The sequence below is a fragment of the Sciurus vulgaris genome (genome assembly GCF_902686455.1).
Source record: "Sciurus vulgaris genome assembly, chromosome: 6".
NCBI classification, from domain to species: Eukaryota; Metazoa; Chordata; class Mammalia; order Rodentia; family Sciuridae; genus Sciurus; species Sciurus vulgaris.
In genome coordinates this window covers 63,478,804-63,550,892 of record NC_136466.1, presented here as the reverse complement: position 1 = coordinate 63,550,892, position 72,089 = coordinate 63,478,804, and the positions used below count along the sequence as shown (strand labels likewise).

At 36.1% G+C, this 72,089-nt stretch overlaps 1 protein-coding gene across 7 annotated transcripts; it reads left to right on the top strand.

Annotated features, from left to right (window-relative positions):
• The first annotated feature begins 21,921 nt into the window (after positions 1–21,921).
• FBXO38 (F-box protein 38) lies at positions 21,922–71,374 on the top strand. Of its 7 annotated transcripts, none has more exons than XM_079145528.1 (22): positions 21,922–22,025; positions 30,315–30,505; positions 34,417–34,550; positions 37,456–37,619; positions 37,857–38,022; positions 40,766–40,903; positions 42,123–42,260; positions 44,153–44,246; positions 45,118–45,248; positions 48,714–48,884; positions 50,640–50,782; positions 51,662–51,875; positions 54,380–54,499; positions 56,131–56,253; positions 57,943–58,677; positions 63,386–63,486; positions 63,715–63,817; positions 66,767–66,933; positions 68,101–68,246; positions 68,878–68,981; positions 69,313–69,426; positions 70,491–71,374. In XM_079145528.1, exons 2-22 carry the CDS (start codon positions 30,378–30,380, stop codon positions 70,667–70,669), a joined length of 3,513 nt encoding a protein of 1,170 aa, XP_079001654.1. In that variant the 5' UTR covers positions 21,922–22,025; positions 30,315–30,377; the 3' UTR covers positions 70,670–71,374. The 7 variants fall into 7 exon arrangements, with proteins under 7 accessions (XP_079001654.1, XP_079001655.1, XP_079001652.1 ...); XM_079145529.1 differs by having other exon boundaries at positions 56,074–56,253; positions 57,943–58,452; XM_079145526.1 differs by having other exon boundaries at positions 56,074–56,253.
• Positions 71,375–72,089: the final 715 nt, after the last annotated feature.

The following is a 72,089-nucleotide window of genomic DNA, read 5'->3' as shown; positions in this document are numbered from 1 at the left end:
GCTTGGGCGTGGCAGGAAATTGAATAATCAAGATGGAATCTCTTCCATCCAAGTACTAACCAGGCCCGACCCTGCTTAGATGCCCTTCAATTGATGAATGGATAAAGAAACTGTGATTATATATATATATATATATATATATATATACATATATATATGTATATATATACACACACACACACACACAGTGGAATATTACTCAGCTATAAAGAATAATAAAATTATGGCATTTGCAGGCAAATGGATGAAATTGGAGAATATCATGTTAAGTGAGATAAGCCAATCTCAAAAATCCAAAAGAGGAATGATCTCACTGATAAGCAGATGATGACATGTAATGGGGGGTGGGGGGGGCAAGAATGGAGGAAGGAGGGACTCTATAGAGGGAAAAGAGAGGTGGGAGGGGTGGGGAAGGAAAAAAATAATGGAATGAATCAAACATCATTACTGTATGTAAATGTATGAATATGCAAATGGTATTCTGTTACTCCATGTACAAACAGAAACAGCATGTATCCCATTTGTTTACAATAAAAAAAAAAAAAAAAGATGGAATCTCTCCTTTGAATGTTATGCAAGTACAGGGGCCTGGTTCACAATACTGGGTAGAATTTTAAGTCAGCTTTTCTGTCACTGTGACCAAAATACCCTATTTAGAACAACTTAGAGGAGGAAAAGTTTATCTGGGACTCATGGTTTCAGAGGTCTTAGTCCAAAGATGACCGACTCCATTGTTCAGGTCCCAATATGAGGCAGCACACCATGGGGAGAGGGCCAGTGGTGAAAAGCTGCTCACCCTGTGACAGGGTCATGAAGCAGAGAAAGAGAGAAAGGGGCTGCATAAAGAACAGCCCTTCCAGGACACACCCCCAGTGACCTACCTCCTACAATCATGTCCCACCTGCCTACAGTTACCACCAAGTCAGTTCATTCAGACTAGGATGGACTGATCAGGTTATAGCTATCATAACCTAATTGCTTTGCTTCTGAATATTCCTGAATTAACAGGAGTTTCGGGGGGATACCTCAGAACTAAACCATTACAGTAAACTTACTTGCTTCCAGTCACTGCCTTTGATCACCTTAGCACTATGAGAATGGCACTTTCTTCTGGTTTGTTAGTCCTAGCCTTTGCATTTATCTACAATGTAGACCCCTGCCTTCCACCACTGTCCTTACTAGGCAAGTGCAGCCCTTGATTGCACAAAGGATTCTGAGATATTCTCACAACACAGATGGCTAAGCATACTGTTCAGAAGTAAGTCATTTTGAAAATGCATTTGTATAGAATTTGCATAGAATCACAGGATCTCAGGGCTTGAAACAAGTTCTTCTCCTTTTACTTTCCATTCATCAAGAAACCTTGCTCCATTTCTCAAAGAGGTTAGAATCAACTTTTGCTTCTGTCTCTGTAGCCCTAGAGATGACCTCAAACCTCCAAAATGCAGCCTGTTTTTATCAATGAACATCTTGAGTACCCAAATTTTTAAGTGAATGAATTATTTGTTCACTTAATCTTTTAACAACTATGATGCACAGTATGCCAGGCACTGGGTTGAAAACCCAAGATGCAATGATAGTCCTCATCCTCAGTGAATTCTTTATGTTGAGCCAAAATGCTAAATAATGTCAAGGTTAAGTTGGCAAGAAGTTCTGGAGCAAAATTTCCTATGTTTGAATTCAGCTGATACTACTTATTATCTCTGTGGCATTGAGAGAATTTTCTAACAGTTTTTACTTCCGTTTTCTCATCTCTGGAATGGAGATACCAATAATACTTACCAGCTGCTATGAAAAAGAATGTAAATGTAAATGTTAGTTATTACTTTTCTATCCTCTCTCTGGAGCTAGTTATAAGGTTCTTATTCTACCTGAAAACTCTGAGGAATTCAAGTACACTCATGTCTTCCCAAACCTTTAACATAGTAAATGATCCCATTTCTTTTACCCATTTATAAGACTTAGTATCCTGATTTTCCACCATCTTTGTGTCCCTGCAGAGTTCCATTATGAGTGTGGCTCCAGAACTTAACACATTACCCCAAATATTGTCTGAATGGAGGGTGTTTTCCTCAATGGTCTGGACATTATACCTTAAAATCTGAGAGAACTTATACATTCTTCCAGGAAAACTGTTTATTTCACAGGTGGTAAACGAAAGCCCTGAAATGGGGCAGGACTTAGTTATCCTATTAAGCATTAGTAGACACAGAATGAGAACTTAAACCTCTTAACTCACTTTTCTTTAACCCATGGCTTTATGGCTTTATGGAAATAGTTGTCTGTTTTAAGATAGTTTGTTTCTATTATTCTGAGCCTAAAAGTCCCTGGGAAATCTGAGAACAGACCTTATTCTTTTAAAGACTTATTTCCTTAAGGGACTGGTTTTCTCGGGTTTTTTTGTTGTTGTTTTTTTTTTTTTTTTGATAACAATATGAAAAGAGCCTTACTGCATCTGGGAATCACACAAGCTTCAGTATAAAGTCACCGATTTTATATGATCTCCAGGCCCCTGTTTGTTATGCAAGCTAGGAATTATAACAGAAATGGCACATAATTGTCTTGAGTTTCCATGGTTACTTCCAGTTATTTCTTTAATGCTTTATGTTAAATATGAGACATGAAGTGATATACCTATGGAGTTAGGAATGAGTATGGTGATAAGAGATGAAGACATGACTCTACCAAGACATCAACAGCCTTTATAGAATAAGGGAGGAAAGGATCCAGAAATATAGTCCTGAGAAAATTAGAAAATTGTGGGTTCCCTACTCTATCATTTCTCTATCCTGGATGTACTAAATCAGAATCTTAATGTTGAAGAAAGAAGGGATAGAAAATAAACTTGGAGATTTAAAAATATGTGCCCTAAATTAATCATTCTACATCAATCTTTTTTACATTTGTTTCCTCTTGCTAATTAAAAAGCAGGATGTACTTCTATGGAACAGAGTGATAATAATAATAAAAAACATTACATTGTGCTATCATACCATGGTTCTACAGCCTGTTGAGAATGAAGTATTTTCTCCTGCAAGTCTTCTTGGCCTTGAATGGTTTGGTGACTTTGCTTTTGGTGTCACATGTCAATAGATCATTTGTAAAGTGACTTCATAATGAGGTCTGAGGCTCTCATAATGGGGCCATAGCTCTTGGTTCATCAGAAGAACCTAGCCTTAAGAGCACTTGCTGGTAAACTCCTGACCAAAGGGAACTCAAGTAGATGAATTACATTGCTCCTTGTGGAAAAGATGAAAGTGTTCTTCCTGGCCATCTTGGCTACTAGCTACTTCTCATGTAAGGACTTGTCAGTTTTGGGGAAGGAATGAACAGTTGAATAATAATTGTTATTTAAGTGAAGGCATCTTTTAGACACTGAATTACTTCTCAGAGCTGAAGAACTCACTGTCTCAACTTGAGTGGACATCAAAGGTCAACACTCTTTTTTTATATTTTAAGAACTCTCCCATAGGCAATTTCAGATGAGATATTTTAAGAGATGACGTATGATGGTTGCCATCAATACCTAACAAATCATGTGGACTTCTGTGTTGATAATCAATTTTGACTCCCCTCCCTCTTCTTCCTAGTTCCTTCCCCCTAACTTGCACTGTGTGTGTTTGTGTATATTCACACAAATACATTCTATGCAAAGCCGTGTCAGTTTTGACATGGCTTACTACCAAAACACCACCAGATGTCATCAGATATCAGAGAAGGTTCAGCTCTTCCTAACTCACTCCAGCACAGTAACACCAAAATAGGAGCCCATGATGTCCAACTGAATCTGCCAACTGGATGGCACAGGTGAAGGGAGATGTGAGAAAAGGCTCTGCTGTAGTGACTGAAAGAAGTCAAAGATGTCAAGTAGAACATCAAATATGAAGGTGAAAGAAAGTACTAATAGCAGATGCTTACACAGAGGTTCCAGACAAAAGAAGAGGCTTCCCTATGCACAGGTAGAGTTTAGAGAAAGATATATTCAAGATAGGCAACAATCAGATACGAAAGCAGGCATCAAAGATTTCCATCAGCTGGTAGCCAAGAGGACTATGAAGAATGAGACCTTTCTCCAAAGTAGATACCTTCACAATGCTTGGGCAGCCCAGCAATGGATGGTACTGCTGACACCCAGAGGATGAAGTTTGAGTTAAGGCCCTCTTGCCTAAGGTCAGCATTAAACCTAGAAATAGGACAAGTCTTATCTTCCCAGATAGGGCATTAAGGATCCCAGGCATGAAGAGAGGAGGGCAACAATTTTGGGAATCAGACATGTCCAGGTTAACTTGTGTGAAAAAGACATTTATTTTTCTGTGGCTTTCATGTTTATTAATTTATATGAGATTACTTAATGGGCTAATAAGTTTTCACATTTCCACACGGCATTGTTTTATTTGATCCTTTTTTTTTTTTTTAATTTCAGATGTTTTTGGTGATGTGCCAAAGGTAAGTTTGCTGCTTTCTATGTAAGAATACTTTCCCAAGTCTTAGCCTTGTATAATTTCTGTTAGTTCAAACCATATTAAACCACATGAAACTACCAATATTTGATCATTTTCAATCTACATAGTGACAATTTCATATGGCTCAATCTAAATATCCCAAAATCAATCTTGAGTAGAACCGAGAGTCATCCCTGACTCTTCCTGCTCTCTCATACCTTTATATAACAGAGGCAATTAAAGATCCTATTGTTTCTTCTTTAATGTTTTTTTTTCCTCCCTCCAATTTAATTGCTTTTGCCCAAGTTCAAGTCTTCATTTCATGACCATATTGTTGTGATAGTCATTTAATGGTATCCTTGTTCTTAGTCTGATTCAGGGTTTGACCAACAAGGCCCACTTATTTTGAAAAATAGTGTTTTCTTGGAAGGCATACATGCTTCTTGTTCACATGTCTTCTATGGTGGCTTTCAGGCTACAACGACAAAGATGAACAGTTGCATCATAGGCCAAAGGGCCTAAAATCATGAAGTATTTATTACCTGGCTCTTAACTGAACATGTTTGCCAACCTCTGCTCTAATCTTGAGAATAAACTTTCTAAAATGTAAATCTGAACAAGACCTCTCCCTATTGAAAACATGGATTCCACTGCCCTGAAGGTAAACTTTTTGCAAGGTTTGCAATATCCTTCTTAAACAGCCTCTTCTTCCCTGTAAGAACTCCCCTCCTTCACCCTATATAGTTAATTTAAACTGTTTGGGGGTTCATGATTTTTGAGTGGTTTTGTGTATGCAATTCCTATAATTAAATACCTTTCTTCCTATGCTTGTATCGAATTCAAAAAATTACTTGCATGCTTTAAGAGCCTGAAAAAGTATCTTTTTTTTATTTTTATAAAACCCTCTCCCACCTACTATGTAGATTTAATTACTTAAAGAGGAGATAGGAGACATAAATGATCTTTTCCCAAAGAATGGTTTGAAAACCTTCTAATAGTATTAATGCTTATTTTACTTAATATGCCAAGAAATCTCTTTTATTTCAGTAATTACAATTTTTTTAATTTAATGTTCTAGAAAATAAAATTATGATATCAAATGTATTACTGATATTCATATTTAAGACATATCTAAAGTTGTTACTCAAGTTGATAAATATAAGTCGAATTGAAGAAAAATATTTTTAAAGAAAATGAGCATGTGAACTTAAAGGGAATCATAAACCAGGTGGCCAAAGTTGGTGGAAAAGTGCTGTAATGGGAACCATTGATGACTTACAAACAAGGAAACAGCCTGATACACTGTAGGTATGAATATACTGTGACCCAAACCACAGGAGTGGAGACTATGGCAAGGCACACCACATCTGCATGTTACCTAATGCCGATGAACTTTCCAAGTCTCCTCTAATCTGCAGACAAATTATCCTAATTTCCAATATCCTCTAAGACCTGCCTATTCCAATTCCGGTAGTATTGAGGACAGCAAAATAAAACAGGGAGTTAGTAGAAAAATTTTAATCTGGTAGTTCCTTCCCTTTTTATTCTAGAACCCAAATCCCAGAGGACAGAATAACCACCAGTGCAAAAGTGGAACCACAGTGTGTCCTGTTCCAGACACCATAGTTCCAGGGGGCTTTGTGGAACTAGAATGATGACCTGGACTATGTTGTGGTCCTCCACAGACCATGGTCACTGCCACTTATATTACTTCTAAGAGGCTGTAGACATGCAGTCCACAGCCAAAGTATCTGGGCCCCTCAGGCACCCTCCAAGATGGTAATCACAAAGGCACTGATTGCTAAATTTAAGATAACATAGTTTGGATGTTTAAGGTTGAAAAGAAGACAATCTATCATCATCTCCAGTGAGCACAAAATTAGACACCCAAGCACTTATATTAGAAGCTACTAAGAGATGCAGAATAGAGGATTTGACCTGTTAGTTTTGTTTTAGGTCATTGTGTGCAATTATTATCAAAAGAAGAGTGTACGGCGGGAACACGTATGCTCCATAAGAGCCAGCCCATTGTGCGCCTCTAATAATGTTACATATCCTAATTCCTGTGTGTTCTGCTTCGCCAACATGTAAGTGAAAACATGAAGCCAAAACCTTCTCTTGAGAAGTCTAATATGTTCTCTTGAGTCTAATTAGAAATCTAATTTGTTCTTTTGAGAGTCTAAGGTGTAGCTGACTATTAAGAGCTAACTGATATTTACTATTTTGGAAAATGTGTGTGAATTCTTTCAAGATGTGATTCGTTGAACTAACATTTATGATATTGGAGTTGCTGATCCACTGGCTGAGGGAGTGAGGATGACAGGATGTAAACAATTGGGACTCTGAGTTCCAACTGCAAATTCAGATCAGAAGCCTCCCTGATTTGAACACAAGTTTCCATATGTAATTGTGTGTCCAAAAAATAAAAATAAAAAAAGGTTCTGTTCCAAGAATGTGTGAAAACCGTAGCTCTAAGTATTACCTGTTCAAAACAAGTCTCACCATTCAAAGTCAAAAGACCTTCGTTTGAATCCTGCCCCTGTGGTTCAGTGATATTGTTAAGTCTCAAAACCCCTCCAAACACCAAGTTCTTATCTGCAAACCTGAGGTTATATTTCTGCTTGACTTGCTACATATGCTTCATCTACACTGACTCTTCTTTTTTGATATTTTTAAACATATGAAGCTCTTTTGTGCTCCAAAGGCTTTGGGCAAGCTGTCCTCTTCTACAGGATTGCCATTCCCGAGTTCCTCACAGGAACATCACTTAGATTTCTGCCTAATTTTATCTTTCTGCAGGATGTTTGACAAGATCACCCTATCTACAACCAGTTCACCTCCATGTTTTCCACATTAATTCTCTTTTCCTTCATTTATAATATTTATAATTCTCAAATATTTTAATTTTCTTTTTAATTCTGTCCTCCTACTCCATGTAAGCCCTGTGAAGTCAGAAGTTGGGTATCTGCTGTTTTTGTAGCACTTAACACTCTGTGTGTATCAAATAGGTCCCCAGTAAATGCTTGTTGAATAGATGAATAATCAGATGGTTCTCAGGAAGAATAAATATAAAATGGGCATTAAATGCCTTCGTAAACTTAAAGCCCCATTTATAGCTAGTTTAAAATTTTTTAATTGAATTTTTTAAATTTTTAAATAGTAAATATCAGTCAGCTGTTATTTTAGCTCAGTCTCTCTGAGCGGAAAGTGTGATTAAGAGTGAAGTTTCTAACACATAGGAGTGGATTAAAATCACAGTTCTTTTGTTTAAACTGTATGATTTAGGACCAATAGCTTTGCCTCAGCAATTACCTCAGAGGTCAGTCATGTGGATTGAAAAGATAATGCATAAAGCTCACCATGCTGCTGTTCACAAAGCCGACCCTTAGTAAATAATAGCTTGAATGATCTTGTATTGCTACCAGCTAGAGCATCAATCATCCCAACTTTCTTGGGACTGAGGATTTTCCTGGGATATAGGACACTGAGTACTAAAATAAGACAATCACAGGCAAAACAGAATGCTTGGTTACCCTGCTGTCAATGTGCCTTTATGTTGGCCCCCCCTCCAATGTCCTTCCATATTTACTGACTCTTTCACTCAGGCCAGATAGCATCTACCATAATGATCCTCAATCACTACAACAGTGTCTTCCAGATGGTCTCAAGACTTCTTCTCATGAGCCTCCAAGGTTATGGTCATGACTATTCCATGGCACACACAGGGATCCCTTGGGATGCAGAGAAATTATACAGATGATTGCTGCTCCTACTAAATTATAAGCTCTCCACTTTCATCCTTTCTTTAAATATACTGTCTACCCAGGATGGATTCTCTGGGAACTCAGGGCTTTAGGGAAATAAAAAACTCTCACTGTTAGGGTTTATCCTTAGGAGCTTAATTTTAAGAGCAGGGTCAATATAAATTCATTTTTTAAAAGTATATAACTCAGTAGTCTTTAATATATTCAGAATCATGCAACTGCTACTACTATTTAATTTCAGAATACTTTTCATCAAAAGGAAGCTGTACTCCCCTACTATTGGGTTTCAGCACCTATAAACCACTAGTGTACCTTCTGTCTCTACGGATTTTCCTATTTAGGACAATTTTTATAAATGGAATCACATAATATAAGGTCTTTTTTCTGACTTGTTTTGCTTAGGGTGAGATTCCAAGAATCATTTGTGTAGGAGACCACATCAGTTCTTGGTGATTTGTTATGGCTGAATAATATTTCATTTGTAGATAGAAACATTTTGTTTACTCCTTTATCTGTTAATGGACATTGAGTTGTTTCCACTTTTGGTAGTATGAATAACGTTGCTAAGACTTGCACAGATAAGGCTTTGTGTAGGCAAATGTTATCATTTATTTCTTGTTATAAACCTGAGGAGAATTGCTGGAACATACATGAAGTTCACATTTATCATTTTGAGGAACTGCCAAACTGTTTTCCAAAGTATCTGCAATGTTTTACAGTCCCATTAGCAGTATTTGAGGGTTCTAGTTTGGGGGGAGGGGTACTAGGGATTGAACTCAGGGGCACTTGATCACTGAGATACATTTCCAGCCCTGTTTTATATTCTATTTAGAGACAGGGTCTAACTGAGTTGCTTAGTGCCTCACTTTTGCTGAGGCTGGCTTCTAATTTGAGATCCTCCTGCCTCAGCCACCCCACCTGCTGGGATTACAGGCATATGTACTGTGCTCAGCAAGGGTTCCAATTGATCCACATTCTTACCAACACTTAGTAATATACATTTCTTAACGACAACCGTCCTATGTGTGTGAAGTGGTATATGGTTATGCTTTTTGTTTCCCTAGTGACTAATGATGTTCACTATTTTTCCATGGGTTTATTAGACATTTATTTATCTTTGGAGAAATGCTTATTTAAATTCTGGGCTCACCTTCTCATTAGATAACTTTTCTTTTTTACTGTTGAGTTGTAAGAGTTCTATAGTCAGGATATAAATTCTACAACAGAGTTGATTTTCAAGTATTTTTCACATTCTATTGCTTGTTTTTTCATTTTATACATTCTTTGAAGCATAGAAGTTTTTTTTGTTTTTGTTTAAGAAAGTGCAGTTTATATTGTTATGTGTGCTTTGGTGTCACTGCTTCATTCAAGGTTATAAAGATTTTCTCCTATGTTTTTATTCAAGAATTTACAGTTTAGCTCTTATGTTTAGATATTTGATCCATTTTGAGGAGTTTTTTTTGGGGGGGGCGCAGCTCTTTTTGTTGTTGTTGTCTTCTGTAGAGTAAGGGAAGGGAATCTAACTACATCACTTTGCTTGTAGATACCCAGTTATCCCAGAAACATACGCTGAAAAACACTATTCTTTTCCCCAATTATCTTAGCATCTTTGTTGAAAATCATTTGAGTATAAATATGAGGGTTGATTTATAAGCTTTCAATTCCATTAATCAATGTTTTTCTTTATGCCAACACCACACTGTCTTGAACACTCTAGCCTTTTACTGTTAAGTTTTGAAAGCGGAAAGTGTGGTTACTTCAATTTCACTCTGTTTGAAATTGTTTGACTATTCCATACGAGTAGAATAAACGGAAGTATAGTTTTCTCAAATAAAATCTTCTTTTGCCATGATGGTGCTTGCCATTTAGATACTCTCACCCATGATGCTCCTTGACTTTTAGTACTCTTATGCCCTACTGTCCATCTTCTTTTAATCTCAAGCCAGTTGAGAGATCCACTCGGCTTCTTAGTACCCACCATTTCAGAGAGTTCACACATAAGAATTACTTGACACTCCACATTGCAGACTTACCTCCTTTAATCTGCAGATGCTGTCTTCACAGATTATCAAACATTCCAAATGTGGATCCAGGTTACAGGCATGAGAAGACAAGGGGGCCAAGCATACTTTGCCACTCACTGTCCATTTGTCCCCCTCCATTTTTCAGGGCCTAGTTTAAGTTCTGCCTGACACCTTGTTCCTACATCTTACAGTGGTTAGAAGGTTGATCCACCAGAGCACACCAGAGATCTGTCTTTGTTTGGTTTAAAGACTCATATTTTTTTTAATCCATAGATGATTTTTATTTTTTGTGGCTCTGGGGATTGAACCCGAGGCCCTGTGCACAGTAGGAAAGCACTTTACCACTGACCTACATACTCAGACCCATATATGATTTTTTAAAAATTCCACTGGAGTTTACACGTCAAGTTCTCTAAAAACAACCATGACTAATGTGAAATTTAAAAAGGGAAGATGTCTTATGATGCTCATAGTATGATCAGGCTTTTTAAATACATTTATCACATACAAACAGAAATATAAAATATTAAAAGGACTATATGATTGGAAATCTTTTGAAAACATACAAATACATCTGATTTGAACTTAGTGTTTGTAATATACCCAGCACTTGGCTTGGTGCTATAAAGGAATTACTAATCTTATCAGTAGATATTGGTATTATCCCCTATTTGCAGATGAAGCTGAAGCTTAGGGAGATTTAGTGTCATAACCAAGATACTATGCTCATAAGGGGAGAAACCAAGAGACAAATCTAGGAATATGACTCCCAGAGTTCACAAGCATAGTTTCCCATTATTTTGTCTAGTGATTAGAATATATTTAGATAGAATTCTAGGATTTGTCAAAACCAATTGTTTGGTCTGGGGCTGCATAGCTCAGGGTAGAGTCCCTGTCTAGAATGTATGATGTCCTGGGTTTAATCCTTAATATGCCAAAAAAATATTTTCTTTTATTTATCCATTTTTCTTATGAGTGTTTAATAAATACCTAGTAACTTACTAAGTTACAGACACTGTGCTAAGTGTAGAGAAAGTAAAAGCAATTAAAAAGAGAACAAGATACTATTATTCTCAAACTATTACTTCAAATGATAGATAATTATATGCCCGCTAATTGTTAGAAAGAACTTTTCCAAACAGGACCCTGTGAAACCCATGCTGGTATTACCTGATAGTAAGGAAGAATTATTACATATAAAAAGAAAATACTCCAGGGCTGGGAATATAGCTCAGTTGGTAGAGTGCTTGCCTCGCAAGCACAAGGCCCTGAGTTCAAATCCCCAGCACTGCAAAAAAAAAAAAAAAAAAAAAAGAAAATACTCCAAAGTTACTTGTCTTGTCCAATGTCAAATCTGAAGTATTTGTAGAAAATGAACAATGTTATCATTTTCCAATAGTTCCTACATTAATATTGTTAATTTTTTTTTAAAAAGTACCACTTTTGATGAAATATGAAAGCAAAAGTCCACCGACTATAACTGTAGTATAAAATGCAGTAATTAGCTTGCTGTTGTTATTGTTTCTGCTGAAGAAGACAAACATTTTTCACTTACATTTTCCATACTCCTGTGTTTATCTTCTGCTTCATTATAGTATTTGTCCTAGTACTAAGTTATACTTTCTGTTTGAAACTCATAGAGCACTTTCATGATGAGTCTCAAAAGGGTCTCAGTAGATACTCCAAATTATGGTCATTTCAAGGACATGATAATTCTTATTCAAAGAAATGAAAAGATTTTGGGGGGATGCCTCAGTAAGCCATTACTTCTTCCCACCTTTTGAGATACCGGCTTACACATTTGCTAAATACTCTAATTATTTTCCATTATGTTACAAAGCAAAAAATTCTCCAGGGTGGAAGGGCATAGTGGGGTGAGAGGTGAATCTTTATAGTGAGGCACTATTTTTTAAGTCAAGGCCTCCTGTCCCTTGAAATCTCTATTATGATACAACTAGGCTAAGAAAAGGAAAGGTTATATTTCATAAGTGATCTCTAAATAATGTATATCAATTTCTCTTAGAGCGTTGAATCTCACCCTTACAATTCAATACAACGGAATATGCAGAAAGCCCCATCTGTCATGAATATGATGTGTGTTTTCTTCATTCATCATTGAGTGAAAGCATTTGTATTAAGCATCGTCTTTCCTTAATAAAGGAGAATTCATTATATTTATATTTTTAATCAATAAATTTTATCCTATGGAAAACTTCTCTTGGGCTTGAAATATATTTAATGAGATGAGTGAGAACTGTGTTTGATTCTAGGACTACAAAGTTAACTAGCAAGTCTCTAGTAGTGACTATCGAATAGGCCAATTGGGTAATTCAGTCATTTTTGCTGCAAATATTCTTCAAACTCTTATGAGATTCAGAGATTTGCTTGACTCATCTTGGTCTTATGTATTAATCAAAACAGGCTTATGCACTTGTGCAGTTTATAATCCAGTGAGGAAGCAAGAAAACAAATGATTATTAAACAGCATAATAAAATGTGAGAAAGAAAAGACAACACATTGCATCCAGGTGTTGACCTTGGCATTAGCACAGGTTGGCCTCCTACTTACCTCTGAGTCTTGATGATTTCACAGAACATTTACACACTGACTACAATGAATCATGATAAAGATACCATTGCACCATCATGTCTCAACAGAGGCAAAACACATGGCATTACCCATGCCACAAAATACCAAACTCCTCTTATCTGTACTAATAAGAATGACTGCTGCTTCTTCATCAATTACAACTTTAACCTTCAGCTAAGTCTCCTTCCTTCTAAATAAGGTTTTTAAAGATACCAAGTCACAGGATTACTCCCACTTGGTGGGAGTCTTCAGTGCAAAGCAACATTTCTCTTCTTTAAACCTTTCTCAGAACTACTGAACAATTTCAAATCCTACGTAAGTCCTTTCTGATACCCTCTTATTGACATGCCAAGTGGCTCCCCTGGGTGTGTACTCTCCCAAGTTGCAATGAATAATAAACTCAACTTGTTCAACTGTTGGTGTGTTCCTGGTGGTCTTGGATGAAGAACATGACAAATACAACACTTGAAAGTAGCCATGTACCTTCTTTGTTGTTGGGTCCTCTTTTTCCTCACTTCTGTCTCCAGGGGCTTCTCAAATATGAAAATACACTATCTTGGACTCTCAAATTCAGAGGTAGGGAATAGTATGTCAATTTACTATTCATTCATTGACTTAAATGGTACGTTGTTCCAAAATAATTTAAGGGACTAATGTTATTTAGTGGATTCAGAAGACAAATAGAAAGAAGCTCCCTGAGTGAGAACTGTATAAAAAGACAATAACCCGACCAAAGAAACACCTAATGACAATAGAGTCCTAAGGTAGGATGAGGAAACCCCAAGTGACACTGTTGTTCCCTCACAGCTGGAGTTCCCTCTTCTCCTTTCTTCACCAGAGGTGATGATTAATACCTGTTGTTAGGTCTCTCCTGGCTTCCCATCACTCTTTGCTAAGTACTCTCCATTCTCAATCCCTGTCCCTATTAATAAAAATTTCAGTCTGGTCTCAGAATCTAGAAAAAAAATCCTTATTTTATCCTTGGTCTTGAAGAATTTAAAACACTTGAATTAAATATTCAGGCAAATCCACATCAAGCCATTCTTGGTCCAACCTAATGATTTTTGAGTGAAATAATACTATCCTCATAAGGGGCATTTAAAGGAACTGGAAGACTTGATTTTTACTTACCACAATGTCTAGAGTGGTACTTTGAGCATTCAGTGGATTAAGGCCTTTCCATACACTGGACTGTCCTGCATAGTGAAGAACTGACCTGCCAAAATGCCAATAGTGGTCCTAAGAGAAAAAATTCACCCTCTCTGACAGGAGTCAGTTGTATGTATCTGCCTGTTTCTCCCCATGCCCAGAGGAGAGGACAGTAATCAAAAATAGTGTACTACATAGCTGACCTCAAAATCTTTCTCAACATAGAAATTCAGGTACACTTTGCCATTAAATCTGGCATGAGAGAGAAAATGTCTTTGTTCTTTCTGTCCTGGCTAAGACTAAGGAAGCTTGGGGATTCTTAAGATGAAATCTCTACCTCACACCTTGATACGATTCTCTTTCCTGTGCCTGTGGCCATACTTGGCCATTGGACTGCTCTCCTAATTCTAAGATAGGGCCTTTCTAGGATATGAGCTCTGGGAATGGGACCCTGAACATGCCAGCAGACCTGGTTACTGTTTTATGACTTGCTCAGACTGCAGTGAGTGAGCCACCCCCTCTAGTGGGGAAACCAAGTGTAATATATTGAATTTCTTTGGAACTAGACCCTGGAAGTTCTGGAATTACAATTTCATTTAAAGAGAGCTTTCCTTCATACATAACTTGGAGTCCATGGTGTCTCCAAAGAAGGAAAAATGTTTGATAAATATTTTGATTTGACTACAGTCCTGAATGAATGCCTTGTGGAGACTAAATGCCTTATCCAGTGTTTGGCTGGGTGTTGACTTCCTTAAGCCGATAGATCCACATACATGTGAACCCTAGACAATAGTTATTCACTGTCAACCTTCTTGGGTCCCCTCTCAGTCACAGGAGCTTTACCTCACTTTGCTTTAATAAATTTTTAAACTTTGCTTTATCAAAAGAGAGAGGGAGACAAACAGATGTCCTTTTCACTAAACTTCTAACTAAACTATACTACTTGGAATAAGAGGTGAATTTCTGAACTAGTCATTATAACTACAAACATGATGAACTGCCATTGAAATGGGCTGAAGGGCTGAATTAAAGGTCCTACAGTATGGACTAGAACAGATAAAAAATTGTTCCCCAAAGAAGAACTGAGTTACTGCCAGAAGGATAAATGATGTGAGTCAAGAAATAATACATGATTTCACACTAATTTCTGCATGTCATCTTTCCCTCCCGAGTCTAGTAGTCCTTAGGCCTGTCTCAGGCTCCCTCCTGTGCTATTTTTCTTCCCTTACTACAATTAATAATTTTGCCTATTTTAATCATAATAAGCAGTGATACTTCCAGAGGTTGAAACAATTTATATCTTGGTAAAAAGCATGGAAATGTCACCCAGAGATCTTGGCCTTCTAAGGAACATTATTTAGTATACAAATAAAAGTACTTGACCTTCCATTCCACAAACCCTGGGAAGTCTGGTGTCTTTCTCAATTTCAGAGGACTTCAGGGCACTTATGTTCTCATAGTTACTCTTGCTCTGCATCTCTAATTTTGCATGACTCTCCATCAGCCCCTCATTTCACCTGCTGATACTTCTGTCTCACTCCCCACTGTTGGTGCATGTAGACACCCCCATCTTCCTTCATTCCTCAAGAAAGTTGATTGTGTGAAGTAATACATGTATTATGAAAATTTGGGGTGATGGAAGAGGATAATGGCTATCACAGTGTGGGAAAATTTTTCAGAATTCTTTCATTTAAACATGATGAAAATCAAAGTGAAACTTAGCTTAGGCCAGGTAAGATATGTGTGGCCTTATGCATTCAGAAGGATCTGGGGTGGATTTCAATTCAGGCACAGCTATATCCAAGGAGAGTAAGGAGTGTTTCTCTATCGCTGCTCTGTTTCTGAATTTCATTAAATTCTGGTTTCATCAAGTCCTGTGCAAACTCCATCTATGTGATGAGAAATTGGCAGCTACCATGTCATTCTTGTGTCACTGTGGATCACAGTTCAAATGGAAATGAGTTAGGAATAAGAGAGAATCTTGGGGCTCAATCAGACATCCTCCCAAACATTATGCAACTATAGAACTTAGATACGGAAAACAGAATGTTTTTTAAGGTAATAAATGTCTTAAAGTGTCTAGGCCAAAAGATCAAATACAAGCATAGAAAATGAAGATTAAGTCATCTGTGTTTTCATTTCATGAAAAGAAACAGTCTATGAACCGAGTGTGGTGGTGCACACCTCTAATAGCACGAGCCTGGGAGGTTACAGCAGGAGGATTGCAAGTTCAAAGCCAGCTTCAGCAACTTAGTGAGGCCCTAAGCAACTCAGTGAGACCTTGTCTCAAAATAAAAAATAGAAAGGGTTGGGGATACGGCTTAGTGGCAAAGCACCCCTGGGTTCAATCCCTGATACCAAGATAATAATAATAGTAATAATAATAATAAAAAAAAGAAGAAACAATCAATAATTGTCATTTAAAACATTTGCATATTTTAAGAAACCATAGCATATTAAAGAATCTAATGGATGAATCTGATGATTGAAACTTGAAGTTTTTGAGTATTGATTTAAACTTATAATAAAGTTAAAGATATAAAAACTTTATTAAGACCAAATATTACTGGCATTTGAAGTCTTTTGCCATATTTGTATGTTTGATTTAATAGAGTCTCAAGATTTATTTACTTATTTAGGAAATTCTTATTTGTTTGACAATTAAAGTACTTAAGAGGAAAAATTGAGTGTACTAGATTTATCTATTCATTTAATTAATTCTTCCATTCAACAAAACTTTGTGCCTACTCTCGCCTCTTTGTTAAGAAATTGACAACCTCTGTGATTATTAAATTGTCTGTCTCTTCCCACCAAACCAAAGGTAAAAACACATCCACTTCTCACCATAACTGTTTCCTTGTAGCCAGCAGTGCCTGTGCCTAGAGCAAGCACTCTGAATATACTTGTCAAATGATGTAAACACACACTTCTCAAAAGAGGAAATACAAATAGTCATACATATATGAAAAAATACTCAAAACCATCAACAAGCAGGGAAATGCAAATCAAAACTACAATGAGACACTGTCTTACCCGTTAGAAAGGCTATTATCAAAAAACTAAAAACAGTATTCACATTGACAGCACACATACTAAAATTGGAACAATACAGAGAATGTCAGCATGGTCTCTGCACAAGGATAACCCACAAATTTGTGAAGACTTTCATATTTAAAAAAGAAAACAAAAACCAGATGCTGATAAGGATGTGGAGAAAAAGGCACTTTTATACGCTGCTGGTGAGAATGTAAATTAGTTCAGCCACTATTAGAATAGTATGGAAGTTTTCTCAAAAAACTAATAATAGAACTATGCTATATGATCCAGCTATCCCACTTCTGGATGTATATCCAAAGGAAATGAAATTAGTACTCGAAAAAAGATACCTCCACACTCATGTTTGTTATACCACTATTCACAATATCTACAGATGTGAAATAAGTCTAGGTGCCCAACAACAGATGAATGGATAAAGAAAATATGACATATATATACACAATGGCATATTATCCATAAAGAAAACTGAAATTCTGTCATTTTAAAAAGGATGAAACTGGAGGATATTACATTAAGTGAAACAAGCCACATACAGAAAGATAAGTGACACAAGTTCTCTCTCATATGTGGAAACTCAAAAAGAAAATTTGACCTGAGAACAGAATGGTTATTACTAGGGACTGGGAGAAGGTGCTGGTTGGCTATAATGGATGCATACTGTATATATGTATGTAAATATCACACTGAAATTCATTAATATGTACAACTTAGGTGTTCATAAAAAAGAAAATACTGCTGAGTTATGGAATAAACCATGTGAGGATCAAAATGTAGCCAGCTTGTAAAATGCACAACTGTTTATTCCCTGTTACATTTAGAACTTAAGAACCATCAGATTCTGTCCCAGACTTGGGCTTACTTGGATGGACCAGTATCACCAAGATTTTGCTCTTCTTTTCTTTGAAGAGTGAATAAGATTGATTCAATTTATTCTTATGGGGCAACTTGTTCACACATTCTGGAGTCACAGAGCATGTGAAGGGGAAATAGTGAGTCCCATATTCAGTTGAAATATGCTATTTGTGAAGGAAAATAAGATTGAAAAGGTAGGCTGGTACCTGCACATAGCCAGCCTGATAATTGATTAACAAGTTAAATGTATTTTTATAGCTTAAAATTTAAGCAAAAGCATCATCGAAATAAAAAAAAAAAACACTTTTTAGAGGTATCATTGACATATAAAAGTTATACATATTTGACATAGCATGATGAGTTTGGAGACAAATAGGATCCCATGAAATTGTTGCTACAATGTATGCTATTAACCTGTCACCTCCAGATGTTTTTTTCTGCTTTCTCATCCATTATTATAATTGTTGTGATAAAAACACTTGGCATGAAATCAACCTTCTTAGCAAAATTTCAAGTTTATAATAGAGAGCTATAAACTTAGCTCATATAAACAGAAGTTTGTACCCTTTAGCTAACACCTCCCAGTTCTCCCTATCCCTAGTTCCTGGCATCACTATTCCATTGTACGCCTCTATAAATTTCCATAGTTTAGATTGATCATATATGGAATATTATGTAGCATTTTTTTCAGGGTCTGGTTTATTTCAGTTAGCATCATGCCCTCTAGATTCATTCATGTTGCCACAAACGACAGACTGGATAATATTCCATTGTATGTACATCCGCATTTTCTTTTACCTATTCATGCCCTAATGAATATTTAGGTTGCTTTCATGTTTTGGCTATTGCAAATTAGGTTGCAGTGTACACTTAAAATAAGTCCTTCGGATTCTTATTTTAATTGCTTTGGATATATACCCAGAAGTAGAATTGCTGGATCATATGGTAGTTCTATTTTTAATTTTTTGAGGAACTTCCATATTAGTTTATATAGTGAATGCATAAATTTACATTCCAGCCAACAGTGTATAAGTATTCTTTTTCTACCTCTTTCCAAACACTTGCTATCATTTTTTTTTTAAATAAAGGGTGAGTATACAAAAAATACAAGAAACTTCTAAAACTCAGTAGCAAAAAACAAACAAACAGCCCATTAAAATAACAAGCACCAGGTCCAGTGGCTCATTCTTGTGATCCTAGCAGCTTGGGAGGGTGAGGCAGGAAGATTAAAAGTTCAAAGCCCGCCTCAGCAACTTACCAAGGCTCTAAGCAATTTATGGAGATCCTGTCTCAAAATAAAAAAATATAAAAGGGACTGGGGATGTGACTCAGTGTTAAAGCATCCCTGGGTTGGATCCCTCGTACAAAAAATAAAATAAAATAAAATAAAATAAAATAAAAAATTAAAAAAAGTTAAGCCAAGGAACTGAACAGATATTTCTCCAAAGAAATCATACAATGAACAACATGTATATGAAAAGTTGTTCAACATTACTAATCATCAGAGAAATGGAAATCGAAACCACTATAAGTTGTCTCCTAATACCTGCTTAGGATGGCTTATGCCACTCGAAGTTTTGAGAATTTGACTCGGGGATTGATACATACTATACACTAAAAAGATTCATCAAATTGTCACTTAGAGGAAAATAGTACAAATGCATAATTTAATAGTTAGAATCACAGGCTTTAAAGTCAATTATCCCAGTTTTCACAATTATTCTGTACAATTTAACAGTGTATGAACTTTGATGAAAGGCAACCTCTCTGAACCTGAATTGCCCCACGTATAAATTGGTGCTAGGTGTAGCTCACAGTGTTCATAAGTTTTAAATGTGATGATGTATTTTAAATGATTGGAGTGATACCATGATTAAAAGAATGCAAAGGCAAAACATTTTTAAGTAACACTATGAAAAGATTTTTTTCTTGAATTTGTTTTGAAATGGTAATTCTCTATGAATATTGTAAGGGAATTTCCACAAAACCACACCGGACATGGGAAATCACATAAGGGAATTTATTAAGCAAACAGAGTGTCTCCCTGCAGGTTAAGAGAGAAAATGAGAGGAAAAGAGAAAGGAAAAGAAATCTCGTGTGTGCTAGACAGAGTGGAAAGCCAGGAGGATAGAGAAAAGTGAGTAGGACAGACAGAAGAATGGGAAAAAAGATGGCCCGAAGCTACAGTAAAACAGTTGAATTCTGTGGGGCTAACAGGGGACCAATATTGGAGAAGGATACTTGCAAGCTGACTGATGAACCAATAGCTAGCCAGGATGTTCACAGATTGACAAGTGGTTGGGAGGCGGGGAAAATGACTGCACCAGAATGGTCAGGCGGAGCAGCTTTATACATTACAAATGTACCTACATATAGCATCTTTTCAGTGAATTTCATTATGTAATCTGGGGAAATTTAAGGTACTTTAAAAGTGAACTTCAGAAGTACCATATGTAGAGAAATCAGCCTTGGACATTTTGAGTACCAAAAATAACTGAGAAATAGAAAGGACAAAAGACTGCTAAACAATCAAATAACTGTTAACCTTTGTAGACTATTTGCTTCAATAGCGGGCACTGTTTTGAATGGGTTATAAACATTGCCTCATAAGAAACAAATGAAGGAGAGGATTCAGAGAAAGGAGAAATTTTGTGTATTGTTATTGTAGAGAACATATCTCTATTAAATAATTTTACAATGTTTTTTAAGTTATGATTTAGTTTCCTTTTCTGAACTAGGAAACTTACCTTATTCATGAGCATTTCTAGCCCTATCTCGGTGCTTTTAAAAAAGGAGAAATGCTAATCAAATGAAAGAATATATTCAATTGAATCAAAAATTCAACTCAACTATGCTGAGATAAACTTTATGAAATACCTTCTGTATATGCCAGCCCTTGCACTAGACACTTTCATATACCATTGCTATTTATTTTTCAGAACACTCTAGGAAACAGAAAATAGCCATTACATCTGTGTCTCATTTATTAGAGTTTAAATATACTACAAAAACAGAATGAGGATAGAATTATATTGAAGAATCAATATGAAAGCTAGGATTAAATGAATACTATTTGAATATGAAGAAGTTTTGCTGCTCTCTTTTTCCTCTCAGGGCCCCCAAACAAGCAAAATACATGATTTGACACATGGAACCGTATAGCCAGAACTGTAACTGCCTAAGACAATAGGAAGCCTTGGGCTACAAACCTCATAGGGAGCGGGAAAGAACCAAAAGGCTTGGTTATCAATGAAGAAAAGAATAAAAGGAACAAGCAGATCCCTAAGCTATATTTAGTCCTTTCTCCAACAGCATAGACTAGTTACTCCTGTGTCTTGTCAAATTCTATCTTATGTGGCTTCCACGCACACTAACTTCCCTCATAGGTATTTGTATCTAAATAAACCTACATTTTAGCCCACATTAGTAATATGCATGTAAGGATCAAAACATGGATGGATTTTGGAACGTAAAAATCTGAATTTTAGTTCTGCTGTGTGACATCGTGCAGGTCAATTGTCCTTTATGAAGATAATTCCCTATCCATTAAGCAAAGAAGAAAAATGATTTTATCTGCGATAAAAGGTTTTTAACTAGACTCTGATGTAAAAGCCCTCTGAACTGTTAAATACTAGTACTTACACGTAAGACAATGCCTCAGAATCACAGAAGGGATGATTTTACATTAATATCAAGTACCTCTGCACCCCCCCAAAAAAAATTCCTGGAAAAAAAAAATCTCCAGTGGGACCTTTCACTTTGCAAATGACAAAGATGAGGTCCAAAGGATTATCCAAGGCCACAGCGATCAGCCAAGCTGAAAATCAACTTGGCAAAAGAGCAATCACACCTCCTACACATCAGACTCAGGGCGTTTCCGGCCTGGCGCTTCAGGGTTAAGTGAGAAAGGACCAGTAGTAGGCTTTCGGGGGAAATGCCACGCTTAATATGGCTGTCGCAGCAGGACGCGATAATCCACACCCAATATGGACACAGGGCAAGCCCAGGCCCAGCCCCGGATGACAACACTCCGGAATGCTCCAGCGGCGGCGGAAGCGGAAGCGCTTAGGCGGTGGGGGCCGCGGGAAGTGTCTGTCGTGTTTCTCCCTCCCTCTCTACCACAATAACAGACGGAGGGCTGGCGTAGGTGAGGCGGCGGCCGAGGGGCCGGGGGAATGCTAGGCGGTCGGCAAAGCCGGGGATACGTAAGGCGGGGCGGCGGCGGCGGCGGCGGCGGCCGCCGCCATACGAGCGGTTCCAGGGCTTCCAACTGCCTGGGCTCTCGGTATCTGGGCTCCTTAGGGCCTAGAGCTCCCGGGAGAGCCGGGGTCGAATATAGGCCTTGCTTGCCGGGTTTGCCCCTGGCTCCAGATTCCAGCTTGCAGAGCTCTATGTTGGCCTCGGTTTCTTCAACGAAGTGGGAGGTTTGGACTGGTCAACTTGTGCCCTCCCCCTCCCCCCGGGACATCATGAATTCCATGGTTTTAATCTTAAATCGGTATTTAGGCCCGTAAATTGTGAAAGGCCTGTCGTCAGTTACTGAGGGGATGCACCTGAGCAGGATGCTGCGACTACATCTTTGAAAATCTACCACGTCTGAGGTTCAGAAGCCCTGAGTTCTAGTTTTTCTTGGCCCTCCTGCTCACTGTGTGACCTTGTCCAGGTTCACTACCACAGTCTGCTTATCTCTAAAATGAATGTGTTGGGTGTCTGATGCCCCTGTCGGCTCTGAAAATCATATTCTGGTTTCCCCTTTCAAAGAATTTTAGACCTGAAAAGAAGCATGCCCTTCCTTTACCTTGCTAGCCAAGAGTTAAGACTGATGAGAGACGTCCATAGTGTTTCTTTCCAGATTCCAAGCTGGACAAAGGCAGCTGGGCACTTAAGAAGGATCCTGTGCATTGGGAAGTTCTGTCCAGAAAACTTAGTTGTGTAAACCTAAACCAGGAGTGTAAATCATTCCAGAGTGAAAAATAGAGGATCTTGGTTTTTGTCCTAAAGCTGCTCTTTATTTGAAGGTTAACTTTGGGCAAATTCCTTCCTCTCTCGACTTGACATTTCTCATCTGTCAAAGGAAAGTTTTGGATAGGTCCCTGGTTCTTAAATTCCTTTCTTATTCCCCCTAGCACAACTGAAGAAAAAATAATGACTCTATAAAGCTCTGGTTTTCTTGGGGATGGAGAAATTGGGGTGTGAAGGGAATGAATTATGTAGTTATAGATTGAAAAAAATCTGTGCTTGTAATTTTTAACTTTCCTTTTGTGAATTAGTAGTTTAGGTGATCCATAAAGCTTCATCCCTTTCTAAAATTTGTATTGGTGCAATTTTAATGTCTTCTTGGTGAAGAATATAGTTATATGCATGTTTGTTTCAATGACTGTATCCAAGGTATACTTTTATCTTTAGTCAAAAAGATACTAATGCATAGTATAGGAGAAAAAGAAAAACAAAAACTAGGTTTTGGTAAAGTTAGGTGGTATAGTGAAGTGAAATAAAATTTGAACTGGTATTGAAGGCCTTTCTTCAGCAGTGGTGTATTATGCCTCTGCGACTTTGAACAAGTCACCTCCTCCTCTCTGGCCTCACTTTCCACTGTCCTTATCTGTAAAATGAAGGCTTGAACTGGATGATTTCTAGGACTTTTCAGCACTACAATTCTGTGGTTTTTTTTTTGTTGTTGTTGTTGTTGTTTTGTTTTTATTCAGAGCTCAGTGAGTGTGGTATAGTTTTTCTTTAGGCAAAAGAGTATGTTCTAGGTAGTAGATACATAAGATGTACTGTTAACATTAATTCAGTGACATGCAAGATTACTTTGATATAAGAAATTAAAGCTAATAGAAACTAAAGAAAGACATTAGAAACCTGAGGGGCAGGGAAGTCCTTAAGGGATCATTGAGGACACTGGAAAGTTTTATGTGGGAGATGGGCTTTTTTTTTTTTTTTTTTTGAGGATAATGAAAAGCAGTTTGAGTTGTAGTGAATTAAAATGACTGGTAGAATCTCTCTCCACTCTGAGGTTATCAGCTTTTTGGGGAGAAAGACTTTGCATCAGCTAGTACTTAATAGACCGTAAAAAAATAAATAATTGAGTGAAGGAGTGAGTGAATGATTAAATACTAATAATCAAGAAAAGTTGCTGCCCCCCAGAGAATTGTTACTGATTAGATACAAAATAAGAAATTGATTCAGAATTGTGAAAAATTTACAAGAGGTCCCTGAATTTCTGGTTCATTGTAAGATAAGTTGCTTTATCTCTTCTCTTTGAAGTGCTAGTAAGAGACAAACATGGGTTCCAGAGCACTTAGTATTCGCTGAGGAAAGGAATAATTGTAGAATAAGTTAGGGTTGGAGGTGGTTGTTGACAAGAGAAGACAGATTTAGGAAGATTTTTAGTTGTGATGAGTTAGAGAGTAAAAGAGTAGAGATAATATTTTCATAGAGATCAGAGATTTTCAGGGTTATGAACCATAAGTGTTCAAACATTTTTGATGGAAATAGAGTTTAAAAAGAGAACTTGACTTTACAAGCCAGGATATGTTTGTACTTCCCTATAAGGATGGAGATAGCTTCAAGCATGAAGGGGTAAAAGACATGTAATTTTGTGAGTAACCCAAGTGGTTCTGTAGGGTTATTATAGTTTTGAGATAAGGACAATATTTGAACAGGCAGGATAAAAAGAGAAAAGCACTCCATAGAAACATATTTTTAAAGAACCCTGGTTTAAAGAATATTTACAATCAACTTAGGTGGAAGAATATACTTGGGACACCAGGACAAAAGTGGTGCTCTCTGTTGCTAAGGTCTGCTGAACAGGCAACCACAGAATGATTCTAGTCTACCCAGGTGGCTAAGGCTACTGAATGGGAACTTTAATTAGATGGACCACAAACCCTAAGTTGGGAAGGAGGGTGTGGTCAGAGGTATTTCTATAAGAGCATCCTGAAGCCCATCTCCAAGCATTGGGGCATAGCTCTGGAATGCTGGGAGACGGCTATAGTGACACAGGACCAACGTGATGATAGGGTGTGTAGTGTAGGCTGTGTTCCAACACTTACTCTGTGACCGTAGGCAAGTAACTTATTGACTTATCCTCTCTGGTTCTGTTTGTCCATCTGAAAATTTAGGGAACCGGTATTGGATATGGATCTCTAGATGTCTGTGGGTCTCCTGAAATTTTATTTGTAATTCTGCTTGTCTGATCCTGGAGAGAGAATGTGCCACTTTTGTCATATTCTCCCATGGGTTTGTAACCCATAAAAAATTAACTGTGTGCCTAGGTAATCTCTGGGGGCCCTTCAGCTTTTAACATTCTGTTTGACTCTTTAATTCTATCAGAATGTCATTTCTTTGAGGTTTATAATCCAGGCCTCCAGAACTTGGCTTGCCCTACAGAAAGCACTTGGTACTGCAAATTAGAATCTTCACCTATTTATATTCACCTGTTATTTATACTTACCTGTCCCTCACCCTCCATTATTCCTTTGCTAGGCTTCCTTCAGCTCATCATCTTTCTCTGCTACTGGAATTTCCCTCCTTCACTTTTGTTCTTTTAACCTGCTACTATGTTGAACCTTCCTTCCTTACCTTATTGAGTTTAAATGAAGACAGAATGGTTAGTGGTATGTTGACATTTTGGAAAAAGAGATGGGAAGGAAAGAAAACAGAAGGCTAGTCATGGCAGTTTTCTTCCCTCATTTGCTTTTATCCCTTTTCTCACTGACAGGAAAAGCAGTTAAGAGATAGAATATACTTCTGAGAGATACTGTCACCACTTGGAACTTTGCAAGAGTTGCATGGTGTTTTCTTATATTGGAAACCAATACCCCTGTTTCTCAGTTCCTAGAATGAAATGCTCAGCATAGCCTAGCTGGGAGTTTCATGATAAAAGTGATGCTACTTTGTTATTCATTGTTGAGACTGATTAGGGGTGACAGAAAATAAGTGAGTCCTTTTCTTTCCTGAACATTTTCAGAGATACCTACTTGGAAGGTGTCTGAAGAGGGCTGTTTTTTCCCCCCTGGCTATAGGTCCTCGCCTGTCAGACCTCCTGGATGTGGCATAAAGATCTCATTCTTTACCCCAGTTTTCATTTCCACTGTCCCCTTCCCGACCAGAGGTTTACAGCAGGGGAGTCCCTACTCTTGCTGCTAAGTAGGTAGCTATAAGACCAAGTCTTCAATTTTAGGCACAAGACAGGAAATAGGAATGCTGTTTTACCTAAAATTTTATTAGTCCTGTTAATTTAGGTTTTTTGGTACTTAATGTAAATGCAGACTGTAGGTTAAATAGATTTTTGTGGTCTTGCCACAGATCTAACCTCCAAATAATGTTGTATTAAATCATTTCTGTAAGTGAATATTTTGAGTTCTAGACAAATAAAATTTTGTAAATGTAATGATATTTAAGATGCGGGCTATTTAGTTTAAACATTTAAGTGTGGGTTTTACATTGGGGCTACTAAATATGACTCACAAAACTATAGCATTGCAGAATTGCAAGGAACAATCAAAGGTTTGTAATAAGAGGAAGGTAAGTGTTAGGTGGTGCGGATTTGGTGAAGCAAAAGAAAGAATCAAGAGTATGGTCTCTGAAGGGTTAAGAGTGTTAAAACTGAAGTCTGTGCTAACATTCACTAGCTGGAGGATTGATCTGAACAAGTAGGTAATCCATAAGTGGATTGGTCAATGCTGGTTAGTAGTTTTGTTGAGGCTTTTGCATGCTAGAGGGTTGCTGCGTGTTATGTGTGTTCTTATTGGAGTAAAATCTGATTGCTTTGTCACCTGGTTATAGGCTCATTGCTGAGATCACTGAATGCTGTGGTAGCAAACAGTGCTCATAGGAGCGTGAAATGGTTCGTAGCAGCAGCCTTGGAGCTATTGTGGATGCATATGGAACACTGGAAAAACTGATGGATATTCATACGTCAGACATATTGGAGGATTTGTTATGAGCAAGGACTTTATTATCACTAGAGGCAAGCCTTTTCCTGGAAAAAACTTGACTGATAAAACACTTCACAAATTACTATAGAAGCTTAAGTTCCACAGGGAGCTCAGATGAACGAGTGAGTAAAAGTTTCACAGAAGACAACATTTAGGCTAGGTTTTGAAGTCTGACTAATAGTTGTTGAGACAGAAAGGGAAAGGAAGGACATTCCAGCCAGAGTTAACAGCATATTGAAAAAGAAAGACCAATGTTAGGGGGAATGGAGAAGATACTGATTCTGTTGCAGTGAGTATACTGAGGAGCAAGAGGTGAAAGTTGAAAGATGAGATTGGGAAGGTGGTTTGAAACTAGATTGAAAAGATTTATCTTCTAGGACCCAGAATTCATGTAGACGGATTCTTTTGTTGTTGTTATTTTTTGTTTGTTTTTTTAGGAAACAATACTCATAGCTAGTTGAAATTTTCAAACAATGGAGGAGAATGTGAAATTCAGAGTAAAAGTTTCTTTTTCAGTTTCCTAAACCTCTGTTCTCTCTCCCCAGAGGTAACCTCTGTTGATATTTTGTCATGAATCCTTTCAAAAATGGCATTTACTAACACACCTACGAATTTGTCCTTTCTTTCATACAAATGGAATTATACTTCAGATATATTCTTTCTATAACTTGTTTTTCACTATATGAAATCAGAGAAAAAATTTTAAAAAGATAGCTCTAGCTTCAGTGTGGAATATGACATGCTAAGCATTTACTTACTCATTACTTACTCAGTAAATTGCTTACTGCAAGTCTGCTCTGTGCTTGGCTTTTGGTTAGGATCTGGGGACACAGTAGTGGTCATCTTGAGGGTTGATAGAATCCTGAAAGCCAGGGGGAATGGATTGATAAATATAGTCCATGAAGTGGCAAGTGGGAGATCAGAATATATTTAGGATGATTTTAAAGTTTATAATTTAGAAATTTAGTAACGTATAGTATGGAAAACAGGTTGTGTGTGTATGTTTGGGATGGGGATTTTTGGTTGTATAGAGAGTTCAGTTTCAGATATGTTTGAAGGATGTTCAAGGTACAAGGTGAACATTTCTGATTGGTATAGGAAACATAAAGGTCAGAGCTCAGGAGAGAAAGGAGGTAATGTTGGGAACGGTTAGAATTGACCAGAGAGAGGAGAGCTTGTGGATAATTGCCAAAAGGAACTGGGGAGTACTACAGAGGAATAATGAGGACCTGGGAGCCAAAGGAGAGTGTTTCAAAGAAGGAGTGGTTAGCAGCACCCCATATGACAGGTCAGGTGGGGAGCACTGGATTGAAGGTATTGGCTTTGATGATCAGAAGTTTAAAATGATCACCGAAAAGTTCCAAGAGCTGTCATAAGATGGGAAGATTAATTTGGAGGGGGGAGGACGGTAAACAGAAAAAGGTAGGTTGTGATAAAATCAGAAGCAGGTGAGTATATTTATAACATTTTTCTAGGTAGTTTCTGAGTATGATTTTTTTTTTCCCCTCCAGAGGTCTGTTAGCCAGAATGTGATTAATAACATAAGTCAGCTTCTAAGAAGTGAAAATAGATGTCACAGATTAGATTCAGTGTACCATAATTTGTAAGCCTACTCCTTACAGAATTCTTTAAGCCCATACTGCTATATGCCTGCTGACACAGATCTACACACAATTCTAAAATCTTATTTCTCTGACTTCTCAGGCTATAGCTGGGTAGAAGCAACAAATTAGGGGTGTATGATTGAAGTAAGTGTAGGGTTCAGGGAAAGGCAAACATGCTGACACCTGCAAGAAGTAGCAACACATAATCTTTCATTGAGGGAAGAAGAGACCAGAATACAGGCGTGCTGGCAGGTACAAGAAATATGAGTATTTTTTTAGCTCAGCAGTTTGCTCCCATTTCCTGCTGAAGAAAAGGAACCCCAAGAATCCATGTACTTCAGTAATCCCCGCCCATTTGGTGTCCTTTTCCCCTGTGAGGTACCTGAGCTCACTCCCATCTCACTTTCAGGGCCCTTTAGTGGTTTCCCATCCTTAAGGATCAAGAGCCCCGCTAGCAGTTCAGCCTCCTCTCATTTCCCTTTTCTTACAGCCTTCTGCACGCTAGCACCTTTGGTTTCCTCTGGGTTCTCAGTCCTTCATATTGTCAGGCACCTAATATTTACACCTTCAGTACTTTTCTTCCCCCTCGGCTCCCTTTCTGTAGTGTTAATTCCTGCTCTTCCTTCAGATGTCAGCTCCATTGGCCCTTAGAAATACCATTAGTGACTCAGGCTTCCTTGCTCACTTGCATGGTTATTTGATTATTTGTTTTCACTTGTCTCCAGAGTCCTTTGTTCACAATGCTGGACACACAAAAGGCATTCAAAATAAATGTCTTCAGACATGCGAAGTCATGTCTGAATTAACGCATATGGTAATGAACCTCCTTTCAGCTATCAACCTCTTTTACCTTCTCTAGCTACAATGCCATTAATCCTAAGAAGACCAACATTTCCGATAAACTGTTCTCTACCTGGACCACCATTAGTAGAAATATTGACAATTTGACATTTAGGCTGTTACACCCAAGTGCTGATCAACAAAACAGAATATCTGGGTGCTCACTCATCCTACTTCTCTGCTCCCCCCATTCCTCCCTCCATTTTCTCCCTTTCCTTTTTTCCTCCTACCTCCCTCACTAGGGTTTATTTTAAAAATGGAATATACACATGATACAAAGTAAACTAACTTCTTAGTAGTCCCAAAAGAGAAAGACTGCTCCATTATCTCTCTGAAATTGTATGTTTTTTGAGGAAAAGTTCTTTAATTTTTATCAGATTACAAAGAATTCTGTGATTCATTCATGTAGTCTTGCCCCCTCACTTTTTAGGTGGGAAAATGAAGATTTAAAAGGTTCATTCAAATTCATAGAAGTAATGTGTGACAAATTCAGTATGGAAGCCCCAGAGTCTCTCTGCATTCCTTCTGTCATGTTAGGGCCAACTTATATGAAATGTTTGTCTCCTTAGTACTAATGGCATTGTAGACTGATGATGTGACATAGGTTGACAACTGAAAGGAGGTTCATTAATTTATTTGCAAATTCAAATATGCTCTCACACATTTATTTTGAAAGTGTATTGAGAATCACAAACTCCTAGAGATAAAAGGGGTTTGTGTTTCCTAGTTTAATAATCTTAACATGAAGAAATAGATGCTAGGTGAATTAGCTAGGAACAACAGAGTACAAATTCAAAAACTCTTCAATTCCTAAATTTTTGCTTATTCTAAATAATGGATATTTATAATGTCAACTACTCTTCAGAAAAATGTTCTGTACCTTTAGAGCAAAACAGATTATTTTTTAATTTGAATATGGTATGTATCATTATAATAGGTTTACCTACCAATATTTTAAAATAAGTCATTTTACCTAACTTTTAACAGTGATAATTCTGTGTCTGGGTTTGGTGTACTTCTTTAATCTACTCTTTTCTGCTTGCTTTTCAGGTGCTTTGAATTCAGACAAGCAAAAGAGGAGATTTGCTTTTTGATACTGGAGACAACATAGCAATGGGACCAAGAAAGAAAAGTGTTAAAACATGTCTCATGAACAATGAAATCCCAGAGGAAACAATATCAGATGAAACAAAGGACTATATGAATCAACTTTCACATGAAGTACTTTGTCATATTTTTAGGTAAGATTTTGTTTGGTTGACTTCCACATACTTGGAATATAAATGTGAAAGCAAAACTTAGTGCTGTGTTGTGTAATATGACAGCCACTAGTGACATGCGGCAAGTAGATTTAAAGTGAAAATTCAGTTTCTCAGTTGCAATAACTACATTTCAAATGTTTAGTAGCTATATGTGGATAGTGGCTAGTGTACAGGACAGCACAGGACCACTAGCCACATAATAGAACTTTCCAAAGTTCTATTGGAAAATCCTTCCTTCTTTGGGTTAACATTTCTAGGCTTCTTGGAATTTTTGTTAATTGACAGATTTGTTGGCTTGTGAAACCAACATGCATGTACAACATAAGTCAATGTTTCTGACTTTGATTATCACCTGCAGTGCGAAGTGCCTTTAGCTCAGTATACACATAAATGTAAGTGATGAAAATACAAGTTTTGTGAAAAAGTACCCTTCATACTGTATGCAGTATTCACCTTAAAGTTGTTTTGTGATTAATATAACGAAGTTTTCTTTAACCAAAACTTTTTAAAATTTAGATTATTATTCAGATTGCATCATAACAACAGTCAAATAAGCAGACATACAAAAGTGTTTTTCCATTTCCATTACTTTCTACTTTGAGAATTTGTACTTTTTACACCATTCAAATAAACAAATTCTAACGTATTTCCTCTCTGGAGCTAGAGACCCAATTAGAATCATAGGTTCATGGACCATGATAGATATAAAGGTGTTACCATAAGTATTCGGTGAGATAGTGGTTTTAAAGCACTCATCACATTTTATGGCATAAATGCTTGGTCAGTGTAATGGTTATCCTGTTCTGTCTTTTCACGTATTACTACTACATGGTTTTCATCATTATCATTTTAGTCACTGCTTCCTATCCTATCAAGTGTATATTCGACATTAAACTATTTCCCTTATTGTCTGACAACTAGATTGTTTCCAGTTTTTTCTGCAGTCATAATTGCAATTAACTTTTCTAAGCATCTTAGTTTTCCTCTAATTTAAGATTATTTACCTAGGAAAAATATACGTATATGAAGGTCTAAGAAATGTGTTGAATTTTTGTAAATTACTGAATATTTATGGGTTACAGTTTTGAATAGTGATAACACTTTTATAAGGAATTGTGTACTTTATTTTTCTTCTCTAATGTAAATTTGTATTAGTCTTTAAGAAAGCAGTTTGTTATTCTGTGACACAATACAGTTTTTGTTAATTCTGTCTAGAAATAAAAATTCCTATTAAAATAATAGTTTTTTTTTCAATAAAACAAAATGATCTGTCAGAGTAGCAAAAAATTTGAGAAAAATCTAGCCATATAAGATGTTCAGATACATTCTAAAATGTATAATAGATTTGGTGCTGATGAAGATAGCCAGAGAGTTGAGCAAAACAGGCAAATGTAGACTCTACATGTAGTTTCAAATGCATGTGGAGAACTATTTTATGATAAAATTAGCATTCACATCAATGAAGAAAGACTTCGAGTATTATTCACTGATAATGTCACAACCTGCACAAAAAAATAAAAGCACATCATGATCTCTCATATTTTATAACCAAATTCTAAGTGGATCAAAGAAGTTAATAAGCCATTAAAATTCTAAAGGAAAGCATAGATAAAATTGTTTCTGGGGATAGATATTAGATGTTGATTGGATAAATTACACACTTATTGAATTTTTATACTGAATTCCTTAAAGATATACAAATACTGTGTCTCAGTTTTAAAGTGCTAAGAATGTATTATGAACAACTAATATTTTAAATTGAAAGTAAATAGGTAACATTTTGCATTTCAACAGACCCCTTTCAAATGGAAGGGGTAGAGTCAAGTAGAAGTATCTTACCCAAGTTCTAATGAAGAAAATACTTAGCAAATTGACAAAATGTAAGAAGAACCATGGACTGAGCTAAGTTCTTGTACTTGGTATGATATGTTTATTCTAAAAATAAACAGATTAAATTTTGTTTTATTTTTAGGCTTCTAATTTTTTTTTTTTTTTTTTTAATCTGAGGTTGCCTGTTTTAGTGGTGTGGTAAAAACTTAACACATGTTCATGAAACAGGAAAACTTTGGCCTTCCTTAAAAAAAAAAAAAAAGCACTATGCCTTATCGCAAAGCTAACAGCTTCTTTTCTAAAATGTAAAATGTAGTATTTATATGCCTTTTGAATTCCTCTAGCTTTTTAAAAATCTGTGAAAAAAAACACATTTTTTTTTTTCTCTAGGGCAAATGTGATGTCAAAGTATCTTGACTTTCGTTTTTTAGTATTGATCTGTTTTCATTTAAATGGAGTATAAAATTAACCCAGACAGGTATTTTGGATAACAATTATTTTGGAAAAAAAAAAAAATGAGGTGGCAAAATTAGACGCAGAAAACTGTTGCTTTTCATTGTTTATAAATGCGTAGTCATGTAGTTTCTTATAATTTTCCTTACATTTAATTTATAGAAATTGTAAATTAAGTTGTGGCTAACTAATGTCTTATGGTAGAAAATTTGATTTGATATGATTCTCTTTATTTAAGTAGCATTAAAGAGGAAGGGAGAAAGGCCAGAGGTGGAAAGCAATGGAGCAGAGGAATATTCAACTTACCTAGGTGCACTTTCCCTCTAGAATTAGCATAATTTTTAGAAATGAGAGTTTGACCAAACCATGTTGAAATCCTTGCCCTTCCTCTCATGTACCTAGCTTTGTGGCTTTTTGCAGGTTTAACTTTTCTGAGCCAATTTCATCACTTGTAAAATGGCATGATAATAGCATTTACTAGATCAATGAGGATTCCAGGAAATAGCAAAAGATATACTCAACTGATAGTTTAATGAAGGTCATATTTATAGTGGTATAAATAGGAATGTTGTGAAATTCAGCTAGGAGACCAACAGCAGCAGAAAGCCAATATTGCTAACTCCAGCCCTCTATCTAGCACATCCAATCGGCCAAAGTCAGCTGTTAGCCAGAGGACCAGAGAATATAGCAGGATGGAAAGGGAAAGAAACTGACCTGGGGGGAGATCTGTGTGCCAAAGAGAAGTTACCAGCTACTTACCTTGTAAGATGGTTGTGAAATGAAACAGTAGAGTACAGTGTGTATGATTCAATATAGACTCAGTAGGATGGCTTCCACATTTTAAAAAATATTAATTAGGTAATTGTGGAGGGGTGGTAAGAGAGTGTCATGAAATTTTTTTGACCTGTCAAAATATGTATTGGTTTTTGAAAACAACAGAAATAGAGGTTAATTAAAAAGTTTCAGGAAGGAAGAGATAAGATTAGGAAAGGGGAAATTTTGATTCAGATCAGGTGTCCTCACTTAATACTCATGCAATACCTTTATCAGTGTATCTCACCTTAATGACAAAAGATCTTGGAAAAGAAATTGTATACTGGTAAATTAGTGTACATATTTGTTGATGAATAAAGTAGAGTTTCATGGGGTTGCAGATAGTTAAAAGGGAGCAGAGTAACTACAGGAAATGGATCTGTCAAAGTTGCCAAATAATACTGGCCTTGTTCAAGTTAATTGGTTCTTTATGATCCTTACCTTCCCTTATCATACCTGAAATATACTGAGATTTTTTTTCTTCCATTCTTTCTTTGCTTTTTTTTGTTTGTTTGTTTATAAATATTTTTTTGTTTATGAAAGCTTAAAAGAAGAAAGGTAGATTTTTATCAAATGATCCAGGGAAAGAGCTTAATATTTTATTTGCATACTTTAGTATTTGCTGACTTACCTGTTTACAGTAAGAAACTTTATGACTTTATGGATATAAACCTTAAAGTCCTACAAATTTTCCCACTATGTTTGAAGGGTAGGAGAAAAGGAAAAAAATAACTGGTGAAAGGAAGGAAGTACTCAACCTATTTGATAAAAATGAGTTTCTTTCTCTCACAAAGGTACCTCCCTCTGCAGGATATTATGTGTATGGAATGTCTTTCTCGGAAGCTAAAGGAAGCAGTGACCTTGTATCTGAGAGTTGTGAGGGTTGTGGATCTCTGTGCAGGGCGGTGGTGGGAATACATGCCAAGTGGTAAGTACCTTTAGCCTGTAGGTGCTGTAGAGACCTACTGGAAAGTAATAACAGTGATTCCATGAAATGTGACTTTTTGTCTTAAAGGCAATCTAAGTCACCTTGTATATGGGGAGGCAGGATTTTATACAAATTATTTACATTTATTTTAGGTTGGTGAAATGCATTTTGCCTGAAGTTTTATTGTTTTAGTGGTCTTGTTTTTCATTTCCTATTCCTTAAGGAACTACACCAGCCTGCTTCACACTTTAATGGAGAACACTTACTGAGCCCTTAATTAAGTATTGTATGTGTTACATTAGGCAGTGTGTCCTTTATTCTGTATCATGGGTTTTCTCATGAGTGGTGATGTTTTCTATCATAGTTTTTCCCACACCTTAATTGCACCCTCTAATTAAGCGAATATTTATCTATTTTTACAAAACTGCTCGAGTAAGCCACAGAAATTACACTTCTGAAACTTGCAGTTCTTCAGTAGTTTCAAGAGGCCAATTCTGGGTCTTACAGATTCTTAAATCTGAATTCTTTCCTCATAACTCAGAATTAGCAGCCTAACTATAATAAATCCATCTCAGATAGAGACAGCTGGAAAACAGCTGATGACTTTAATTTAGCAAGGTACATCTAAAAAGAAAGTATTCAAATGAAAGTCTAGTCAAGTCTTCTTTTCAGTTAGCCCCAATCCATTAATTAGTGCACTTTACTGTTTGGAAGTTTTGAAACTTCTCCTGTGATATCCAGATCATGAGACTTTGACAATATAATGAAGCTGAGGGGAACAGCAACCCAAAAAGCCATAATAGAAGTAAAAAGCTGGGATAATTGTCTTGTTCTTTTCTGTGGTAAGAGCAGGCTACCTCTGTAATGCTAGAATGTTGTGTAATTTGGGATGCTCTATATTTTCAGGAGTCAACTGATAACCTCTTATCAGTTGGCCAGAGAAGTTATCAGTCTGCACCTTCTTGTGAAGCACATCGCAGAGATTAGTTTTTAGCTTGGTGGAGGCAAGCCACAGTTGTCAAATACTCAGAAAAGCCATCCAAAAGGAAAAGGATTCATTTCATTCCAGAGAATGATTATTTGTAGTGGGGAAAGAAAGAGGGCAGCATGAAAATGATTGTCTTATTTTTAAGTTAGATCTGTTTTTGTAGGGATTAGGCCAGCAGTAATTCTGGAGATGAAATTAATGTACTATATAGGGAGACAGGATAGCAGAGCTGCCATTCAGTGCAATCTTTGCATTAACCTCTATGCTTCTTTAACAAATTAGAAAGTAATTTATATGCAGGTTACTGACTTTGAGGCTGTGATAAATACCTATGAGCCCAAGGTTTCCTATCTATGCAGTGAGTATCAAAGAGAATGGAAGCAATCTCTAGCCTAGGGTAAGATCACCCCACCTGTGCTCATGAATGCCTCTACAGCCTATGTGAAGTTTAAGTCCTGATTTTTTATATAAGAATACTTTGTGGTTTCTGAATGTGGTTTCTGTATAAGATAGTCTTATACCATCTCTGTAAAGAAGGTAATGGAAAGAGGCACCATGTAATGCATGACAAGAGGATAGGCATTGGGTTTTGAATTCCAGCACTGCTGCCTCTTGGTTGCTCTTAAGCTCAATTCAATTTTTACATTTCTAAATGGGATGACACCCCTTTTTTGTTTTGTGAGAATAAATGAGAAAACAAAATGACTAACATGTTGAATGGTTAAGTCAGTAAAGGTTACTTTATAAGACATTAATAAGAACAATTATAAATATAGAGACCATGTAATCTCCAGGGTCCCCTCTTACTCTCCACTTTTGTGACTCTAAAATTAGTTAGCCCTGAACAAATAGAACAAGTGTTGAAAATGTTAGTGGTTGTCACCTGGTATTTGGAGCTTCATTTTATTTTATTTTTATACTGGGGATTTGACCGAGGACACTTTACTATTGGGCTATATCCCCAGACTTTTCTATTTTTTATTTTGAGAGAGAGTGTTGTTAGTTGCTTAGGGCCTCACTAAATAGCTGAGGCTGGTCTCAAATTTCAAATTTTCCTGCCCCAGCCTCCTAAATCTCTGGGTTTACAGGTGCGTTCTACCACTTTTGGCTTCATTTTATTTTTAAGAGTCAAAATTTTTATCAGTACTGAGCAGATAGTTGGCTTTTACACACCTTCCAAGGCCCACTAATAAAATATCGTCTTCATGTCACTATCTCCCTGCTATTGAATCAGTAATTCCTACTGTGGACTTCATTTGCCTTTTTCTTTTCCCATCTTGTTGATTCTTACATAGAGCACAACTGACCTCCCAAATAGGTTCCTTTCAGCTCAGAAACCTCTCAGTTTGGATCATTCTTATTCACATAGCCAACTTTCATCTATCTTTTTCAAAAGAGTGAAATGTCTTAAATGGTAGGGGATTGATAGCGATTATTAGAGTAAATAAGATAATCTAGTTTGAGATGGGAATTAGGTGAACTTCCTCAAGGTGGGAATCATATCCTATCTATATTTTTAGTGTTCTGCAGAGCCCTGAAGGCTTTACAGACCAGAAAACACTGTAGGGGAGGAGGAGGGTAGTGGTGATCAGGTAGGTGGACCTTTCCTTCCACCACTCAAATAGAGTCATCTGAGTAAAATGTATTGTTACTTAAAGGTTTCTTTGCCTCAAAAGCAACCACAACAAAAAAGGCAACAAATGGAAAGCCTCAGCTACACAGTATTCATTCAGATTAAGTGGAGTATCTGACACATTCCGTGCTACTATAGGATTGCCTCTTCTGTTGCAACCATTTCTTTAGCTTAGGAAAATGTTAAAACCTTTTACAATTTTTTTTTTAATAAAATTACAGTGCCTAATAAATACTCATGAACAGAAAGATGAAACTGGCCCTAAATACTTCCTAATTTCTCAGGATTCACAGATTCCAGTTTTCTAACACTTTTGAAGAAGATGCCAGATGTTGAACAGCTATATGGCCTTCACCCTCGGTATCTTGAGAGGCGAAGAGTAAGGGGCCATGAGGCCTTTAGCATTCCAGGAGTTCTAGAAGCTTTACAGGCATGCCCAAACTTGGTGGTGAGTACATCTGGTTGAACATTCTGTGTTGATGCAGTTCTGTGGGTTTGGACAAAGGTACAGTGTAATCTGTTCACTTATTGATTAAATAATGGATTTAAAGAATGATAGAATATGTCCACTCACATGCAGATTTCATCCAAAAGTTCCAGTGCATACTTAGTGTCTTATGATACAAAAGGAAAAGCGTTCTAAATTAAAACCCTTTCTTACGCTTGCTTTGACATTATCTTCTAGGGTGTGGAAACATCTCACTTGGAATTGGTAGAATCTATTTGGACATACATGCCTCATGTTCATATTTTGGGTAAATTTCGTAATCGTAATGGAGCATTTCCAATTCCTCCTGAAAACAAACTGAAAATTCCCATAGGAGCCAAAATTCAGACTTTACATTTAGTTGGTGAGTATTTATAATTCATGGGTCACTTGTAACTCTTTGAAATGCCCTGTAATTCAATACTCATTGAAGGGGAATTATGAGAATTTTAGAGTTGGCTTTTTTGATTAATGATTGCAAAAGAAATGCTTGTGAGACTTGTACAAAAGTTTAAATTTCACATCAAAGACCCCTTGGGAGGAATACTATTCCATAAACAGTCTGTCTACTTTTTGAAGATTTTTTGAGTGATTTTGAGGGTTATTTTATTTTTAAATTCTTTGCCTTAGAGTCAGAATCCTGTCCTGGATCTCTCTACTATCCACCTGGTTCTGCTCTCTGGAGGAGGTCTTTCCAATATAGTGTTTTGAAGATGATGAAAGTGTTCTATATTCATATTGTCCTATGGGGTATGCAGTGTGGCTAGTGAAACTGAAGAACTTAATTTTTTAAATTTATTTTATGTTTGTTTATTTAAATTTAAATAGCCAAGTATAGTTAGTGGCTACTTTGTTATAGAGCTCAGTCACAAACATCAATGGCTACTTTGTTATAGAGCTCAGTCACAAACATAACAAATAAAAAATCCAAGATTACCTGTATCTTCTCCAAGCAAAAAATTACCATGTATTCTTTAGCCCAAAACCTACAGAAAACTCTGCTATTTATCTTTTTCCCTGAAAAGTGGGAATGGGATAGTCTTTTTTTTCCAATAGCACTGTATTTGCATTGATCACAGTGTGTGTTCCACATCTAAATAGTCTTTGAATTAATAGTCCTGTCATTTCAACCCAAATAAATAGTAGCACATGTTTTCTCAAATTTAATTTGCCTTCTTTGACTTAATTAGAATATTGAAAAGAATTTGGGGGCAATCCCTGATGACATAGCCTGACCTTTAATATTTCATTTATATTTTATTCATTACATGCATATTTAGTGTATACTATGTTCCAGACATTATTCTAGATATTGGAGATGGTCCAGAGAACTGGAAATTTCTGAAACTGAATCAGATGGAAAGGGAAAGTAGCAGATATGATTGGAAGTAGGTCTTAAATAAGATTTTAAATTATAGAAGAAGAGTAAAGATCTTTAGCAGCTTTTCATTTATAAGATTCAGGAGTGCTTCTGATTAGGGATTTGAATATCTAATTTGAATTTGAGTTTTTAGATAATAAAATAATCCCTGAAGTTTATAATATAAACTTCTTAAGGTCAAAGACTATTTCTATATCTTTGTGTTTTTTACAGTGTCTGTCTCAGTGTATTGCAAATATAAGTACTTTTAAGTTTTATTGGAATACATTAATTCATGTGATTGATTGACCAGTTTAAAACTGTATGATGGTGATCCATCAGTGTAGAGTAAATAAATAAACTTGAACGGGAAGTGGGTAATTATGTTCTTTGTAGAGTGGAGTTGGAGAAAAATGTGGAGTGATCATAGGGTATAACTGCCTTTGAATCTGTCTAACCTTTGTTGTCTTGGGTTTCTCAAATAGTGCAGCCAGTGTACTGGCTAACCTCAACTTTGTGAATTCTGATTCTTATGTCTCAATCTGAACCTCATTTCCTCTGCTTTTCTTCTTTGGGTCTCTTCCCCAATTTTACTTCCCACCTGTGATCATATAATGTATGTACACAGTTCAAGCTAAAGTCATGCTGTTTTAAGAGGACTTGGTTAAAAAGTAATCCTGGTAGGTGGGAACATTCTGAATAGTTTTGCTTTTTAAAGAACCGCCATTCAATTTTTCTTAATTTTGCTTCTTCTGATTCTTATTAACAGTACTCTTACCTCTCAAGTTTAAAAGTTGTATCAAGCTGGTTCTGCCACATACTATTTATTAAATGACATTTAACAAATTGTCAAATACTATTTAACCCTAATCCTTGAATTTGTCTCACACACTTGTCCCTTGGCTTTTCTCTGTGCTACAGTGTATAGAAAATTGAGGCAAGTTCCTCTAATTGTTTTCCATTTAGGATTTACAAGTAATTGATCCTTTTCTCTTCCATATCTCCTGAATTTCTCTCCCATTTTTTACTTCTGTTTTTCCCAAGTATAATCCTCTGTGGGTGTGATTTCTGGTGTTAAGGCACTTATTGATCAGAGGTATAAAATATCCTTATCAATTGAAATATTAAAATAAAGGGCTGTTAAATTTCTCACTTTCCTAGAGTGATGCAGGCTGGCGTAAACTATGTTATTTACAAATTTGTAAGATTCTTATGTTTGTAGAAATGACTTTTCAAGTTCTGTATTGACCCTCTTCTAGAAACTGTAATATTTAGATCCAGCTAACTAGACCTTGTGCTGAGAAATTTAGTTTTTTAACACATGGGCAGTAGGTATTGATAGTTATATAACATACATATTACTATGTTTTGTTTCCATCTTCACAACTTTGCTTTCAGTAACCTATTTTCATTTTTTATCTTGTGGGTAATCATGTCCCAGAAGAGTTACAGGGTTATGAGAAAGACTTACATGTATTATATGTGACAGTACTTTTAAAATCCCATCTTCCCATATATATACCTTTTCTACAAAGTTAACAAAGTAATGTTCATGATTTGCATAAATTTGTTCTTTACAAGCCTGTTTTAAGTAAACCATATTTGATGAACTAATTATGGTATTTGTTCTGATAAAAAGCCCCTTGAAAGATAAATTGTTGATGTGAAAATAAACTTGAACTTATATACAGAGTACTGAGTATTTTTTTGATTTTTCTTGTTTATTCTTTTTGTATATGTGCTTTAGGGGTGAACGTTCCTGAAATTCCGTGTATACCAATGCTGAGGCATCTTTATATGAAGTGGGTAAGACTCACTAAACCACAGCCGTTTAAAGACTTTCTTTGCATCAGCTTAAGAACTTTTGTCATGAGGAACTGTGCAGGTAATGATTTACAGTTATGGTAGAATTAAACATATGCTAGTTTAAAAACAATCTATAGCAGTTCATAGTTACATTTGTTATAAAATTATGTGATTCTGTTACTGTTTGTTTTACTACTAATCTTCTGAAGATAAGTGTACTTGTTTTAATGACATTAGAAACAATATTTGTGTTTGACCTTATCAAAAAAACAAAACAACCATAGCCCTGGGTTCGATCCTTAGCACCATATAAAAATAAAGATATTAAAAGAATAATAATAAATATACTGGTGGCATTAAAATAAAAAACAGAAAACAAAAAAGGCCAACTATCTCTGTGTAATCCATATAAACACTTTTTACATTTTTTTGGTTATTTTAATAATTTCCATTGACTTGCTTAGTCTCTCTCTCTCTCTGTTCCCTAATCTGCATGTAAAAAAACTATCTAACCTAATCTACTTTAAACCTTGTTTTTATATTACTCACCCAAACAGAATCCTGTACTATCCTTATAGCTCTAGAATATCAAGTGGTAATTAGTCTGCTTCAGAATTTATAATAATCAGAGCCTCTCTTGATACCCTTAATTTTAACTGCTTTTTCATACCTTCCTTTCTGGACACATCTGCCTGTTCACTGTTCAACACAACTATACGGCTTTCTATGCCTATTCATTGTCTGACCCAACTGTATAGCTTGCACCTCAGTGTCTTCCCTTAAACTGTATTACTGGTTTTTAAAACCTGAAGTATATACTTCTTTACTTACACATATCTCTCATTTTTTTTTTCCCTTTTTTATGAAGTATAGCAGATCTTATTTTGGGACTTGATATTTTCTCCCTTTAGTACTTTTGTAATTGTTCATGTTTCATTTCCTTGTCAGTTTCAGGCCCTTTGATGGATAGCACCATGTCTTTTGTGATTGTCCATATCTAATATAACACTAGTCACATGAAGAGATATTTAAATGATTGAGCTGTTTACCTGAGGGAAGGATTGAATTTTCATCTTGGTTTCTTCCCCTCAGTTATTTTGAGCTCAAAATTTTTGAGAATTCAGGATACTTACAAAAAATACTACATGTATCTCCATTTTTACTGAAAAATCCTAATGTGCAATAAATATTGTTAACAGATTGACTTTCATTTGTATTAAGAACTACAGATTGCAGAGAACCAACAGTTTGGCTGTGATTTTAAGACAGAGTTGATGAGTTCATTTGTTTGTTTCCAGGTCCGACAAATTCCTTGAAATATGTCCCTTTAGTAACAGGCTTAGCATCTGCCCGAAACTTAGAACACTTAGAAATGGTTCGAGTTCCTTTCCTTGGAGGTCTTATCCAACATGTAGTTGAAGACAGTTGGAGATCAGGTATTCATTTTCTTTAGTTACTGAATATTTTAAAAATTAATTTTGCTTTTTTTAAGCTTATGAATCTTTTGGAAAGAAAATGCTTGTCACCAATTACACTTTCCTGTCACGTATTTGATGGAGAATAAGTATCCCTGGGCATGGGCTAGTATTCATTTCTTTTTAATGTACATTAAACTCAAACATTAGGGTGATACATGGTTTTAGGCTTGTTATTACTTATTATTTAATTAATGTATCTCCTGTTATATTTGGAATGTTTTTTTAGAAATGTTAACAGGGGTTCTAGTGCCCTTTGGTTATGAGAGAGATTTTATGACTTAGACACCCTGAGCCTCCTAAAGAACTCAGGCATTAATGAGGTTGATGTCCAGTATTTATTTAATACTTTATGATATATAAAATGCTTCCATGCCTTTCATTTGGATATTATTAGATCCATCCATCATATGATAGCTTTTAGAAGAAAAAAAAATTCACTCTTTAGATCCCTTAACTATAGCTAAATAATGATAATTAACAGAAATGCCTTATGCTAATCATATCATTGCAAGAGAATGAGAGTTTTTTCTGGATAGATGTATAGTTAGACTCTAAAACTATCTAAAATGAAATGAAAAGTCCTCAGGCACCATTGGTAACAAATATACATTGTAATTAATACCTCTGAAATATAATGACGAGTATGTAGTACATGTGTAGACATTCAGTTACTTAGTAAAGTTCAGTGTAAGTACACTTAATTACATTGAGTCAACAGAATGGACCACCAGTATTATTTTTATTCATGGTTACAATTATTAGGGTAAAATTCAGAAGGGAAAAGAAGACCACAGTTTATTCACTAGGGAGAAGTCCTAGAGAGAGATGTCAAAAGCTGAGCTTATATATAAAGGTTCTGAAAGAGAAGCAGACTATTCATATGGCTAGTAAACGTGAAAAAAAAACTGATGAATTCTACTTAAAATTAGCGAAATGCAAATTAAAATCACAATGTAGCTCACAATGACTTATAAGAACAGAGAAACAGTAGTATTACTAGAATAACAGGGCCTTTCATATATAACTGGTGAAAGCATAAATTGATAAAACCACTTCGAAATATTATTTGGCAGTATCTATTTACATTGATCGTACACATAACCACAGTTGCATTCCTTGGTTTTAAACCCAACAGAAATGTATACACTTGTTCACCAGAAGGTGTATTCAAGATTGTCCATAGAAGCAATTTTCCTAACAATTCAAATGCCTTTCCGCAGTTGAATGGGTAATTACGATGTGACCATAGAATACTATGCAGCAGTATTAATGAACAAACTCATAGTTACTGGCAACAGATGAATCTCATGAACAAAATGTTTAAAGAAGCCAGACCAGAAAGTGTACATACTTGCTGATTTTATTTATAAGAGTTCAAAATAGATGCATCAGTCCTTTATGAAAATTCATTGAGCTACACAGTAATTTGTGTTCCCAACTCCAACCCCCGCCGCCCCCCACACCTTTTATTGGGAGGGGTGTGTTGATACACATTTCAAAAACATGAAAAACAGTTAAAGGGGTCTTATTCCATGATATGTTGGAAGTTCAAATTCAACCAGAAATTCAAAGTTCCTTCTTCCCTCCTGAGCTTGTCACTTTCTTAAAATTCTTAATTAGTCTAAATCTTTTGAAGTTTTCAGATGCCATCAGTTTTCAGCTGTATCTTTTTAGAATGAGTATGTTTTTGTTTCTTTTTAGGAAACAACTAGTAGTTGTAATTCCTTTTGAGATATTAATTTGAATGTAAAAACAAATGATTAATTATTGTGTAAGATATGGGCAGATGCTTTCCTGATAGTAGTATGTCAAAACAAATGCTTGTTTTTGTTCTTTTCTCCTTTAACTAGGTGGTTTTAGAAATTTGCACACTATTGTTTTGGGAGCTTGCAAAAATGCTCTTGAAGTAGATCTTGGTTACCTCATCATCACTGCTGCCCGTAGGTGTGTTTCCTCTTCCCTATGTGTCTTTTGTCTTAGAATTATGTTTTTTTCCTGTTTTCAAAATTTTGGGGGAATGCGTATGTATGCATTTGTGTATGAAGTGTGATTATGCCTTGTTTAGATTTAAAAATATAAAGGAGCTACTAATATAACAGATGCTTATACCTTAGTAACCTTAATTTTAGAACTGTTGACTAGTTAATCCAGACCGAGCCAGCTCTTGGGAGGGTGTGGTGTCATGGTCTCATATCAGAGTAGAGCAGTTGACTTATCTTGAAACACCTGAGTCCAACAGAAGTTGGCACTGAAACTCTGGTGTCTGAAGCCCTCATCATCTCAATCTGTGGATGGCTTTCTGAGTTGTTTTAGTTGGTAATAATATCTGCTATTCAAAAATCAGTGTTGAAATTGGCTTTTGCAGTAAGATCTTTATGTTTTAAACCACATTTTATATCACTTTATACCACATTTACTATTTCCTACCTTTCAAATGTCTACTCTGCTTTTAATTTTATATTTTCTTCAACTTGAATTAACTTTTTCATTTTATTTGAAAATAAAATGGTAACTTTTCATCAAATAGAATATTGATTAAAAATATTAGTATAATAAACTGTTTCTAAATTTAAGTAAGTATTGTTCTCTGCTAGAACTATATTTAAATGGAACAATAACAGCTAGCAGCATAAGAAAGATGTTAAAGAAATACCAGCACTAGATGTAAACTCTCACGTTAATTAGGCTTAAGAAAGCACATAGAAAATAGCTAGTTTGTTGTTGTTTAATATATAGTGTACTATACTGCCTAAGATGCACTTACACTTTGCAAATACTCCTACAATAGAAATATTTCTTGATCTTTTCTTTCTAGGTTACATGAAGTTCGGATCCAGCCCTCTCTAACCAAAGATGGTGTCTTTTCTGCCTTAAAGATGGCAGAATTGGAGTTTCCCCAGTTTGAAACCCTTCATCTGGGATATGTAGATGAATTTTTGCTGCAAAGTAAGACTTCTCTCACTTTATTCCCTAGACTTGCTGTAGGAAACTTACTGGAAAATCTGAATAGGGATGTGCCAAGTTTTTTTTGATATAATTTAAAATCTTAGGCACTTTTACTTTCTTGAAAAAGAAAACTCAGAAATGTCAGTGATTTTTCTTCCATATTGTCTTAGACGTTAGCATATTATTGAAAATGTGGTGATTAACAGTACACCAAAATGATCTGTATCTAGATTATGTATTGTCTCCACTTTACTGCCCAAGTTTCTTTCCCATTCTGCTTCATTTTTTTCACAGAATGTCATCCTTGGTTCCATTTGTTGAATTTGATCTGCCACGCTTCTTAAAGCTTTTGATGGTCCTCTCAGACGAGGTCCCATTCTCTGCCCATACTCTTCATTTCCATAATAAGCCTTCTGTGGTTCTGGATTTTCCAGTTAGTGTGAACACATAATGGTCAGTATTCATTTAATGATAATTGCTGTTTGCTTGTTCACAGCATTTTCTAATATGCATTTACAGTTGGGAAATTATTCCTTTGAGTTCAAGTGCATGTCAGTCAATTCATTATTCAAACTTTTTTCCATTGGACATTAGTAAGACATGTAAAAAAAATTTCTGCTACCCAACATGTTTTTATTTTTACAGGATTAGTTTCTTTCCCATGTAGTTTGCAACAATTCTTAGACTCTTACAATCATACCAGATAGTATTTTTTTCTTTGAATCTAATTTGCCTTATAGAAGAACATAAGAAGGCTTCATTTCTCTGATCAGGACAGTGCAGGTCAAAAAATATTACTTCTCATTTTTTACTTCTAATATGTATCATAATAGTAGTGTTTTTGTTTTTTTTTTTTCTTTTTTGGTTTGACTTTTTTTGTCCTATGGTTGGTTGTTTCAGTGTTGCAGTTCTCATTAGCATAATTGCCAATTATTTTATAAACAGTCCAATCATCCTTCTGTAGCCAATTTAATGTAGGAATCACATTAAATCTGTATAGCTTTGAAAGTAATCAGCTTTTCTCAAAACAGTTTTAAAATGCTAAGAGCAATTTCATAAAAATTACATGTATTTGATATCAACTCTTTTTGATTATGAATGAGGTAGCTAGTATTCCCTATATTTTCACAGTATCTGTGAAATAACTTAACAAATTAACTTAGACATTACTAATTTTTGTATAATTTTCTGTTTCTCAAAAGCTCAAAACTTTAAAAATTTTGTATCCTCAGGGTGGCCACCTATAGGTCCCCTGAAGGGTTGTCTTCAAGTGGTATGTGTGAGAGTTTCAGGGGATAGGTAGATATTTAATATCCAGACAACTGGTTACTTTCCTGTAATGTTTTTTTCTCCTCATCACACAGTTTTAATAGCATGAAAACACTACCTCCTTGTCTACCATTATCTTATACTTTCAATACAACTTATTTTACAGTCTCACTCATGTTTAGCAGTCTCTTAGTGTTGACCTTTGTATGAGTCATTTTCTTCTTCACTGTAGTTCAGCTCTTTCTCCCACATACCTGCTGACCTCTGTTGCACCAAAATAGTTCTCTGTTTCAGAATAGTTACTGGAAGAAACCCACTCATACTCATTTACTTAGTCTTCCCCTTCTCAATAATTTAAATTTTGAAAGAATTTAAATTCTTCAAGGGGTGTGGGACATTGTAGCCTCTGTAAACCCTGAGTCACTTTCTCTGACAAAATATCTAGAAACATCACCTTTCTCCCCTAACATATAAGAGAGATAAGAAAAGTGAATGCTGTGTATTAGTAATAAAGGGATAGGTGACTTGCTGGCATGGGTTGAGACACTGATGATGTATGGGAGAAAATCAATGACCTAAAGATGACTATTAGAGAAGGGTCCTTTGTTTACATGAGTTTATTAACTCAGAGCTTCATTCGAAGATGATAGGGATGTAAAACTCAGTAAATACCTCAGAAGCAGTACAGAGTTGGAAGACAGATGGAATTGAGACCTGTGGTTATTAATCATGGGACCTCATCAAGTTACTTAAGTCTATGTTTTCTTATTCTTAAAATGGGAGATAAGACAAGAGTGGCTCTGAGAGATCAATTAAAAAAATGACACATACATTTATAACAATCTCTGACAACTAGGCCATATTCACTAAGTGTAGCTTTTACTTTTAACTGTCCTATTGAGCTGAAGAGAGAGAGGAAAAAAAAACAAAATGAATTGCTGTTGATATTATTAGGGTTTTGAGGAATTGTGGTAAGGAGGAAGCCTTATTAGCAGGAGGAATAAGATGGTAATGGTAAAGAACTGAAAGCACAAGCTGGCTTCGTCATGTTAGACTGTAGCATTTATGTACCTATACCTCAGGGAATAGTGTCAGTTCAAGATCTACCCCATCTTAAGGAAAAAGGCAGTTTTATCTCAAGTCCAAAGGGCAGGAATAAGGTCCTTACAAGGAGGTTAATGTTTGGCTAAAATACAAAGAATGGATTAAGGTGAAATCTGTAAGAAATGCCAGCAGATACCAAAGTTGGCCACTGAGTAGAAAAGAATGTAAACTGTATGGAAAACAAAATAGGAAGAATTGGGAGTTAAGCATGTTCTAAGCAAAAGGTATAAACCGTTTTAATACTTAGGATGACTTCAGCACTGCAAGAGTTTTCTTTGAGCTGGGAATCAGTTGACCATAAGGACTGGGGGAAACATTTATTCAGCTCTTAGATTCCCAGCACAGTGTTGAATACTGAAGATAGAACTGAACTAACTAAACAGTCCCATTTGTCCTTCAAGGAGCTCTCAAGTCAGGTGAACCATCTTGGAGAGGGAGAGGAAGGCAGATGAGAGTAATGATGACAGGAAGCAAGGAATGAGGTGTGATTACTAGTAGCATAATCTAGGATGGAAGATCCTCTTCTGCTTAACCCACCCCTGCTTGTTTGTGACCCAGAATAGTAACTAGAGCCCAGCAACATGTTCTGGAATTAGAAGTCCATAAAAATATGTAGATATTTTTGACAGTGCTGTGGACTCTTAAACTGAAACCAAATTCTCAGAGTTTTCCCTTCTCAAAACGTCTTCACCACATTCCACAAACATAATTCTTATAATTTGAGGGAATTGCATTTTTAGGACTTTATTTCTCTTGTTATAACTTGTTATAACAGTGATATGAACCAATACAGTTGTCCTTTTAAGAATTTTTGCTCTACTTTTGTCTTCTAAACAATTAAAGTTTTTGTAACTACCTACCCTTGACTTGTAAAATATAAATTCTTGTTTTGTATTAGAAGTACTACCATATATTTAGAATTGCTAACTTAAAATTATACCTGAACCCAAACCTGATAATGAAGATAGGAAACAGAATAATGGAAACTGATCACACTGGATACTGAGATACAAAACTGGCAGCGCTCCATGACACTTTAAAGAATTTAACTTTCTCTGAAACTTTTTCTCTGAAATTTTTATCTCTCTCTAGGCAGAATGGCTAATGCAGATTTGGTGAAGTATGGTTTGGCTGATGTGGTAGAAAATCCTGGAATCATCACTGATATAGGGATGAAGGCAGTCAATGAAGTTTTTTCCTGTATCAAATATCTGGCAATTTACAATTGCCCTCATCTACATAACCCATTCAATTGGATCTCAGGTACTGTAGGCATAGAACTGCTGTATGATAAGTGAAATAATATGTGTCTTTGTTCTCTGTATGATTGTATTCCTAATGTAAAATATAAATAATTTAGTGCTGGGGTTGTGGCTCAGTGGTAGAGCACTTGCCTGGCACATGTGAGGCACTGGGTTCAACCCTCAGCACCACATAAAAATAAATAAATAAATAAAGGTGCTGTGTCTACAACTAAAAATATATTTTAAAAAATATATATATAAATAATTTATATGAATTGTTCATTCAAAATTTGGGAACCTTTGATAACCGAGTTGGAAATATATATGATGCTTCTTTAAATTTTCTAAGTTCTTTTCCTTGAATTTTTCACTGTTCAGGTTATACATTCAAGTTCCTTAATCTTTATATGCATTTCTTTGGTTGACACACATAAAAGTAAATTTACAGATGATAAGCTAGGATATTATAGTTTTTTTTCTCTGAATTACTTTCAAAATGGCATATCATCTGAAAGGACAAAATAGGTCTATGTAGCTAAAAATTTTAATTAGGTGACATATTAATCATCAACCTGATGTCAGATCTTTTGTTGACTAGAAATCCTACTATTATTTGAGACCTCTGCTCCCCTATATGTAGAAATGTGACATTAGGATATATTTTTTTCTGATGGCAGGAGCTCATTTTCCTTTCTGAAAGGATTCTAGTTATTTCGGAGACCTTCTTAAATACCTAAATTCACAAACCTTTAAATATATGCAGAGCTAGAGAAAGTTTTTCTTGTGAACTCCACTTAACAAAACAAAACACTTCACTGACACTTAAAGAACAACCTCCTCTTCTGTAGAGTTAGTCATCTTGCAGGGGTCTGTGCCTTCTCACAAAGCCACTGTCAGGCCTATTTTAGGGGTCTCAGGACCTCTTCTGAGATCCTTCACTAGAACAATTGTCTCCACCTACCAGAAGTTAAATTCTGTCAATGGCCCAGCTGAAGCAGGAAATTATTGGGAAATATGAACTTTAGGATATAGCAAGTATAGATCACTTTAAAAAAATAACATTTACTGGGTTTTTGGTTTGTTTGTTTTCTTAAATACAGAAGAGTGTAAAGAAGAAAACAAAACAGAACAAAAGACCTATAATCCCATCACTCAGAACTTCTGTTAACACTTAAAAAATAATGTAATATATGCACTTGATAAATTTCAAACAGTACAGAAAGGTACAAAGTGAAAAATCACCTCTTCTCAAGGTAACTATCATCAACAGTTTCTCATATATGCTTCCGGACAAATTAATTGTACATATTACAGCCTTTATGTGCTTTATGTGTATAGCATTAGAAAAGGACATATACAAAAGAATCTTACTATGTATACACTGTCCTCTGCCTTCTATTTTGCACTAAGTGTATTTTGGAGAGCTATCCACATGAGCAAGCATATACATCTTTTTCTTTCTTTAGAAATAGCTGCATGATATTAAATGTGCCATAAATTTTCTTATGTCCTGTTGTGGAAATGCATATAGATTGTTAAGTAGATCACATTTAAATCAGGGTTGACCTGGCTTCAAGTTAATACTTACCAGACCATCAAGTTCTCAAAACAGAGTTAGGTAGAGGAACATCATAATAGTTTTCTCATATTTTAAAGATCATGAAATAAGGGAAAAGTTGGAAAATAATTTGAAAGTTTTTGCTACCTCTCACAAAATTCATACTAATGGAAAAAGTTACTTAAATTCTCTTTTGTCATGTCCTTTCTTCAACAGACCACTCAAGATGGACTCGATTGGTCGATATCAACCTTGTGCGGTGCCATGCTTTGAAGCTGGACTCCTTTGGCCAGTTTATTGAATTGTTGCCTAGCCTGGAATTTATTTCACTAGACCAGATGTTTCGTGAACCACCTAAAGTAAGTCACCTTTTAAGTAGTTTTTATTTATTTTAATACTCAAGGAAAAAAAGAACAGAACAACTTGTGATTTTTTTTTTTCTTTTTATCTTTTCAATAAAATACTCTTCTAATGTTACTTTTCACCGCCAGCCTCAAAGAAGGCATAAGGTTTGTAATACTGTTCTTGTCATTGAATATTAATTAAGCGTGTTTGGAGAAAGGAGAGAAAAAAATCAGCGTAAGCTGTTTTTGTCAATTCTGTAAACTAAAGGTAAAGGAGAAGCTGGAAATTTAAGCTAAGACAGGTGTTATTACTTGGAGGAATTTGTTGGTAGATTAAATCAGGAACTCAGAGTCTCATTAAGGATTAGTAATTTATTTCGGAAATATTTTACTTTGCTGCTGTCTCTTCTATTAAGTTCATATTCTGGGAAATCTGAAGTTGCCCAGTTGCATAAAATATTATTTTAAAACTGCTTAACAGAACTCTATATTCTTCACAGTACTAAAAACATAATCCTTTAACTAATTCTGTTTCCCCTGTCAGTTACGAATGGTTATATTCCTGCAGTTGAAGCAGTGCAGTGCAGTGGGGGAAACTCAAGATTTGAAGTCAGAATGCTGAGTTTTAATCCCCAGCTCTAATACTTAACTGTTCCTGTGCTATTGTACAAATGTCCCATTGTGTACCTTGTCCTTATCAATCAGTCTAGGAATGCTTTATCTTGTTTGAAGTATTGTGAACCTTAAATGAGATCTTTATGTGAATGTGAAGCATTTCATAAATGGATGCTACTAAATGCTAGTACTTACATAAAGATGAAATGAAGGCATCTTAGAAGTGAAGTGTTGTATACTAACCCAAATTGATAAACTTGTGGTTTGGTTTTGCCTTAGGGTTGTGCTCGAGTTGGTCTGAGTGCAGGCACAGGAATCGGGGTTTCTTCAGCCCTTGTTAGCAACCAGAACTCCAACAATGACAATGATAATAATGCCCAAAACAACAATGCCAACATCCATGACAACAATCACCATCACCCAGATGACTCCGATGAGGAGAATGACTTTCGGCAAGATCTGCAGCCAGGAGAGCAGCAGTTTGCAGCCGACGGTAACCCAGATCTTTTGTGAGCTCCAGATAGAAATGATTTTTACTCTGGATCACATTTCTTTGACTCCATCCTGTTCCTTTTTTCCCCTCTTTCAACTTGTCACTTTCCACTTTGAGGGGAGCTCGCTGACAAGGAAGATATGCGGTGATAGTTAAAATTTTTCTATTTGTTTGTTTGTTTTCAAGTCTGTTCCTATCTGCAGAATCTATGAGAATACTAACAGAATGGGAAGGACTGGTTGGTGCCATAGGGATTAGGGTACACTGATAACATTATAGGCTTGGTTTAACTGAAATACAACTTTAAATATTTAGGCAAAGGAGCCTTACTTAATATCTCCCTGACCAATGGTTAAGTACATTTACATGAATATAAAGGACATTTTTGGATGTTCTAAGAACTGAAAAAAATAAATAACAGCCATGTGCTGCTAGATATTGGCATCTTTCACATACCTTTAATCAATGTGTTCTCACAACCACCCAACAAATTAAGTACATTAAGAGAGACCTACTGGATTTCAGTTATGTAATACTCTGTCCACTTTTTAAACATTTACTGAACATCTGCATTTCAATGTATGTGACCCTTTGTTGATGAATGTGGATGGAGTGAGATTATTTCCTTACCAGATTTTTTATTTCCCAGTTGACCCCAAAGAATTCAAAAGCAATTTTTTCTAGCCATCTTTTTGTTGTTACCCCTTTGTTCACTGCCTTGGACACAATAATTAATAAAATACAGGATTCCCTAATGTTAGGTAACTGCTTTTATAATGAAGACAGACTGTGAATCTACTGGTCCTGACCAAAGAATCACCCATAGGCATTGTCGTCAACCATTTCTCTTTACGTGTTCTCTATAGAACTCTGTTTTGGCTCTTGTCAAAGTCACCACTGACTGTCTTATGCAATCTGTTGGTCATTTCTGTACTTTTATTTTGTTTGACATCTGGGCAGTATTGCACATTGTTGCCTACTTCTACCTTGAGTTGCCTTTGTTTCTTGACAGCTTTGGCACCATTTTCATGATTTTCTGCTACTTGATTTGACTTGCCTTTCCTTTGCTTGCACTGCCTCCTGTTCCACTCTTGTTCTTGATCTCTCTTTTTCTTTAAACATTTTCTCTCAGATTCACGGCATTTGTGATAATTTTTTTGTTGTTAGATTCCAACTCTTCGTTTCCCAGGCTTGACCTTTCTACTTTTTTTAAGTAAATGCAGCTGTATCTAGCTAGCTTCATATTTTCTTCTTTACACAAGTACTCTTTCAAACTTATTGTTAAATCTCTCCCCTGGTACTCACCCCAAAAGATAAAACAGAAGCACAGAGTCAGCAGATACTAGTGATGAGAGAAGGGGATGTGAAGTCAGGTATTGTCCTTTTGACATTGTACAAATGTCATTGTACAATGTATAGATAGGTCACTGGTGCCATAAAGATCTGGACTTTATACAACATAGCCCATTCTTGGGAAACTGTTAAAACTGCTGCAGTGCAGAACTACCCAAGTCCTGCAAATCCATTTGTGTTTGGAGGGTATATGTTGGGTATCTACACTGGAAAGTTACATGGCCATAGGTTTTTCAGTACAGAGTGCAGGGTACCTTTCATTTTGAAGTCATATATTAAATATGAAGAATGGTATTGTCCTAACCCAAATTGAGATCAGTCAGGTCCTTGGGAAGAAGGGACTGGATAGAGTCTGCAAGGATTAGGATTTAATTTTGTAAAAAACTGATGAAGCCAAGTGCTATTTTATTGACTGTCTCTTTGGAAAGTGACCATTTTTATCTTAAGAAAATGTAATAAATGAAGTCTGAAATTTTCATGGAATTTACACTCTGGAATAATGAGAATAAACATCACATGTTCTCACTTGTTGATTGCCAGTGAAAACTGTTGTGAAGACTTTGAAGCACATCAACCATTTAAATGATCTTAAAATGTTAAAATGTTTAAAAATGTATTTAGTGTATTGATAATCCTCACCACACATTAGCCAATACATGATAACCTAACCTCTAAAAAGTAGGAAGAGAAAGGTGCAATTTCATCTCCCCTGCACAGTGTATTCTGGTGTAGGTGGCAGATACCATGAGACTCATTGCTTATAAAGTGATCACAAGGTCTTCTAATAGCTGGCTTCCACCATCTTCAAGCAAATGACTTAGAGGGAGACAGATCACACAGCCATCCTTGGTAACATCTTCAGGGAGGAATATTGGTACTTTCTTTTCAATTATGCCACTTTCCCTGCTTTCATCTTCCAGCGATGTACTTCCCTTCACCACATGACCTTTTCTCGTCTATGATTTCATCTTTAAAATCACTGGACTTTTGTTGTTAATGTCTTTGAATCAAAGCATAGTTATAGGTTCTTATTCCAGAGTGTACTAATAATCAGTGAGTCTGTTGAGTCCTCACAGCTGCCACAGTTTTATGTGCCATTTTTTTTTTTTTAATTCTTCTCTTGGCATTTATTTTGACTCTCTTTATTTAAGCATTGAATGAGATGGAAGATATGGTACAAGAAGATGGAGAGGTGGTGGCTGAGAGTGGAAATGATACACCTGCTCACAGTCAGGCAGTCATCCCTGTGGATGTTGATGAGGAGCAAGCAGGTAATTACATGACTCTTCACCTGTCATTCTGAAACCTGGAGCCTGACCGTAATGAAAACCAAGAAACTCCAAGAATGGTTGTTTTTCTGCCCTTACAGCTTCTAATGTATGTTGTTTTGTTATGGAGACCTATAATATAGCTTCAGCATTCTTCTCACTGCCTGTATATATCTCATACTAAAGATTTATTATTATTATTATCATTATTTATTTATTTATTTATTTATTTTTGGGGGTACCAGGGATTGAACTCAGGGGCACTCGACCACTGAGCCATATCCCCAGCCCTGTTTTGTATTTTATTTAGAGACAGGGTCTCACTGAATTGCTTAGTGCCTTGCTTTTGCTGAGGCTGGCTTTGAACTTGAGATCCTCCTGCCTCAGCTTCCTAAGCTGCTGGTATTACAGGCATGCATCACCACACCTGGCTTCTTATTATTTTTAATTGCAGCAACAACTATGTGTAGTTGTACTTGTGTATCCATGTGCATGTGTGTTAAAAAGGAAATCACTCAGATAGTGGGAAAATAAACAACCTGGTTAAAGTTTTTGCTTGTACTCTCCTCATTTTAGTGAGGAAGAGAAGTGGCAGTGAGTTTGACCTGGCTTAGTAAATAGATCAAAATCTACTCTCTGTTTGTGGGTAACTCCTGGCAGCCTTAGATTCATAGACCTTTAAAGATTGACTAATATCACCCTTCATATTACAATTGGGGAATCTGATGGTCTTTCAAAAGTTTGAGTGATATGCTCAACACTACTCAGTGACAAATGGACAAATTGAGATTAGAATTTATGTTCTCACTACTAATCTGTTGAAATGTTTTGTCTTTAAATTGAAAATACCTTTATCCCTGTTTTAAGTGTCTTACAGATGCAGTCACGTATTCAACAAATACTTATTGAATGCTGATTTTTGTGCCAGGCATGGTACCTTGTAACAGGAAAAAAATAAAGTTTCATGAAGCTTACTTTTTATGGTGCTAATATTAGTCACTTGTCAGAGAAAATCGGATCAGAAGAACTAAAATTTAAAGGCTGCACTGTCAAAATAAATAAAGCATTTTTTACATAAATATACAGACTCATAAAGTGGAACATGCATCTAGGCTTTAAGATAGACCTTAGTCAATTAAAGAATGCAGAGAATTGCTCACTGGTCCCATACATTTTTGAGATTTATCTTCACTCGCTTTGCCTTAGCTTATGTTTGCAAAATTGGGAAAATATGTAGCCTGTTTTTTAAAATGATTATGACTTATTTTGATTATTTTTTTGATAATTTTTTTTACTTTTTGAAATAGAATCCTATGGGAAGAGCCATATGATCTTCTATTTTAATTTACCATTAGGAATGTGTAAAGTTTACTGGCATATTAGTCGTACTTAATACTTTAGAGTTAAAACACTCTTCATGGTGTCTCATCAAAGGGTATATTCCACTTCAGTGAGTGACCATGGAAGCTACACAGATCAAGTATACATCTCTGTGACGGTGATCCCTGGAAATAATACTTTATGTGAGATCTTTTTTAGGCAAAGAGTAACTATTAGGCCTGTGATTTTTGTTTTAGGACCCAGTGGTCTTCAGCGTGTAGTAAAACCAACCCCAATTACTGTTCACGATTCAGAGAGCGATGATGAGGAGGACAGTCTGGAACTCCAAGAAGTCTGGATTCCTAAGAGTGGTTCTCGGCGTTACTCTGAACGTGAAGAAAAAACCGGAGAGTCATTGCAGTCCAGGGAATTGTCAGGTGAGAGGTGATGTCTTACTCTGACCTGTCAGTGAGAGTCATCATTAGAACTGACTACTCGGCCTTTGTAATTTGCCCCTACCACAGTTTGTGGTGCACTTAACATAGTCCTTATGAAATGTGATAGGAAGCAAGAAAGGCAGTAACCCAACTAATAGGTGAATCTGGGCAGTGCTATTGTGAGCAAGTGCAGCACAACAGAAATTTATTGGGATGAGAGCTCAAGGAAAAGAAGTTACGAATCCTTTGGAGGCTTTAGGTAGTTGTGGCATCGAAGTATCAGGAATTTGCAGGATGCCTGTGCCCCTGTAAGGAATGACTTCTGAGTCATCCAGAGCTCCCCATCTAATACTCTGTTTCTTGTACTTGGTGAATGTTGGTGGCTAGTTTGGTGCTTGAAGAAGCCCTAAAGTTTGTTTTAATAATCCCTTGCTCCCTTTAAATCTAGGCAACAGCTTAAGGAATTATAATTCTCTTAACTTTTAGGTTTATTATTTCTTTGCCTTGCCTTCCCTTTCATTTCTCAGAACTGTATGCTCACCACTTTTAGCAAAGGGTGTTTTGTCTTTTGTTTTTGTTTTTGTTTTTTTGATACTGGGAATTGAATCCAGGGCCACTCAACCACTGAGCCCCAGCCTCAGCCCTTTTCATTTTTTATTTTGAGACAGGGTCTCATTAAGTTACTTAGGGCCTTGCGGAGTTGCTGAGGCTAGCCTCAAACTTGCAGGCCTTCTGCCTCAACCTCCCAAGACTGGGATTATAGGCATGTGCTACCATGCCTGTCGCAAAGGGTGGTTGTTTTTTTTTTTTTTTTAATTGTCCATTTTTCTTTAGGTGCCTCCTCCTCCTTAAAAGGTTTAAATGCTATATATTTAACTCCCTACCTGAAATATATGTACACATCTGTGTATGGAAAGCTTATTTTAGATTTTGAATAATTTACTAACCACTCACTGACTGTTTAATTTTTAGTTTACTTCTTTATTAGAAATTCAGATAACACACAGTGGTTGAAAAGAGCTTTTATGGAAATTAAAATTTAGGAAAAATAATGTGACCAGCTGACTAACCTAATGTTTCCTAGAGAGTTTGCTTAAAAAAGTAGCAACTACAGCTCCATTGGCCAGACAAAACCTTATTTTTTAATTCCTTTCTATATTCATTGAGCCTTACTGTGTGCCCCAGATACTTCATTAGGCACTGTTGAGGTTACAGAGATGAAAAAGTCATGGTCTCTTTGTCTTTATGGAACTCTAGTCTAGTCAAAGATCAGGTCAATAACATAGATAACAGTATTGCCAGGTATATGCTACAGTAGCTTTGGGGGAAGCAGATGCAGGAGAGATTGAATAGAGGTCCAAGTGTGATGAATTGGTGAGAACAAAGGCCCTGAGGGAGTAAAGCAGAGGTTTACTGAGAGGAAAGTTGGGGCTGGAGGATAGAATTTGGTATAAAGAAAAAAACAACTTGAAATCAGATCATGGCAAGTCTTGAAGACTGAGTGAAAGAGTATAACCAGGTAGGCATTAGGAAGCCAGATTTATAGTAGTGCAATGATGTGATCACAAATAAACTTTAGGAAAACTAGTATACATTGTTTCCTGTTCCAAATTTACTCTTGCCTTTTGTCCAGAATTTGTACTGAAATCTTTTCTTTTCCTCGGGCCATTCTTCTTTTTCTGTAAGCAGTAAGTGGAAAAGGCAAGACTCCACTTCGAAAGAGGTACAACTCCCATCAGATGGGCCAGTCGAAGCAGTTTCCCCTCGAGGAAAGCAGCTGTGAGAAAGGCTGTCAGGTCACCAGTGAGCAGATCAAAGCCGATATGAAAGCAGCTAGGGATATTCCTGAAAAGAAAAAAAACAAGGATGTTTATCCCAGCTGCAGCAGCACCACCGCCAGCACAGTGGGAAACTCCAGCTCACACAGCACTGCTTCTCAAAGCCCCGACTTTGTAAGGACGGTGAACAGCGGCGGCTCTTCCGAGCCTAGCCCTACAGAAGTGGATGTGTCCAGGCAGTGTGTCTGCTCCCCCGGTGGGTCAGAGGACTCTGAGGCCATGGAGGAGGGAGATGCAGAGAGTTCTGTCTGCCCCAGATGCTGCTGTCACAGGCCCCAGGAATCCCAAAGGAGAACTAGCAGGTGTTCTGATGAGGAACGTCCTTCAACCAGCCGAGCCTGTGTTGTGAATGGCCCGGATGGTACGAGATCCGCCTTTTCCTTTAGGACTCTGCCACAAGGGGGGTCTTCAGGCCCAGCACATGATGAGAGGACTAATGTGAGTGGCTCTGGGGCTACAGGTGAGGACAGGAGGGGGAGCTCCCAGCCTGAGAGCTGTGACGTGCAGTCTAATGAAGACTACCCTCGGAGGCCCCTAACCAGGGCCAGGAGCAGACTGTCCCATGTACCGCTGGTATCTGAGTCAGGTATGACAATGCTCCCAGGATTAGCAACTGCAGGGTAGGGCTGGAGAAAGGCATGAGCTTGTTCATAAATTTTCTCGCAAAGAAACAATTTGGCAAATTAAATTCTATTTTGGGGTTCTATTAATTATACAGATTTTAAATTACTTTTCAGGAATGTTTTGGTGGGCGGGGGTTTAAAACAGTTTGTAAAATATTCAGTCCAGAAATCTCAAAACAGTTCAGCTTTAAAAATATATACATAACTGTGTATATTTGCCCTACATCCAATATTGTTTCTAATGTCTAAGCCCCAGTAGATGAACTCTGCTCCCACACTTAGGGAGGATTTAGAAAATGTTATACCTTGGCCAGAAGTTCCCAGGGCTGGGGAAACAGCTCAGTGCAGCTTCCTGGGTAGATGGATAGACCCCCTAAAGGACCTGCCTCTGCAATATTTGGTCATTTTTTTCTGAAACCTAGTTTTGTCTCCAGTTATGTTTGCCAGGAAATAAAAAGGTGAGTAAGTAGTTTTGCTGAGAATTATTTGGGTGAAGATATACTCAAAACATGTACATGTTTAATTTCATTAATATTTATAATGCAGATGCCAAGATATTGGATTGAGCAAGAGTAAGCATATTTCTTAGTCATAATTGTTTGTTTTTAAGTAATCCTTATTATGTTATTAAAATCTGTCAAAGTATGATAATGAATTATTTTTATTTTCTCCAAGATTCCCTCAATTTTAAAATCTTAAAATCAGCCTTACAGCATAGGCAGGGTCAGTGCTTTTTATATAGTAATTAGAGCTGGTTGAATTGTGTGAAGTTAACTAAGAAAAATAAGTTTTCATTAAGATAGCTATGAGACCTTAATTATGTTCAAATCATAGATAGTAACATAAACTCAAAATACATGAGTCTGTTTGAGTATTTCATTATGCTTTTCAAACACTAGTTCTGTCATATGGTGAAAATAATTCTCCCAGCTTGAATTTTAAATGTCATACCTTTTTTAAAATTGTGGTTTCATAACAAAAATAATTTACCATTTTGAAGTATGCAGTTCAGTGGCATTCACTGTCACCACATCCATCTGAACTCTTTCATCATCCCAAACTGAAATTCTTAAACGGTAACTCTTCACCGTAGACTTTTTGTTACTTGGTTTTTCATATTTGTAAGTCAAACCTACCCATTTTCTGTTTTTTGTTTTTATACCACAAAAGACCTTCCATACTTGTTTCAGATAAATGTTCATATCTTTTATTAATTTATTTTATTTTACTTCTTTAGTTCAGTTTGGAATTGCATTAAATTGAAAAAAAATTATCAGTTTTACAGCACCAAGTCCTCCTATTTAGAAAATAATGCCTTGTTTTATTTTTCTTAAGTCTCTTGGCAAAGTTCTGTGGGTTTTTTGATGGTATATTTTTTTAAATAGATATCCTTCATATTAACTGCTGGGATTTTGATGTTTTTATTTTTTGCTTTGTGTTTTTCTTATACACTTTACCATTTTGTTCTGACCCGTTTTATGACTAAAACTTTTTCTCAGGTTAAGTAACTCCCTGGATTAAGAAAGAAGGAAAATTTCATTTGTGTAGTGCTTTTTATTATTGATATTCATTGCTTTGTTTTTATTTTTCAATTGAGAAAACTACTTAATGTCTGTGTTTTCCTAGGTAAATTTTTTCTTAATGATTTTTAAATACCATACACATGTATGTTTATGTTCATTAATACATTTTCTACAGAAATATCAAAGCACTGATTTTAGTATTACTCAGGTCTCTCTTTTTGAAGGAGGCAAGTTACAAATTGTTTTTAATCTAGCATGTTTTTGATATCTATTAAAGCCATTCTACTTTAATCATTTTAAGGATGAAGATCTAATAAAGGAATACATTCAATTCTTAGGAGTTATTTAATCAGTTCAAAAATAACATTTGAGTTTTTTGATTTTTGATTTGTGAGCTTGTAGAGTATTAAAACCATGTTAGAAGTGTGATTTCTAATTTGTGTAATTTCTAATTGGGGGAATAAATACTTGTAAGTTGGTCTTTGTATCTCATATAATAATTTATAAAATAGGTATTACCAAAATATTTAGTTTGGTATTCAGAGAATAGCACTTAGGATTAATATACTAAAAACTCTTTCCCAACACCCCAAGATCAGGCTGGTCTACTTTTCTTATTTCTGTAGTGTGTTTGACACTAATATGAACCACACTATATTTAATTCTGTGTTTTACTATCTGTCTTTGCAATAGTCTGAGCTCCATGAGGGCAGGGACAGTGTCTGCTTGTTCATTATATTCCTAGCTTCAAGCACCATGTCTTAACATGTGGTATAGGGCTCAGTGAATAGTCATGAACTTCATAAGGGTAGAATCATCATGCAAGGTATATTGATAGTAGAGGATATATAAAATCACTTGGAGTTATGGCTAAACAAAATTGTTACTTGCCTAAAAGCAAAGTAACACAACAAACTCTCCTGTCTTTTTATGTTGGGACACATTTGTTTTTCAAAGTCACCTACGTATACTGTTGACTTATAACTTTTTGTAGAAAACATAAACCACCAATTAGGTCATTCTGGTAATAGAAACAACTTTGAACCCTACCTTCTGAGCAATTTAAGGGGAGAGGAAAAAGTAATTCAGGAAGATGAGGAATTTGAAAATCAGATTACCAAAGCAGAATTCTAATAGAAAACGCTTAATAGAACATTGTCTGGAGGAGTGGAAACATTTATTTTCTGTTTTCATTTTTGTAGTACTAAGAAAGGGAACTAGGATCTATATAAGGATGTTTTAACAGGTGTGTGAATTTTGGCAATTGGGTGAAGTGTGCTGCTTTTAAAAGCCTTCTTGTCAGGAAGACAATTAGCTGTTGCATGAAGCTTTTTCAGGATACTATGGAAAAAGACCTTTGAATTGCAAGGGTCAATAGTGTAATGTTTTTTCAGAATCCCAGGACTTTGGTTGGTTTCAGTGTTCTTGGGAAAAGTTTGATTGGTAGAACTCCTTTTTGCCTTTAACCAAAGCAGTTCCTGCCAATTGTTTTTGCACAGAAGAATTTTACAAAATTTCAGAGGATGTAGAAAAGGGTTCTGGTTTGTAAAATACCACCTGGACTAGTTCTCTAGATTTTGTCTAATCCCAAACCTTTGGGATTGGCAGAATTTGCACCTCATTTCCCTATCTTTCTTTGTAATCTTTGGTTTGAGGTTACAGGAGAATGTTTATCACCTAACCATTGTATGTAAGAGAGATCTATGTTGGGGGTTTAATTTATAAAGGTCAACCATAATTCAGTATATATTCTGCTACAGTATGACTTCAGTATCAAAAATGAGTACAATTATCTTTTCCCAAAATAGAGTGTATGTGGTTAAGTTTGAGATTCAGATTTAAAACTTGTTTTTAATAAGACTGGGATATTTTCATTTATAATTGTAATGTTTTAGTACATAGTGGTGAATGAAAAAAGATGGCAGGTTTTCCAGCATAGTGACTAGAGGCAGATTGCCCGAGTTTGCCTCCTGGTTCTCCCTTCATGTCTTGGCAAGCCTCAGCTTTCTCATATATTAAGTGAGGAGAACAATAAATCTATTTCAGGGGAATGTTTTAAGGATGAAATGAGTTAATACAAGTAAAACTCTTAGAACAGTGCCTGACACACAGTAAGTGGCTCAGTAAATATTTACTGTTATGTACTTGTGATATGTTCATTCATTTTGAGTGCCACGTCATTTAGTAAATGTTCTTATTAACTAATTGCAAGTTGCTGACATTGAAGCAAAGATGAAATAAGATAGTGCTGATGCGTTCAAGGAACTTTTACTTTAAATTTGGAAGTAGAACAAGTATATGGGGAACTACAGAATAGTGTGTCATGTTTGGGGGTCCAGGATAATTTGTTAGCAAGTGGCAATTGAGCTGAACTCAACTCAGGGATGGTAGTATTTCAAAATGTGAAGTGAGAAAAGATATTCTGAGCAGAGGGATCTAGAGTGTTTAATAGCTTCAGAGGTATTGGCAATGGGCAATAACTAGGATATGGAAATAACTAGCATATCCCTCCCCACCCCCAAATGTCAGGCATTAAAACATGTTCACTAAGCAGCAGTCAGTAATTTAAAGTTCTCTCTCTTTTTTTTAATGTTATTTTATTTTTGATACTGAGGATTGAACCCAGGGGCACTTTTCCACTGAGCTACATCCCCAGCCCTTTTTATTTTTTATTTTGAGAAAGGATCTTGCTTAATTACTTAGGGCCTCACTAAATTATTGAGGCTGTCCTCAAAATTGTGATCCTCCTGCCTAAGCCTCCTAAGTCACGGGCTTATACAGGTATGTGCTACCATGCTGGCCTGTAATTTGAATTTCTTTAGAAAAAAAAGTCATAAGTTGAATCCACTGAAGTACTTAGGATAGGGTAAGTCAGAAAGACTATAGACTGGGAATGTTGATTACAGTGTTGGAATGGCCCAAATATTGAAAACTCTTTTTAAGTTTGATGTAGCTCTGTTTGAGATATTGGAGGGTGCTACTAATTTATAGCAGTCCCTTAGACATACTAACCTAATTGTATTCCATTGGGAAACAAATTGAGATTTGGGAGTTGCTTTGTGAAGTTTGTACATATGCATTTATATGTACTCTGTTGAAGGAAAAAAACAAAGCTAATATTTAGGTTTTCTTTTTTTACCTTTTCTAGAGGTTGCCAAAACAAAGCCACGTCATGCCATGAAACGGAAGCGGACGGCAGATAAGTCCACCAGTACCAGTGATCCTGTGATTGAGGATGACCATGTGCAGGTAAACAAGAAGCCCTCACTTACCTTTTATAGTCCAGTCCAGTTCTTGGACAGTGCAAAGAATCTGAAATCCTTATATAGTTTCTTTACTCCAAAGAGAATAATTAGTAACAGCTACTTCTCAGTTATATCCATGAAAACATTTAAGCAATTAAAAAATAAAAATAACAGAAAAATACCCTTATATGTAGCAATGGGTTTTTTTTTTTTTTTTTTTTTTTAATTGTAGGTTCTTGTATTAAAATCCAAAAATCTTGTTGGAGTCACTATGACCAATTGTGGAATCACAGATCTAGTACTGAAAGACTGTCCCAAGATGATGTTCATCCATGGTATGTATTTGTATTGTATAAGAGCATTTTGAATGACTAAAGAAATTAAGAGCTCATAAATACCACAATAACATTAGTATATCATTTGTTTAAAGGAACATGTTGGATTATCTGTATTTATTTATTTTTAAAATATTTTTTAGTTGTCAGTGGACCTTTATTTATTTGTGCATGGCGTCAAGAATCGGATCCAGTGCCTCACACGTGCCAGGCAAGGGTTCTACAACGGAGCCACAATCCCAACCCCTGGATTATCTTTAATTCTGTTATTTTCCTTTGGTTCTCAAGTAATTTCACCATAATGAGGATCCATATGCCAAAACTTGATTCATTTAGTAAATAGTATCTCCTCTGAAAGATAAATTGCTTCCTGATCTTGCAAAGTACATGGATGGGTGCTAGAGTCAGATCCACCTTAGCTTGAATCCTGGCTCAGCCATCTGCTTTTGTGTGCTTTATGTATGTTTTATGCATGAACATCCTTGAGGGGAGTTTACCAGTTCTGCATTTGACTGAGATGATCAGTTATCCTCAGTCATAATTCATGGCACAGTGTCTTTAGTCCAAGCCCACTTTTCCTGTCAGCCCCAATTTTTGTCTTGTTGCAGCTACCTTTGTTCCATCCTCTATGCTGAGGTATTTTATGTGTCCTTCCAGTATACTTTTCATGTCTTAAAAAATGTCTCTCTCAAATATAAGATGTTGCTTTGTGTGAGCTTTTAAATTTTACATAATCTATTTATTTTTCCTCTTTCATTCAGAATTATATTTTTAATATCCATCCATGTAAAATTGAGCACATCTGTCTTGTTCCTTGCCTGGGCATGTTATATATTTTGTGTTCATTTTGTTTAGTCTATAAAATGTACCCAGTTATGCGTAACTCATGAAGCATATGTGAAAGTTTAGTGTAGTGATTGATGTATCCAGGTATATGTGTGTGCGCCACCTACACACACACAGTAAGGGGTCTGACCTCTAGTAAATGCCTGGTAAATATTAATCTGTATTATATAAGTATTATAAAAAGTATTAAGGGTTTTTCTTTGTATGTCTCTGACAATATTGCTAGTAAACAAATTCCATTAAAAGATGCTTAAACTGTTTGTCATAAATTAGGAAAATTCCAGAAAGGAGAGGTGAAACTGAGATTCATACACTACCTCTCCCCTGCATTCTGTACGACTCCAGACCCTAGGGACCCTAGGCCCTGTGTTTACTCTGAAGAGGTAGTACTTTTTTCCATCCCAGCCAAGGAGTTTGTTGGTCTTGAAACATCTAACAATTGCTATCTCCTGTTGGAGTTTCTTCCTAAAATAGAAAGCATGAGCTCTTCAGAATCTCAGAAATCATATAGCAGGGCTCTTGTGAGCCAGTCTGTTAGCATTTCTGAGCCAACTCAGCATCTAAGCATTCCTCTAAAAGGAATGAGAAAGTTTCTGAGAATCTGAGTTCCAGATTCTCTTTTTGTACTTGACTCTGAGTCTTCCCATGTCTTCTCTAACCCGTAATGGGTCACATGGCCTCAGTGCCAGCATTTTACCCCTTCAACTAAGTTGTTTAGTTCAGCTTATCATGGGACAAAGGATCTTAGATAAGTAACTCGTTCTCTAGTTACTAGCTAAGTTAGTGGCAGATGAGATTAACCTTAACCATGTCTGGTTTTATAGCAGAACCATTTGATTCTTATCACCATGTAGTCCTTTCTCTATATCCTCCCTGTCTTCAACACCAGTTCCCCTTCTTTCCACCACATCACAGAGGAGTCTAAAAGGCAGGACACTGGCTCAGTGTTTAAACATCGAAGTTAGTTACAAGGAAGAATTACAGGGGAAGATGGTGTTTATGTCAGGTATCTTATAGATGACTTTATGAAATGTTAAGAACTTAGGCAAATCAGTCTTCTGGTTTCATAATCTTTTTCATTTAATATTGTCTCTTGAGTTGGATCAGGTTGAAATTTGTGGTTTAGTAAAGGATATAGGGATGGGGATGTAACTAAGGGATAGAGTGCTTGCCTAGTATGTGCAAAGCTCTTGAGTTTGATCCCCAGCAACACACACATACACACAAACAGAAAGATAATACTTTCTTAAATTGATGTTCTGGTGCAGTTAGGTGCAGTTAAGTGCATTTATTATATCACAGTTACTTTTCTCTATTATGTCATGTTCCGTTACAAACAGGAAGTTTGCTTAATCTTGTTTAAGACTAGCATTTTCAATAGAACTTTTCGCAGTGTGTATGTTCTGTATCCAAACCGTTTAATGTGATAACCACTAGCACATGTGACTATTGAACACTTGAACTGTGCTTGTGCCTAAGGAATTGTAGTTTAATTTTATTATATTTTAATTTATTTGAATTTAAATAACTGCTGGTAGTTAATGACTACTGTATTGTGCTATACAGCCTTAGACTAAAGTACTCAGATATTTCTGGGTCTCCCCGCCACCACTCCCAAGGTTCTGTTTCTATACTTGTGATGGAATTAAAACCAACTTTGCTCATTACCTGTGAGTGAATGTAAGATAAGATACGCTAATTATTCCAGATTTATTTGACCACTTACCACAAGGTTGTATAAATTAATAAAATTAATAGTTATAATTCATTCTGTAAGTATTTTCTTAACAGTTCCTGTGTGGGCAAGTCATTTTCTGGTACTTGGTTTCTTTGACAGTAAATTCTTAGAAGAAAAAGGCATTGCCTCTAGTAGCATGAGGACAACCAGCTTCTATTGAACTGAACACAATGACGCATTCAGATTCTTTTGTTAAATGGTATTTGTACTCTATCATAATATTTGACCTATGTTAAAGATGTTTACAGCTGCAGTGTCTTCTGCTAATATTTAGGCCAATCCTCCTATCTTTCAAATGGGCTACATGTTGCTTTCTTATTTTGTACAAATTATTTATAAAGCTTGTCATTGTTTTCATTTTGTAGCTACCAGATGCAGGGTACTGAAACATTTAAAAGTTGAAAATGCACCAATTGTAAACCGATTTGACTATGCACAATGCAAGAAACTGAATATGGATCAGGTATTAGACCAGATACTAAGGATGCCTCCTGAGAGAAACCGTATCATATACCTCCGCCCAATGCAGCAGGTAACAAGCTGTTCTCCTTTCTGATGATATACACATTATGGTTGATATTTGTTTATTTTGTCTTCAACCTTTTGGACTCGGCATATATTCATTTGCTCAACCCACAGTAATGGTTCTCTAGATTCTACAGAGTTCCTTTAAGGACTGTCTTGCCAATGCTTTATTAATGCTTCTCTAGTCGATTTTTATAAGGTTTTAGCTAGTTATATAGAGGCATTGTCATTCAACAAGTTTTTGTACTTATTGAAAGTTACCTATGACTAAGAGCACAGACTCAAGTTTCAAACTACCTGATTCGTATTCTGACTTTCTGACCTACAGCAGATTTCTTAACTTCTGTGTCTTAATTTCTTTACTTGTTAAATTAAAATAAAAGAATACACCTAAGGTTATTGTTATATCTCAGCTAAAATATGTGATATATGAAAATAGTTGCTGGTATATAGTAAACAATAGTGTGATAGCTGCATTATTACCTTTATTGTTATTAAAAGCAAATTTTGTGTATGAGATTTTTGCTTGATACCAAAAGAGTTTAAAAAGATGATTAGAGAACCCTTGGACTTGGTATGTGAGCCAGGCCCCAGAAGAGCCAGTTCAACAAACATTTCTGACTGTCTCAATACTCACAATTTGCTGTATGCTGTAAAATTCACAGAATGTTTCCTTCCCAAAAAGGAAATAAACGTGTACCACTGCTACTGCAGGGTGGGTGTTAGAGATTAGTAAGAGGGTGCATGAGAAGAAACCAGTACGAACAGAGGCTACAAAGAGCTGCAAAGTGTGTTCTGTCCTTAAGACGACTCGTGATCCAGGTCAAGTAGGAGTGTGGTTCTATGCATTCAGATATAGTCAGTACTGAAACCTATAAAAGACTTCCTCAGAAGTGATTTCTGGGTTGATTGAGATCAGTTACCCAAACCAGGACTCTCTCTGGCTTTCCAGGTATTTACATCACAGTGAGAGATAAATTTCTGAGTCTACTGGTCAGAGACTTGCCCCCCATCATGGCAGGCTGTGTTCAGGGCTATAGATGGCTGTTGGATTTTCAAATCAGCAAAGATTTCAATACTGAGGGGACCAAAGAAAGCTTATTCGTGCTTTGGGAGATGGATACCTAAGACCTTCTTTCTTGGGCCAAAGACCTCTTTATAATATCTTCCACAGGTGGACACACTAACTTTGGAGCAGAAACTGTTTAGTGGTCCCTATCCCTATCACATCTGTATCATCCATGAATTCAGTAACCCTCCCAATGTCCGGAACAAAGTGCGCATTCGCAGCTGGATGGACACTATAGCAAACATCAATCAGTAAGTAACTCTGACCCTGAAAGACCTTTTCAGTCACTTCTCACAGTAGAGAGTCCCAGAAGCAAATCCCAGTTATTCCTCCTTTTAAATCTTTCCAGTTGAGCTTTATAGCCAGGCATGTCATGAAACTAACATTTGTGAAAAACTTAGGGAAATTAGAACTTAAAACTAATGAGCACAACATGTATGTATGTAGCTTTTTTATTTTCAAACTTAGAGAAAAGTTACACAAGAACAGACTACCTCTATCTTAGACTATTTCTTTAGTTATGGGACATGGAAAAGAGATCAAGTTAAAGAAGATGTAAGACTGCTATTTTACATTATCGGAAAATTAGATTTTCTATGTATTTGTTGTATAGATGTATTAAGCATTATCTGTACACAAGATATTTGCATAGAGAATGGCTTTCTTTCCTTGATATGACTTTGAAAATAGTAAATAAAGTAACTTTGACCTGACTAGACTTGACATTCTCTAGTTTGAGTAAATGGGGACTGTTAGAGTCAATATTTTGTCTGAGATATTTGTAGAATCTGGGCCTAAAACATCTTGATAGCTTCTTTCTACTCAACACCCTAACATTTTCAGTTTTCTAATTTTTATTTAATTTTTCCTGTTTTCCTCCAGGGAACTCATTAAGTATGAATTCTTCCCTGAAGCCACTCGAAGTGAAGAAGACCTAAAGAAATACCCCAAATATCCCTGGGGGAGAGAAATCTATACTTTAGAGGGTAAGTATTTACTAATGGTTGAAAAACTAAGTAGCCGTGAGCTGGATGGAGGGACATAACTTAGGGAAAATATGAATGGGAATCTCTGAATATCTGCAAGAAGCAGGAACCAGATCAATATTGCTCTGCCTGTACAACTCTTTGCTAGCCCTAGAACACATAGAGCAATGATGAAAGACAGAAAGTGGTGAATTGTAAATTACTGTGATTTGAGAGAAGGCACCCGGTTCAGTCTCTGCTTTGCATTTTAATTGCTGCTTAATAAAAGTACAGAGTTTAACTCTATCAGCACTTCCATACCAGTAACACTTTTACCCCTGTCTTCTTTTAGGTGTTGTAGACGGAGCTCCATATTCCATGATTTCTGACTTCCCTTGGCTGAGGTCCCTGAGGGCAGCAGAGCCAAACAGTTTTGCCCGATATGATTTTGAAGATGATGAAGAAAGTAATTATGACCTGACTTGACTTGCATTCTCTAGTTTGAGTATATCCTACTAAATAGTTAATATTTTGTTTGAAAATTAGCAACAGTGCAGCTTTTAGGTGGTTTCCGATATAAATATTTTATCCCGTACCTCCCCTCCCCCCAAAAAAATTTGCACATTATAGATGCTCAACAGACTTACTGGGTATATATTATGGGGAAGATTCTTTCAAATAGATTTTCCTATTAGATTTTCTTGTATTACATAAGTTTTTAATTTTTTTGTTGTTGTTCTGGAGATTGAACCCAGGACCTTGACCATAGGGTGCATACACTGTACCACTGAGCTCCACTCCCAGTTACCTAAATATTTATAATCTTTTTACACTTTATTGAAGCATTTATCAACAATAATGTTATAGAATTGTTCTGCAGCTTGTGAGCTACTTGTTGCATGGTACATGGGAACTATGATAATTTAGGAAGAAATTTAGGGAGAAGCTTTTAATAGAATAAGTATTAAGGCACTTGTGTATTCATTTGTAGTTACATTTTTTAAAAGAACTATTTTATTTATTTTTATTTTGATTCGTTGTACACAAATGGGGTACAACTTTTGTTTCTCTGGTTGTGTAATCATACATGTACATAGGATAATGATGTTTGTCTCATTCTATTATTTTTTTCTTCTCCCCACCTCTTCCCTATTCCTCATTTTCCTCTATACTATTCATCCTTCCTCCATTCTTGCCTTCCCCCACCCCCCATTATGTATCATCATCCACTTATCAGAGAAATCATTTGGCTTTTGGTTTTTTGGGATTGAGAACTATTTTATAAGGAAGTGAAGTTTTATGAGCTACATGTACATGTATATAACCTACCTACCTGGTGTATCATGTTTATCAGGGGGCTTCAGTCATATCTAGGCATCAAACATGGTGTAAAACTAAAGTGATAGGGACTGTTCATGTATCAGTATATTAGGTTGTCATGTGTAGGAATATTTCCTGGACTAGCATGTCAGATTAACTTTCTAAATGATTGATCATTATACATGTCTTCCCTTCTCTCTCATTTCTAAGGTACTATCTATGCTCCTCGAAGGAAAGGACAACTATCTGCTGACATCTGTATGGAAACAATAGGGGAGGAAATCTCAGAGATGCGGCAGATGAAGAAGGGTGTGTTTCAGCGAGTAGTGGCAATTTTTATCCACTATTGTGATGTCAATGGAGAGCCAGTTGAAGATGACTACATTTGATTGGTTCCTCCTCCTCTCCAGCTATTCTGACAGAAATCAGCTAGGGCCATCCATTTGCCAGAATGCTTCACGGGGACTTGGGGCATGGAGATGGGAGGCCCTGGCTCAGTTTGGTATATAGGAAATGTATAAGGAACATTGAAATTGTATACAAAGATTTGTAAATAGCGGAAATATACAGACACTTCCTAAAGTACCAACTTTATATCATATGTTTATACAATTTAATTTAAAAATTTACTTTAATGAAGGCAGATAATTTGAGAGTTCATTTTGTTCTTTTTCTTTCCTAACTTAGTTCATTAAAGTGTCATTTTTTGACTGAGCCCCCATTTACTATATTCTTAATAATCACCGTCATCCCCTTAAATCTGTGCCTTTTTCTTCTTGAGCAAAACTGTTTGAGTAAATCTGTTGAAGAGTGTGTCTTGTATGCTTTTTTTTGTTGTTATTAAAATACAACTAAACTGTATAGTCAGAAAGGCTATATGTTTCTGTACAAAAATGTGATTCCTTTTTTTCCTTGATATTATAGTTGCCATGTTTCTTTAAATAAAAAGACTCATGAGCTTTAAAAAAAATGAATTTGAGGGAGAAATGGAAAAGTTTCCAAAGCATTTCTAGTTATTTATTTCCACATTCAATTGTGTATATGCTTTATCTTGAATATAAAAATAAAAGTTTATTAAAAACTTTTTGTTTGTTTGTTTGGGTCCTGAGTCCCTCTTTTAAAAGAAGAGTAGCAAATACTATACAAAAAAAGTGAGATATAGAGTTGTGTCTAAATAAGTTTCCACCGTTGTCCAGTTTGAGTAGTTGGGACTACAGGTGTGTGCCACCATGCCTGACCTCAGTTCTTAATCTGTTTAAAGTTCCATGACTGCAAGACATTCAACTCATAGAACTCTATTTGATACAGTGTTGGGGTCAACAGAATCTCCTAAAACTCTTGGTCATCAGGAGATGGCCTTTGTCCTTTCCAAAGAAGAGAAATTATCCTGATGTGGCAATGATGTATGTTGTATAATAGTATCAAAAAGCAAAAAGTTTTTGTAGGACAGGCTCCTCACACTGGCTATCAAATATCAAGGTAATGATGAATTGAAGAATTGAATCATGGCGTGGCTTAAACCATAAGTGAGCTGTGCTCTGTTTGGCTCCTCATCCTTTTAATATCATCAGGGGTCAAAAAGCAAAAACTTTAGAGCAACACCTGTCTTCTAGGTATGGCTTTGCCACTTGGGAGCTGAGTGATGTTAGGAAGGTATGTCAACTGAACTTGTGCGAAGTAACACACGGGGAAAGGGCTATATTAGATCAAAGGACATTATGATTAGAAAAATAATGCACTGCACACAGCAAAAATTTATCTTGAGTTCTGCAAACAGAACATTCCATAAAATTAGAACATTATCCTTGA

Excerpts from the sequence above, each read along its gene's own strand:
- FBXO38 (XM_079145526.1), top strand. The coding sequence starts at position 30,378 with ATGGGACCAAGAAAGAAAAGTGTTAAAACATGTCTCATGAACAATGAA. Across the intron at positions 68,247-68,877 it reads ACTATAGCAAACATCAATCA|GGAACTCATTAAGTATGAAT; the intron begins GTAAGTAACTCT and ends GTTTTCCTCCAG. Across the intron at positions 69,427-70,490 it reads TTTTGAAGATGATGAAGAAA|GTACTATCTATGCTCCTCGA; the intron begins GTAATTATGACC and ends CTCATTTCTAAG.